This window comes from Leucoraja erinacea, chromosome 4, assembly GCF_028641065.1.
Source record: "Leucoraja erinacea ecotype New England chromosome 4, Leri_hhj_1, whole genome shotgun sequence".
NCBI lineage: Eukaryota > Metazoa > Chordata > Chondrichthyes > Rajiformes > Rajidae > Leucoraja > Leucoraja erinaceus.
The window spans coordinates 97,124,850-97,195,920 of NC_073380.1; the positions used below are offsets into that span (position 1 = coordinate 97,124,850).

General features: G+C 43.6%; 1 non-coding gene across 1 annotated transcript; it reads right to left on the bottom strand.

The window, feature by feature from the left end:
- Nucleotides 1-49,887: 49,887 nt before the first annotated feature.
- On the bottom strand, nucleotides 49,888-49,958 carry trnag-gcc (transfer RNA glycine (anticodon GCC)). Its single transcript has one exon. It is a non-coding gene; the product is annotated as a tRNA-Gly (tRNA).
- Between the last annotated feature and the right edge of the window lie 21,113 nt (nucleotides 49,959-71,071).

Consider the following 71,071-nt stretch of genomic DNA (forward strand, 5'->3'; position numbering starts at 1 on the left):
TTTTTTCCAACTTGACACCATTTAGATAATAATCTGCCTCCCTGTTTTTGCCACCAAAGTGGATAACCTCACATTTATCAACATTAAACTGCATCTGCCATGCATCTGCCCACCCACCCTACCTGCCCAAGTCACCCTGCATTCTCAAAGCATCCTCCTCACAGTTCACACTGCACTCAGTTTTGTGTCATCTGCAAATTTGCTAATGTTACTTGTTATTCCTTAATCAAAATCTACCCCCAATACCATGTGCCATAATTTTGCTGACTAATCTCCTATGTGGGACCTTATCAAATGCTTTCTAAAAGTCCAGGTACACTACATCCATTTCCCTAGTTACATTCTCAAAAAATTCCAAAAATATTAGTCAAGCATGATTTCCCCTTCATAAATCCATGCTGACTCGAACCAATCCTGTCACTGCTATCCAAATGTGCTGCTATTTCATCTTTTATGATTGACTCCAGTATCTTCCCCACCACTGATGTCAGGCTAACTGGTCTATAATTCCCTGTTTTCTCTCTCCCGCTTTTCTTAAAAAGTGGGATAACATTAGCTACCCTCCAATCCACAGGAATTGATCCTGAATCTATAGAACATTGGAAAATGATCACCAATGCGTCCACGATTTCTAGAGCCACTTCCTTAAGTACCCTGGGATGCAGACAATCAGGCCCTGGGGATTTACCAGCCTTCAGTCCCATCAGTCTACCTAACACCATTTTGAAACATAGAAACATAGAAAATAGGTACAGGAGTAGGCCATTCGGCCCTTCGAGCCTGCACCGCCATTCAATATGATCATGGCTGATCATCCAACTCAGTATCCTGTACCTGCTTTTTCTCCATACCCTCTGATCCCTTTAGCCACAAGGGCCACATCTAACTCCCTCTTAAATATAGCCAATTTCCTGCCTAATGTGGATTTCCTTCAGTTCCTCCGTTACCCCCAGATCCTCTGGCCACTACTATATCAGGAAGATTGGTTGTGTCTTCCTTAGTGAAGACGGATCCTGTTCAACTCATCTACCATTTCCTTGTTCCCCATAATAAATTCACCTTTTTCAGTCTTCATGGGTCCAACCTTAGTCTTAACTATTATTTTCCTCTTCACATACCTAAAGAAGCTTTTACTTTGGCAAGTTGGCCTTTATCAGTCAGAGTATAGGCAGTTCATGTTGCAGTTGTGTAAGACAGTGTTGAGGCTGCATTTATAGTATTGTGTTCAGTTCTGGGCACCGTGTTATAGGAAAGATGTTGTCAAGATGGAAATGGTACAGAGAAGATTTACGAAGATGTTGCTAGGACTAGAGGGTCTGAGCTATAGGGAGAGGTTAAGTAGGCTGGGACTCTATTTCTTGGAGCACAGGAGGATGAGGGGTGATCTTACAGAGGTGTGTAAAATCATGTGAGGAATAGATCGGGTAGACGCACAGAGTCTCTTGCTCAGAGTAGGTGAATCGAGGACCAGAGGACATAAGTTTAAGGTGAAGGGGAAAACATTTAATAGGAATCTGAGGGGTAACCATTTCACACCGTGGATGGTGGGTGTATGGAACAAGCTGCCAGAGGAGGTAGTTGAGGCAGGGACTATCCCAACATTTAAGAAATAGTTAGACTGGTACATGGATAGGACAGATTTGGAGGGATATGAACCAAACGCGGGCAGGTTGGACATGTTGGCCAGTGTGGGCAAGTTGGTCTGAAGGGCCTGTTGCCACACTGTATCATTCTACGAATTCACCGTGCTGCCCATTCCTCTTACATTTTGAAGTGATGAATTAAGTATTATGCCCCTGTCCCACTTAGGAAACCTGAACAGAAACCTCTGGAGACTTTGCGCCCCTCCCAAGGTTCCCGTGCGGTTCCCGGAGGTTGCAGGTGGTTGCCGGAGGTTGCAGGTAGTGGAGGCAGGTAGGGAGACTGACAAAAACCTTTGGGAACCTCCGGGAACCGCACGGGAACCTTGGGTGGGGCGCAAAGTCTCCAGATGTTTCCGTTCAGGTTTCCTAAGTGGGACAGGGGCATAAAGCTGCATGTAAAGAAAATAATGAATCTACCTTCAGCGTTCATTCAATGTCCAATGCCCAACTATCCAACCCATGTAAGACTGGATGTCTAACCTTTATCGCCTCTGGAAATATTTGGAGCTTAATGGCGAAAATGTATTCCAAGGAGCAAAGACTTCTTACTGCATGCTGCGGAAACTACAGTATTAGGTCTGGGCTGCGCAGATACAGTTATCTGTTAGCTTTCATTGCAAAAGGATTTGAGTATAGGAGCAGAGAGGTTCTACTGCAGTTGTACAGGGTCTTGCAACAGACCACACCTGGAGTATTGCGTACAGTTTTGGTCTCCAAATCTGAGGAAGGAATTATTGCCATAGAGGGAGTGCAGAGAAGGTTCACCAGACTGATTCCTGGGATGTCAGGACTGTCTTATGAAGAAAGACTGGATAGACTTGGTTTATACTCTCTAGAATTTAGAATTTATTGATTGAGGGGATCTTATAGGAAACTTACAAAATTCTTAAGGGGTTGGACAGGCTAGATGCAGGAAGATTGTTCCCGATGTTGGGGAAGTCCAGGACAAGGGGTCACAGCTTAAGGATAAGGGGGAAATCCTTTAGAACCGAGATGAGGAGAACTTTTTTCACACAGAGAGTGGTGAATCTCTGGAACTCTCTGCCACAGAGGGTAGTTGAGGCCAGTTCATTGGCTATATTTAAGAGGGAGTTAGATGTGGCCCTCGTGGCCAAGGGGATCAGAGGGTATGGAGAGAAGGCAGGTACGGGATACTGAGTTGGATGATCAGCCATGATCATATTGAATGGCGGTGCAGGCTCGAAGGGCCGAATGGCCTACTCCTGCACCTAATTTCTATGTTTCTATGTTTAGCTCCAATGCATTGGATGTGCCCAGAAATTTACTTTTGATGACTTTTGACACATTTTACACATACCTGTCTATATTTTACAATGATATTTTGGGGAGATGGGTGTGTCACATGTCTTGTTTTCGCTGCATCCCCACCCCCAATGACAATAAAGACCCCCACCCCCACCCCCCCCCCCCCACCACAATGTTTGGAATATTAGAAGTGATTATATTGGCATATTTGTAATATTGGAGTTTTCATTTTCCGTTTTGTTTCTTGTACTTATACAGGAAAATTAAAGCATTCTTGAATGAGCATTTTGATTTGTGAAGTTACCCGCTCCAAAGTTTCATTTTTGCACTTGGTAATATCAGCGAAGGTTTCTTGGTTTCTTGGTCCTCCAAAATATTCCAAATGGAATTTAAACTGGAGGTTCTTGACCAGAATACAATTGGACACTAGCTATCTGGCAGCACACTTATATGCAAGGTGTAGAAACACAGAACTGCAGATGCTGGTTTATACCAAAGATATTTATTTATTTATTCAATTGATTTATACAAAGTGCTGGCATAACTCAGCGGGATAGGCAGCATCTCTGGAGAAAAAGATGGGTGATGTTTCGGGTCAGGTCTGTTCATCAAACTGAAGGTTTACACTTATATTTAAGTTTTACTTGGAAATACCCAGTGACTGCATTAGGCTTTTCTTTCACACCCAGGTGAACAATGGGAAGTTGGGTGAACTGGGACTGCTTGCACAGTCACTAGATTTGCAAATGTATGGTTCTGCTCGTCGGAACATATTAGTAGTTGTAGAAATATCCTTACTGTTATTTGTGCTGGGGGAATATCCAGCTAAAGTTGCAAGGATGTGTCGGAAGGAACTGCAGTTTAAACCGAAGATAGACAGAAAAAGCTGGAGCAACTTAGCAGGACAGGCAGCATCTCTGGAGAGAAGGAATGGGTGACGTTTAGGATTCTCTGCTTGAAATCTCCCTACATGATTTACCACGAGTGTCATAATTTGGTTGGTAACATCAAGCAAGGTGTCAGGAGAGCAATCCAGGTCTACAGTAGAGATACGCTAAACTATTATGCATATAAAATCTACAGTCATCAGCACACACATTGCTATGGTTTGTCAGCACTGTAATGCAGCTCCAAAGGATGAAGAAATTAAAGAGAATGTGTAAAGAGCCTGTCCCACTTACGTGTCCTTGGCACGCTAATTACGCGACCTCGTGGTCGCGTTGAGACGCGATGGTCCCGCGAAGGTCACGCGCGATTTCATGCATGCGCACAGCCGTCTGGAGCGCGTGACGTCATTTGAAGGTATTCACAAAATGCAGGAGTAACTCAGCGGGACCGGCAGCATCACTGGAGAGAAGCAATGGGTGATGTTTTGTGTCGAGACTCTTCTTCAGTCTGAAAGAAGATTCAGATTCAGATTCAGATTCAGATTCAGATTCAGATTCAATCTTTATTGTCATTGTGTAGTGTACAGTACAGAGACAACGAAATGCAGTTAGCATCTCCCCCGAAGAGCGAACATAGAATAATGAGCAAAGAAGGGTCTTGACCCGAAACGTCATCCATTGCTTCTCTCCAGAGATGCTGCCGGTCCCGCTGAGTTACTCCAGCATTTTGTGTCTCTCTTCAATTTTCTTGGCCCCGCTCTGGGAGTAGAAGCGGGGGCGGATCCGGACCGCAACGGCCGTGAGCTCCAGGCTGAGTTTGGCGATCGTTTTCCTGCTTCTGCTGCTGTTGGAGGTGAGACGTTGCGTCGGGCCAGGGTCTTGGGCCTGTCCCACTTTGGCCGTCAGTTTCACCGCAGACCGTTGGCGCGCAAAGCTTTTGTTCGCTACAAAAATTTCGGAGCCCCGCACGGTGTCGCGCACAACTACATACCCTCCGCACGTCTAAGTGCAACCGGCCCCGCGCGGCCACACGATGCCCGTGTGCCTCAACGCGACCACGAGGTCGCGTAATTTGCGTGCCAAGGACACGTAAGTGGGACAGGCCCTTTAGAGTTACTACAACTAAGGGAACTTTGTATACTTTGTTGCTGTTCTATTTCCTAGCATTAATCATCAATAGGGAGTGATTTGCAAACATTACTGACACTCTTATCAATCATAAGAATTAGATCAATCTTAAGAGAGTCATTAATGTCAGCAAATCATTGGTTACTGATGTGGCACTAATAGCTTGAGTTATTTTTATCCACACGGGGATCTTAAATAATATTTCTATACCAATCTGATTGTACATATGTTTATGGCTAGACAGTCTGATTTATAGAACATATTTTAGCTCGATAGCAATAATTTAGGGAAATAAAAAACACAAAGTAATGGGGTAACACAGCAGGTCCGGCAACATTCCTGGAAGACATGGATAGGCAACGTTTCATGTCACGACCCCTCCACCTCCTCCAGAGATGCTGCCTGATCCGCTGAGTTACTCCAGTGCTTCTTTATGTAAACCAGCATCCTTGTATCACAATAATTTAGGCAATGACTCCTTTTTTAAAAAATCCAAAATATGTAATCAAATATTAAAATAGTATTTACAACACAATAAAAAAAACTGAGCCCACCACCATAATACAAGACAAAACAATATACTACTAAACAACTATATTGCAATCCTCATCCAGGATACATTCAGCCCCCCTCGGTGCTGAATCCCCCAGGGTGACCGTGGACAGGGCGTAGTCCCTTTCTAACCCCACCCGGGGGTTTGTTTTAGGAAACAAAAACATTGGGCTTGCCTGTACCTCTGTTTGCTTTCATTATATTTGATCATTTGTAACCTTAATATTAGATGTATTAACCATTGTTCATGTAATTTTCTGTTTCCTGAGAAGATGTTTCAAACTCAGTTTTACACCCGGCCGTTTCTAGCTCAATGTACTGAAAAGGAACTGATTCGGGAGAATAAAATGTGGCAAAACTCAGATGAGGTCATTTCATTGATTGCTTTGCTGGAACAAGAGGAAACAATAAGCTAAATAAATCTGCGATTTCATCAGCTTGGGCCTCATTGCCTTAGGCTGACATGGCTAAAAATATGTATACACTTTTTTGAACATGTATAAAAAGTTTGCAAAGTTCTCATCAGGTTTCCTGGGGAATTAATGTTAAAAAATAAATAAATAATTTGTCATCTTTAAAGATAGATACAAAATGCTGGAATAACTTAACGGGTCAGACAGCATCTGTGGAGAAAGGAATAGGGTAGTGTTTCAGGTTGAACGAAACATCACCTATTCCTTTTCTCCAGAGATGCTGCTTGATCCGCTGAGTTACTCCAGCATTTTGTGTCTATCTTTGGTATAAACCAGCTTCTGCATTTCCTTCTTACACAGTCAACAGTAAAGGTTCTACTTATGCAATATACACTGACTTGTATAGGTAAAAACTTCAACAAGCTCACAGTTGGTCCCAACACCACCAACTAATAGTATAACCATATAACCATATAACAATTACAGCACAGAAACAGGCCATCTCGACCCTTCTAGTCCGTGCCGGACACGTATACTCCCCTAGTCCCATATACCTGCGTTCAGACCATAACCGTCCATACCTTTCCCGTCCAATTTATTTTTAAATGATAAAAACGAACCTGCCTCCACCACCTTCACTGGAAGCTCATTCCACACAGCCACCACTATAGAAACATAGAAACATAGAAATTAGGTGCAGGAGTAGGCCATTCGGCCCTTCGAGCCTGCACCGCCATTCAATATGATCATGGCTGATCATCCAACTCAGCTTCCCGTACCTGCCTTCTCTCCATACCCTCTGATCCCCTTAGCCACAAGGGCCAAGTATCTTGAGCATTTTCCAAGAATGTGCTATGGAGGTATAATAATCCACCCAATGTAATATATTATTATGCAAGGGTGGCACAGTGACACAATGGTAGAGTTACTGCCTTACAACGCCAGAGACCCGGATTTGATCCTGACTACGTGTGCTGTCTGTGTGGAGATCGCACACTCTCCCTGTGACCACGTGGATTTTCACCGGGTGCTCCAGTTTCCTCCCACACTCTAAAGATGTACAGGTTTGTAAGCTAATCGGCTTTGGTAAAAAATGTGTAAATTGTCCCTAGTGTGTAGGATAATGCTAGTATATGGGGTGATCAACTGTCGGCTCGGACTTGGGAGACCAAAGGGCCTATTTCCTCACTGTTTCTCCAAAGTCCGATGTCTAAATTCTAAAGTCAAGAAGAGTCAAGAGAGTTTAATTGTCACGTGTCCCAGATAGGATAATGAAATTCCTGCTTGCTGTAGCACAACAGAGTACAGAACAGATAAAAGTTCAGTATGTCTATATACCATAGACCATATATAGACACAATAAATAAACAGATAAGTACAATAGGTTGTTATAGTTCAGAGTTTGTTTGAAGTTGAGTTTAATAGCCTGATGACTGTGGGGAAGAAGCTGTTCCTGAATCTGGATGTTGCAGATTTCAGGCTCCTATACCTTCTTCCCGATGGCAACGGAGAGATGAGTGTGTGGCCATGATGGTGTGGGTCTTTGATGATGTTGGCAGCCTTTTTGAGGCAGCGACTGCGAAAGATCCCTTCGATGGTGGGGAGGTCAAAGCCTATGATGGACTGGGCAGTGGTCACAACTTTCTGCAATCTTTTCTGCGCTCCTGGACGTTCAAGATACCCAACCAAGCCACGATGCAACCAGTCAGTATGCTCTCTACTGTGCACCTGTTGAAGATCGAGAGTCAAGTCAAGTCAAGTCAAGTCAAGTTTATTTGTCACATACACATATGAGATGTGCAGTGAAATGAAAGTGGCAATGCTCGTGGACTTTTGTGCAAAAGACAAACAACAAAACAACCAAACAAATTATAAACACAATCATAACACACATATTCTTTTACATAATAAATAATGGAAGGAAAAACGTTCAGTAGAGTTAGTCCCTGGTGAGATAGGCGTTTACAGTCTGAATTGCCTCTGGGAAGAAACTCCTTCTCAACCTCTCCGTTCTCACCGCATGGCAACGGAGGCGTTTGCCTGACCGTAGCAGCTGGAACAGTCCGTTGCAGGGGTGGAAGGGGTCTCCCATGATTTTATTTGCTCTGGAGTTGCACCTCCTGTTGTATAGTTCCTGCAGGGGGGGCGAGTGAAGTTCCCATAGTGCATTCGGCCGAGTCCTCCTTAATACCGAATCTTCACAGGAAGTAGAGGCCTGATGTGCCTTCTTTATGATTGCATCAGTGTGCTGGGACCAGGAGAGATCTCCAGAAATATGCACGCCCAGGAATTTGAAGATCTTGACCCTTTCCACCATCGTCCGGTTGATATTGTGGGTCCCCCATCCTACCCCTTCCAAAGTCCACAATCAGTTCTTTGGTTTTGCTGGTATTGAGAGCCAGGTTGTTGCGCTGGCACCATTTGGTCAATCGGTCGATCTCACTTCTATACTCTGAGTCATCACCATCAGTGATTCGTACCACAAAAGTGGTGTAATCAGCGAACGTGATGATGGAGTTCGCACTATATCCGGCTACGCAGTCATGAGTATAGAGTGAGTACAGCAGGGGGCTGAGCACGCAGCCTTGAGGTGCTCCCGTACTGATTGTTAACGAGGATGACACATTTCCACCAATACGAACAGACTGTGGTCTGTGCATGAGGATTTAGAGGTCTTCAATATCACTTTTCAAACCTCTACCATATGCTAGTAATAGGGCCAAACCAAGCATGACAATTATTATTAAACATCAAAATTACTTTAATATACAGCTTGTGAGTGTTTCAAGTGTTGTATGAGTGCATGTGAGTGAGAGTAAGAGTCAGAGAGAGAGGGAGAGAGAGTTAGAAAGAGATATTAACTCCTGATGTGCTTTGCTTATGCATATACTTAGTAAAGTTGGAGGTTTTGGGCATAAATGTCACCACATTTGAATGTACCATAGATGACACTTGGAGTATTGTATGCAAATATGGTTGCCAAACTAAGGATGTGGTTGCTCTGTAAAGAGTGCAGAGGAAATTCACCAGGATGTTGTCTGGATTGGAGGAGTTTAGGAATGTGGAGAGCCTGGATAGGCTAGGTTTGTTTTCCTTGGAGCAGAGGCTGAGGGGTGACCTGCCGAGGTATATACAATTATAGATAGGATAGAAAGTCAGGAAGTGAGTCATTCACACAGTGTTCCCAGCCTCTGTTCTGCTCTTGTTATCATAGTTTTTAAGTAGCAGTTCCAATTTCCGCTCACTGTTAACCCTCACAATGGTAATAGTGGGAGTCCTGGTGATAGTGATACCAATCAAATACAGTGGGTTAGAATGTCAACGGTAGTGGAGCATGTGTGTTATTAAGTGTTTAAGAAGGAACTGCAGATGCTGGAAAATCGAAGGTACACAAAAATGCTGGAGAAACTCAGCAGTTTCTCCAGCATTTTTGTGTACCTGTGTGTTATCACTATTGACTTGATGTTGAACGTTTAGAATATCCTCACATGGGTTAATGCCTGACATTGTCCAAAAACCCACAATAACAGTTCACCACCAGTAATCTGCAGTCACTGCCCTTCTATGATAAAATGCACATTGTGTAATTAGATAAATAATCTTTTACTTACTCACGTCTCACTCATTTCAAATCCATTCCAAGTGTGAAGGCAGCTAATTCCGGGAAAGGCTGGCATTAAAATTTAATTTCTCAATCAAACTCCTATTAGATAGATCCACTAAAGAATATTTGCATTTTTATCTGTAATTTGCTTTCCATGGGAACATTCAATAATCAAAGTGGTTGATGGCTTTACTTTGCACTAAATGTTATTCCCTTATTATGTATCAATACACAATTTGTGATAAATGTCTGCACCTAGAGGCCAATTTAACACATACTTTTACAAATTGTACAAAAATTAAACATTTCTGGACTGATATCTTTGGAATAATTTCTGAAGTTGTTAATACTAAATTGGATCCAGACTGAAAATTAATACAATACAATACAATACAATACAATCAGTTTTATTCGTCACATTGCACATAAAATGCAAGTGAAATGAATTTGTCAGCAGCGGTACAATAAGAAAGAAAACACACAAAAACAAAATAAAAATTTAACACAAACATCCACCACAGCATTCATCACTGCGGTGGAAGGCACATAATTTGGCCAGTCCTCCTCCATTTTCCCCCGTGGTCGGGACCTCAACCCTCCGCAGTCGCCGCTGCGGGCGTCCAGATGATAAAGTCAAGGTAAGTCCTGAATCGGTGCCTCCTCCACCGGAGACCGCGGCTTCAGATTGGTGTAGGCCGCAGGCCAGCGGTCAGTGATTTAGAGTTCACGCCGCAGCCAGAAGCACCGCAGATTGCAGGGCAGCAGTCGAAGTCGAAGCTCCCCTCCAGGGATCCCCAGCGAGGAACCCCGCTCCCGATGGTAAGTCCATGCCGCGCCCGCGGTAAAAGTTGGCCGCGGGCCAGCAGTCGGAGTGGAAGCTTCTTCCTCTCCCGGGGTCCCCAACGTGAGATCCCGGGCTGTAGACGCCGCGCCAGCTGGAGCTGTGCAGACCGCGGCTTCAGGCTGCTGGCTGCCGCGGGCCAGCAAAACGGAGCTCTCCCCTCCAGCGAGCCCCAGCGAGGGCTTGCCTGCTCCACGCCAAGAGTCCACGCTGCGCCCGCCGTTGAATCCCCGGGCGCGTCTCTGGGAAAGGCCGAACCAATCCTCATAGTTAGGCCACGGGGGAGGCGACCTGGAAAAAGAATATTAAAATTTTGGAAAGGCCCTATAACCATATAACAATTAAAATGTGGATTGTGGAAATGTCGGAGACCCTACATCTAGAAAGAATTAGACTTGTCTTAATGGACAAACAAGAACTTTTTGTTAAAATATGGGCTCCATTCATTAACTATTTGAAGGGATAGACTGGCCCGGCACAAAAACTTGAAACTTGAACTCAGGATTAGATGAAAAATTATTTTATAATCTACAAACTTATCTCCAATGACGTATTATAAGTAATTCATTCCACCTTTTCTGTTTTTTGATATTTGTAATTCTTTTTTTTCTCTTTCTCTCTCTTTCTATCCACATAAAAAAACATTAGAAGCAGAATTAATCGACAATTGAAAATTTTAATAATGTATGATTGATGTATATGAAAAGTTTTTTTTACTATAATATGTAACTATACTTTACTTCTGTAATATGTTTGCTTCTAATAAAAATATTTAAAAAAAATAAAAAAACTATGTATCAATACACTGTAAATGGCCTGACTGTAATCATGCATTGTCTTTTTGATGACTGGGTAGCACGCAACAATGCTTTTCACTGTACCTCGGTACACGTGACAATAAACTAAACTGAGCTGATGTACTATGGTCATATTGTAGTTACGAACCGTGCTGGAGGACAGCAATTTCCACCTTACGCACCTGGTTCTCCGGTTTCATATGTAAAGTTTGGCAGTTATGGAACATTTGCCCAGTCACACCCATGCAGACTCATACCCAATCCCCATTAGCATCTGAGGTTAGCAAAGCGAATCACTGGATCATACCTCACTACTATTGTAACTGATTTGGCATCTGCAAATATGCTTTACCTTTTAGTTAACCACTCTCAATTTAAATTTCCCCATAAGGTTTCTTGGGTATTCCCAGAAGAGCAACCAACATGTAGCACTCATTTAATCTTGAATCGCGTATGAAGTTGCTTTTTCTACGCTTGGTAAACCACAATTTTATGCATAATATCAGAACGCCTTTCATTTTTATTCTGGGAATTAGAGCAGGCCCAGTGCATATGTGCAGTAAAATATGCTTCAGGAAATGCCTGTGGATCCTGATTACATCTGTGTTCAACTGTCTAAAACATGAACTGTCAACTTTTGTGAATAGTTAACATAACCCCTGAGTCCAATGTACAACCTGTGTTTCCAAATGCATTCAATAACATGTAATGGTAAGCTACCAATCGTTCTATGTTGGTACTGTTTAATAGATCAAAAGCTGCACCAGGGGAGTTCTCTGTGAATCAGCTTAATCGCCTGCCTGCCCCTTTTCCGGGGTTACGTCCGAGTTCGCGTGTCCCTAGAAAAGGAACATGCGGTGTCCATGGGGACTGTGGAGGCCTTCTATGAACGCTGGTCACCACAGGAGGTTGAATATATTATAGATAAAAATGTTAATATTTTAATTTGATAATTTTGTTTAAATTGCTTGAGCTTTTTCCGGGTCTACGTCCGTGCCCGCCTGTCCCTGGAGAGGGAACACGCGGTGTCCATGGGGACTTCGGAGGCCTCCGTGAATGCTGGTCGCTGTTGGAGGTCGAGGGTTTTGTTGATAAAGTTGACGTTATATTAATTTGATGATCGTTTGTTTGTAGACTGTCAACATAGGCAGTCTTTGATTGTGTTAACACTCTATGTTTATTTTTATTTTTTGAATAAAAGTAGTTTCATAATAAAAAAATAAAAAAAATAAAAAAGTGTTTTAAGGTGGTGACATGATTGAGGGGGGGGGGGGGAATAAGTACATGAATGGGAAAGTTGTGAGTACTCTATGAGAATCGGCATAGAGTAGATGGACTGAACGGCCTTCTTTATCTCATAAGAAATTGTGATAACGCAACTGCTTCTCAATGTAATCATATAACCATATAACCATATAACAATTACAGCACGGAAACAGGCCATCTCGACCCTTCTAGTCCGTGCCAAACACATAATCTCCCCTAGTCCCATATACCTGCGCTCAGACCATAACCCTCCATTCCCTTCCCATCCATATAACTGTCCAATTTATTTTTAAATGATAAAAACGAACCTGCCTCCACCACCTTCACTGGAAGCTCATTCCACACAGCTACCACTCTCTGAGTAAAGAAGTTCCCCCTCATGTTACCCCTAAACTTCAGTCCCTTAATTCTCATGTCATGTCCCCTTGTTTGAATCTTCCCTACTCTCTACATATTTTGCTGTAGTTAAAGTTATTTTATTTGATTTTGTTTGAGAGTTAATTGGCTTCTGTAAAGGTCCCCGAGTGCAGAGAGAAGATTCAGATTCAGAAAACTTTATTGTCTGTTGTAACAGAAAATCTTCTTTGAATGGATGTGAAAGTGGGGAAACAGGGAAACGGTGAGAATTAATGAATGATGGTTGGCATGGACTCGGTGGGCTGAAAGGCCTGTTTCCATGCTGTACCTTGAAAAAATAAAACTCAAGAAAGGTTTCACTTTTTAAATTCCTTTTTGTTGAAGAAGGAACTGCAGATGCTGGAAAATCGAAGGTACTCAAAAAAGCTGGAGAAACTCAGCGGGTGCAGCAGCATCTACTGAGCGAAGGAAAAAGGCAACGTTTCAGGCCGAAACCCTAGGGTTTCAGCCCAAAACGTTGCCTTTTTCCTCCATTCCTTTTCATTTGATGTCCGTTCCTGTTCGGCATCCTGTACCACCGCACTAACCATGCCCACGACACGTTTGTTATCAGTATTATTGAACAGGTTCTCCCACAGTTGTGACAGACTTTTGTTTTATTTTGAATGGTTTTGATCCATTTATTCTATTACATTTTCATGGTTAATATCTTCAGTAAATACATCATAGAGTAATGCGCGTGAATTATGCATTCATCAGCTAATATCACCAGTCATTAATTTGAACATTAACATAAAATTCAAAATTGGATTCTATTGAATGTGCTTATCACCAACCAACTGACACATTTTCTTGTAATGGCAATTTACATTGTAATCCTGCTGATTAAAGCAATCTTATTCTGTGGATTCATGTCGCACAGTGAGTTGAGGCTACCAAGATCCATGTAGCTGAGTAAATGAGGAAACCTCCATCCCATTAAGTTAATCTTGGATTGAAACCCACTTCCAGAAGTGGAAAAATGTACGCACTATATCCTGTATACTTAAAACTCTGAGTGGTGTGTGTGTGTGTGTGTGTGTGTGTGTGTGTGTGTGTGTGTGTGTGTGTGTGTGTGTGTGTGTGTGTGTGTGTGTGTGTGTGTGTGTGTGTGTGTGTGTGTGTGTGTGTGTGTGTGTGTGTGTGTGCACCTGCTGAAACACACCCTCGAACCCAACCCCCCCCCCCCCCCCCCCCCCCCCACCCCCCCCCGGCTCTGGATTGAAGCCGCTAAACACGCAGTCCTTTGGTTGATGCACGCCACGCTCCCCACTGCCCACTCCCCTCCTCCTCTCTCCCTCTCTGTGCCTCTGTGTCCCTCACTGTGTCTATGTGTCCCTCACTGTGTCTCTGTGTCCCTGTGTCCCTCTCTGTGCCTCTGTGTCCCTCTCTGTGCCTCTGTATCCCTCTATCTCTACCCCCCTCCCTCTCTAACCATGCCTGTGAGTCGTGGGCTATGTGTGAGTGGATAGAGCGGGGCATGGGGTAAAAGGAGTGAAGGAATAATATTAATATAATATCAATGGGGGTGGTTAGTGTGTGTGTGTGTGTGTGTGTGTGGGGTGTGGGGGGGGGGGGGGGGGGGGGCGGGGTTAGTTAGTGTGTATGTGATGTCGCAGGCCGCCTCTCTCCCCCACAACCACTCATTGAAGGGACAGGACCCAACTGGTCCCACTTGGTCTAGTACAGATAAAATCAGTGTGCACGCATCATTAACGATATAGCACTAATGGTACAAACCATGATTAAATCCAGAGAAACACAAGCTACAGCAGATGCTGTAATCTTGACCAAAACACAAAGTGCTGGAGAAATTCACCGAGCATTGGTGAAGGAAACAGCTAGGCAGTGTTTCAGGTTGGGCTCCTTCTTGAGAGTCTGAAATCTGAAACATCACCAATGTATTCTGTCCACAGATGCTGCCTGCACATTGAGTTGCTCCAGCGCATTATAATTAAATCCACCTACAGGCATTTCCCAGTTTACATAAAGTGTCTGCAAGCCAATTTTCCAAGTCAGAAACATCGCTTTTCTCTTGTAATCCTCTTGTTATAATTCTTTCAATTCAATGAATAATCACCGAAACACTATGTACAATTAAACCAATGGAATATACATTGTATACGGACATTGATACATATCATGAAGCATTTATTATTATTATTATTATTATTATTATTATTATTATTATTATTATTATTATTATTATTATTAGTAGTAGTATTATTATTATTACTACTAGCATGAAAATGCTTTAAAATTGTATGGCAGATTTACAGTGGTCATATTTCCATGAAATCGTTCATAACCTGGGGATTGCTGTATTTACATTTGATCTTGATTTTGCTAACCTGGTGGATTAGGATGTGCGGAGTAATGAAAATTGTCCATTACAAATATATAAACCGCAAATGCATCAAAGGGAAATCTGGTGAACAGAGTCTGTTAAAAAAGGTTGAAAATAATTCTGTAGTTCAGTTTGGACAATGCAAATTCCGCAATGCAAACAAAACAAACAAATTGTTTGCAATCTAAAGGGGCTGTCCCACTTCGGCAATCTAATTGGCGAGTTTAGAAGAGTTTAGGAGAGTTTGAAAAAAAGTCATGTTGAAGACCTCCTTCGACTATGTGGAAAACTAGCTTAGACTAGCTTCGGGAAAATTGGACACTGAATAGTGGAGAGTGAAGACGACCTCCTTCGACCTCCCTTCGACTATGTTGAAGACTATCTACGACTACCTTCGACTAGCTTTGATTACCGACTGCATTCGATTACCTACGAATAACATGCCGACTTACTACGACCTACTTTGACTAAACCTATCGATTTTTTCCATGGCGACCTTTTTTTATTCGCGGGCATTTTTCAACTTTTTGAAAAATACGACGTGACCAAGCTGAGGCCTCGAGTACGTGGGGACTACTCTCGAGCATGAAGGAGAGTTACAAAGACCTCCTAGGACCTCGTGTCGAGTATGAGTCAAGGACAAACTTGTCTGAACTCGTGGATTAGGTCGCCACAGTGGGACAGCCCCTTCACTTTGGTGTCAAGTACATGGATAGCCCGTTAAACTAAAACTCCTGCACACAAAACTGACAAATTTGTCTGGTAGTTTAATTGATGTAACAGTAAATTTTCATCTGATGTTACAATCCTCACCATCTGTCCTGTGAAGGTGTGAACATGTTTCCTGGCTTTAATGTCCCATACAAAACGTTTTGCTTGAACTGCAAGACTTGAGCACACAGCCAAGATCGCTGGTCACTGCAATGTAATGTCCCACATTGTGGCAGCATGTAGACAGCATGTCATCTGTATTGATGGGCGGCATGGAGGCATAGTGGTAGAGTTACTGCCTTACAGCGCCAGAGACCCGGGTTTGATCCTGACTACGGGTGCTGTCTGTACGGTGTTTGTATGTTACCCTCGTGACCTGCGTGGGTTTTCCCCGAAATCTTCGGCTTCCTCCTGCACTCCAAAGACGTACAGGTCTGTAGGTTAATTGGCTTAGTATAAAATGTAAATTGTCTTCAGTGTGTGTTGGATAGTGTTAAGGGCCTGTCACATGAGCATGCGACTGCATGCGGCAAGCGCGACCAAACCAGAAGCAGGGGCCGCACGGGGGTCGTGCGGAGGTCGAGTGATCCCCGTACAGGGCCGGTCCCACCAGCATGCGACTGCATGCGGCGAGCGCAACCAAACCAGAAGCGGGGTTCGCGCGGAGATCGAGTGAGTGACGTGAAGTTCGAGCGAAGTCCGTGGGAAGTTCGCACGTGACGTACGGCGTCAAGATCTGCGTATGCCCATTGAGGCGGTGCGTACGGCATCGAGGCAGCTGCGGGCCGCAGGCCGCAGGCCATTGCCACATGGAAATTTTGAACACTGTCAGTTTTCCGGAGCCCCGCGCGATGTCGGGACCAGCTCCGCACAACTGCATACGGCTCCAGTGATCGAAGTGGGACCGGCCCCACAAGGCCGTATGGCTCAAGTGACCACGTTAGGTCGCGCTTGCCGCATGTGGTCGCATGCTCGTGGGACAGGCCCTTAAGTGTACGGGGGTCACTGGTCAGTGCGGACTCGGTGGCCAAAGGCCCTGTTTCTGCACTGTATCTCTAAACTGAATTAAATGAAACTATTTCCAATGTGTATTCTCAGTGAAACTCTGTGCCAGAAACATCACTTTGTATAATTGCTGCATCTAGTGTAACTGTAAAGGTGGCAAACTCAACATCTAATATTAGAAATAATCAACATTGACAGACCTGCCCAAGATGGTGGCTTGTATTCAGAAATGGTCGGGAAAACTAACTATTGTCATTTGCAAGGCCATATTAATGGCTATGATAATCAAACATGTATTTCCAAGTAGTTTTCAGAATTTGTCATAATCCAATATAATGGCCTTCGACGTTATTGTGTAAACCAGCACAATCATTGGTGGGTAAACCTCACGATACATGGTGACTTTGTGGATGTACGCCTTGTGACTAAAGCTATAGGGTCATTCTATTGATCTGAACTACCCGTCTATATCTGGCTCTGTTTCAATCCCCATCCTGTATTCTGCTTAGCAGTCAATATAGAAGGAGGGGCAGTTTATTCAGCCTCTTTTAATCATCACTAATTAATTAGATCATAGTTTATTTCAGACTTAATTATATTTATCCATTTAAATTTGACATGCTACATTTTCAAAGAACCAATGTTTATTATCCTAAAGTGGGGCGGAGAAAATCAATCAGCACCAGTTAGTTAGTGTGGGGATAGGTGCATGCATCTGTTCATTTGTTTGTGTGTGTGTGTCATACATGTGGTATGTAGACAGAACACGTACATGGATATGCAAGTACACAAGCAAGTACATGTTTGTGCTCAACGCGTCTGTATGTGCATGCATGTGTGCATTTCAAGCTCTTACCTTCCCGGAGATGTGATCATTTTTTTCGGATCGCATTCTCCGGGCTCTGCGGCCTACCATCGCTGGAGCTGGGAGCCGCCTCAGACTGTCGTGAGCCCCACCGCGGGGCGCGGACTTAACATCGGAGCGGATCCCTTGCCTGGGATTGCTCCCACCGCGGTCACCGTGGACTTACCAACAAGGGCCCACAGTCGAGGGAGAGGCTAGTCGGGAGCTCCAACGCAGTAGAAGATTCGACCAGCCCCGACGCGAGGTTTGATTACCCGGCGCGGGGGAGCTGACAACCCCCCGATGCAGGAGCTGAACGCCTCGACGTGGAGGGCCCGAACACCACCGGCTACGGGAGTTAAGACCATCCCGTCAACGGAGGGCTCAAGGCCCCCAACCAAGGAAGAACAAAGGAAGAGACTTGAACTTTATTTCGCCTTCCATCACAGTGAGGAATGTGTAGGAGTCACTGTGGTGGATGTTCATATTAAATGTGTTTTTGAATCTGTTGCTTTTAATTGTATGACTGACCTGGCCAGTGAAATTCCTCGTATGGTGGAAAACATGCTTGGCGAATAAAATCTGATTCTGATTCTGATGTGTGCATTAGCACATGTGTGTATTGAAACATGGATGTATAGATAGAACCCTAGTTAGCCATAACAACATTGTTCCCTGATCAGAATTATGAATGAATGAATGCATGAATGTATGAATGAATGAATGATGAATGAATGAATGAATTGAATGAATGAATAATGAATGAATGGATGAATGTATAAATGAATGTATGATTGAATGAATGATTGAATGATTGAATGAATGAATGAATGGATGAATGTATGTATGATTGAATCAATGTCGAGTATGAGTCAAGGACAATGGCGACCTTTTTTTATTCGCGGGCATTTTTCAACTTTTTGAAAAATACGACGTGACCAAGCTGAGGCCTCGAGTACGTGGGGACTACTCTCGAGCATGAAGGAGAGTTACAAAGACCTCCTAGGACCTCGTGTCGAGTATGAGTCAAGGACAAACTTGTCTGAACTCGTGGATTAGGTCGCCACAGTGGGACAGCCCCTTCACTTTGGTGTCAAGTACATGGATAGCCCGTTAAACTAAAACTCCTGCACACAAAACTGACAAATTTGTCTGGTAGTTTAATTGATGTAACAGTAAATTTTCATCTGATGTTACAATCCTCACCATCTGTCCTGTGAAGGTGTGAACATGTTTCCTGGCTTTAATGTCCCATACAAAACGTTTTGCTTGAACTGCAAGACTTGAGCACACAGCCAAGATCGCTGGTCACTGCAATGTAATGTCCCACATTGTGGCAGCATGTAGACAGCATGTCATCTGTATTGATGGGCGGCATGGAGGCATAGTGGTAGAGTTACTGCCTTACAGCGCCAGAGACCCGGGTTTGATCCTGACTACGGGTGCTGTCTGTACGGTGTTTGTATATTATCCCCGTGACCTGCGTGGGTTTTCCCCGAAATCTTCTGCTTCCTCCTGCACTCCAAAGACGTACAGGTCTGTAGGTTAATTGGCTTAGTATAAAATGTAAATTGTCTTTAGTGTGTGTTGGATAGTGTTAAGGGCCTGTCACTCGAGCATGCGACTGCATGCGGCAAGCGCGACCAAACCAGGAGCAGGGGCCGCACGGGGGTCGCGCGGAGGTCGAGTGATCCCCGTTCAGGGCCGGTCCCACCAGCATGCGACTGCATGCGGCGAGCGCAACCAAACCAGAAGCGGGGTTCGCGCGGAGATCGAGTGAGTGACGTGAAGTTCGAGCGAAGTCCGTGGGAAGTTCGCACGTGACGTACGGCGTCAAGATCTGCGTATGCCCATTGAGGCGGTGCGTACGGCATCGAGGCAGCTGCGGGCCGCAGGCCGCAGGCCATTGCCACATGGAAATTTTGAACACTGTCAGTTTTCCGGAGCCCCGCGCGATGTCGGGACCAGCTCCGCACAACTGCATACGGCTCCAGTGATCGAAGTGGGACCGGCCCCACAAGGCCGTATGGCTCAAGTGACCACGTTAGGTCGCGCTTGCCGCATGTGGTCGCATGCTCGTGGGACAGGCCCTTAAGTGTACGGGGGTCACTGGTCAGTGCGGACTCGGTGGCCAAAGGCCCTGTTTCTGCACTGTATCTCTAAACTGAATTAAATGAAACTATTTCCAATGTGTATTCTCAGTGAAACTCTGTGCCAGAAACATCACTTTGTATAATTGCTGCATCTAGTGTAACTGTAAAGGTGGCAAACTCAACATCTAATATTAGAAATAATCAACATTGACAGACCTGCCCAAGATGGTGGCTTGTATTCAGAAATGGTCGGGAAAACTAACTATTGTCATTTGCAAGGCCATATTAATGGCTATGATAATCAAACATGTATTTCCAAGTAGTTTTCAGAATTTGTCATAATCCAATATAATGGCCTTCGACGTTATTGTGTAAACCAGCACAATCATTGGTGGGTAAACCTCACGATACATGGTGACTTTGTGGATGTACGCCTTGTGACTAAAGCTATAGGGTCATTCTATTGATCTGAACTACCCGTCTATATCTGGCTCTGTTTCAATCCCCATCCTGTATTCTGCTTAGCAGTCAATATAGAAGGAGGGGCAGTTTATTCAGCCTCTTTTAATCATCACTAATTAATTAGATCATAGTTTATTTCAGACTTAATTATATTTATCCATTTAAATTTGACATGCTACATTTTCAAAGAACCAATGTTTATTATCCTAAAGTGGGGCGGAGAAAATCAATCAGCACCAGTTAGTTAGTGTGGGGATAGGTGCATGCATCTGTTCATTTGTTTGTGTGTGTGTGTCATACATGTGGTATGTAGACAGAACACGTACATGGATATGCAAGTACACAAGCAAGTACACGTTTGTGCTCAACGCGTCTGTATGTGCATGCATGTGTGCGTTTCAAGCTCTTACCTTCCCGGAGATGTGATCATTTTTCGGATCACATTCTCCGGGCTCTGTGGCCTACCAACGCTGGAGCTGGGAGCCGCCTCAGACTGTCGTGAGCCTCACCGCAGGGCGCGGACTTAACATCGGAGTGGATCCCTTGCCTGGGATCGCTCCCACCGCGGCCACTGTGGACTTACCAACAAGGGCCCACAGTCGAGGGAGAGGCTAGTCGGGAGGTCCAATGCAGTAGAAGGTTCAACCAGCCCCGACGCGAGGTTTGATTACCCGGCGCGGGGGAGCTGACAACCCCCCGATGCAGGAGCTGAACGCCTCGACGGGGAGGGCACGAACACCACCGGCTACGGGAACTAAGACCGTCCCATCAACAGAGGGCTCAAGGCCCACGACCAAGGAAGAACAAAGGAAGAGACTTGAACTATATTTTGCCTTCCATCACAGTGAGGAATGTGTAGGAGTCACTGTGGTGGATGTTCATATTAAATGTGTTTTTGAATCTGTTGCTTTTAATTGTATGACTGACCTGGCCAGTGAAATTCCTCGTATGGTGGAAAACATGCTTGGCGAATAAAATCTGATTCTGATTCTGATGTGTGCATTAGCACATGTGTGTATTGAAACATGGATGTATAGATAGAACCCTAGTTAGCCATAACAACATTGTTCCCTGATCAGAATTATGAATGAATGAATGCATGAATGTATGAATGAATGAATGATGAATGAATGAATGAATTGAATGAATGAATAATGAATGAATGGATGAATGTATAAATGAATGTATGATTGAATGAATGATTGAATGATTGAATGAATGAATGAATGAATGAATGTATGTATGATTGAATGAATGAATGAATGAATGTATGAATGAATGAATGAATGAATGAATGATTGAATGTATGAATGAATGATATGATTGAATGAATGATTGAATGATTGAATGGATGATTGAATGAATGAATGAATGGATGAATGTATGTATGATTGAATAAATGAATGAATGTATGAAAGGAGGAGTCACTGCATGGCCATGTGCAGACAACACTCTCCAACTGGGAGAGGGATAAAAGAGGCGGCTGTAAACTTTAAAACAGATGGAAATTCCTGTGGGTCTTTCCGCTTCTTAATTTCTATCAAACATAAAATCCACTCCACGTGGCTGTGAAAAAACACTTGTTAAAGAAAGAAAATGTGCTCTTTTGACTATCTCTGTCTTGGCTGCCTGTCAAAGCTTGAATTCTCTAGCATGGCCCTCTGCTGACCCCCATTCCCCAATTCTGTTAACGTATTATCGGAAGTGGTTTTATCAGTTTAAAGGTGGTCCCTCCTATTGTCAGCAGCTTTCTCAGAAATGAACTTGCATTTCTCTTAAAGCTAGATTGCCTAAACGAGTGGGGGCCATCAATACCAGCAGCCACAATTCCCCAGACAAGGAGTTTGCGCTCTGTTTGAATACACACACACACACACACTCAAGCTGCACAAGTCAACGGTCAGTCCAGGGACCACAGTGTTGTGCAAGTTCTCAGGCTCTAACTGTGCTTTGCAATAACTATCAGTGAAAGCAGCTGCTGTTTTGTGGACTGCAAATAACATCTGCTTCTGCCATGGTTTTATTATGTAATTGGTGCAAACGAAATTACTATACTTTTAGCAATCCAAAAATGCACTGATAAACTAATTACAGTTTATTACAAAATTATAGCAGGGAAACATGCTTTTTAGCATGGAAACAGCCTTGTCGATCATGACGTCTCTAATAAGCTAGTCCCACTTGTCCGCTTTTGGCCCATGCCCCTATAAATCGTTCCACATACCTGTCCAAATTTATTTTAAATATTATTATTGTATCTGCTTCAACTACTTTCTGTGGCAGCTCTTTCCATATACCCACCATCTTCAGTGTAAAAATCTTCTCCCTCAGGTTCCTATTAAATCTGTCACCTCCCACCATAAACTTACACCCTCTAGTTCTTGATTCCCTTACCCTGAAAATAACACTGTGCATTCATCCTATTCATTTCCCTCATGATGTTACACACTTCTATAAGCCTGCATTGCAAGGATAAAAGTCCTAGCTTACCCAACCTCTCCCTCTTTCTCTGCCCTTCAAGTCCTGGCAACATCCTCATAAATCGTCCCTGCATTCTTTCTACTTGATGGCATCTTTCTTATAGCAGTGTAACCAAAACAAGTCACAATATTCAAAGTGAAGCCACAGACTCTAATATAACATCCCAAGTTCCATACCCAATTGGACACGAAGTACTGGAGTAAGTCAATTGGTCGGGCAACATCTGTGGAGAGCATGGATAGGTGACAAGAAGGGCCAGACTCTGAAGAAATGTCGACCCAAAACGCCACCTATCCATGTTCTCCACAGATGCTGCCCAACCAGCTGAGTTACTCCAGTACTTTGTGTCCTTTTGTGTATTAAAAGCATCTACAGTTCCTGCCTCCAGTCCCTCCATAACTCCCTTGTCAATTCTTCCCTTCCCTCCCGCACCACCCCCTCCCCGGGCACTTTCCCTTGCAACCGCAAGAGATGCTACACTAGTCGCTTTGTCTACTCTACAGTTCCTGGTTGCTTCTTCCATACCCAATTTCCTGACTGATGAAGCCCACCACATTAAAAGCCTTCTCTACCACCCTATCTACATGTGATGGCTCTTTCAGGAAACCCCTAGATCCCTCTACTGTACAACAATCCCCAGTCATCTACAGTTCACGGTGAAGGATCATGCCCCGAATTTACTTCCCAACCTCACATATGCAAAGTCTGAATTAAACTCCTTTTACCATTCCTTGACCCACTTGCCTGAATAATGACCCCATTGTAATTCTTGATAATCATTTTCACTGACTATGATACCACCTATTTTAAAGGTAGACAAAAATACTAGAGAAACTCAGAAGGTGAGGCAGCATCCATGGAGAAAAGGAATAGGTGACGTTTCGGGTCGAGACCCTCAGGGGGGGGCGGGAAAAAGAAAGGAACAAGCGGAGACAATAGGTTTGTGGGAGAGTTGAGAATGGGGGGAGGGGAAGTAGGGAGAGAGCAAGGATTATCTGAAATTGGAGAAGTCAATGTTCATACCGCTGGGGTGTAAACTAACCAAACAAAGTATGAGGTGCTGTTCCTTCAATTTGCGCTGGGCCTCAATCTGGCAATGGAGGAGGCCCAGGACGGAAAGGTCAGATTCGGAATGGGAGGGGGAGTTGAAGTGCTGAGCCACCGGGAGATCAGGTTGGTTATTGCGAACTGAGCGGAGGTGTTGGGCGAAACGATGGCCAAACCAGCGCTTGGTCTGGCCGAAGTGGAGAAGTTGACACCTGGAACAGTGGGTGCAGTAATTAAGGTTGGAGGAGGTGCAGGTGAACCTCTGCCACACCTGGAAAAACTGCTTGGGTCCTTGGATGGAGTCAAGGGGGAGGTAAATCGACAAGCGTAGCATTTCCTGCGGTTGCAAGGGAAAGTAGCAGGGGAGGGGTGGTTTGGGTGGGAAGGGACAAATTGACCAGGGAGTTACAGAGGGAATGGTCTCTGCAGAAAGCAGAAAGGGGAGGAGATGAGGCCAGTGGTGGGATCCCGTTGGAGGTGGCTAAAATGTCAGAGGATTATATCTTGTGTGCGATGGCTAATAGGGTGCAAGGTGAGGACAAGGGGGACTCGGTCCTTGTTACGAGTAGGGGGATGGGAAGTAAGAGCAGAGCTGCGGGATATAGAGAAGACCCTGGTGAGAGCCTCATCCATAATAAAAGAGGGGAACCGCCATTCCCTAAAGAATGAGGACATCTCCGATGCCCTGGTTTGGAACACCTCGTCCTGGGTGCAGATGTGGCATAGACGTAGGGGATAGAGTCCTTACAAGAAGCCGGGTGGGAAGAAGTGTAGTCCAGATAGCCATGGGAGTTAGTGGGTTTGTAATAGAAGTCAATCGGTAGTCTGTTACCTGTGATGGACATGGTGAGATCTAGAAACGGTAGGGAGATATCGGAAATCGTCCAGTTGAATTTGAGAGCCGGATGAAAATTAGTGGTGAAATGGATGAAGTTAGTGAGTTCTGCATGGGTGCAGGAGGCATACCTGCCAACATTTGAAATTGAAAAATCTTACTCTGTGTATGTGGGTTGACGGAGTGCGAGTGCCTGCCGTCGCCCATTATGTGTGGGATCCAGGCGCCCGCCTTAGCTCCTGGAGTTTTTTTTAGTAGTTTGCCGATATCGCGATATATTCAGAGCAGCCAAGTTGTGTCAGAGCATTTCAGTATTCTGGTACCTTAAAAGCAGTATTTTGCTGAGGAAATCAGTATTTTTACGCGGTGCCATTTTGCTGACTTTTTCTCCCCAACCAAAATTATTTCTGAAATGTTGGTCATAAATTAGGTACAAAAATGCTCCAAAATGCACCAGAGAGCATCTAAAACCCCAGACCCCGGCCGCAAGGATCTTTGAGCTTCACGCTTGTGATATGCGCTGCGTGCACTTATTTCACATAAATGTTTGTAATCCTGCCATGCCACCCACCTGTTTGAAAAGCTTCGTACGGGCCTGGTGTATAATATTTTTGACACTGTCATAGGCCTTTCTTACATATGCTGTCACAACGCACTGTAGTCTCTAAACAACACTTCAGTAATTTTCCTTGCCCTCCATTTCAGAATAATAGTGTTTTAAGCCGATAACTCGACACTAGCACTGGCAATAAATAAAAAGCGCAGGTTTCCAGCCCTTATCTCATTGCCCACGATTGGCTGCACATCGTTGTCAATCTGGTGGATTCTTCCATCTTCCACATGTCTCCAAAACTTCACCCGAGTAGGTTCTCAACTTGGCCTTACTCTCAAACATTAGTATCTGTGGGAACTTTGTTTCGTACAGGTCTTTGCTCATGACCGAACAATCTGCTGCCATGTCAATACACATATAGATTAATTGTTCATTAATCAATATTTTCATTTGAAAGTCCTTGTCTTGGCTGGTTGTAGGCTTATTGATGTTGGTTGGATGCATGGTGTACAACCCAAGTTCATTTCCATCTGGGTTCATCTCCAAGTTGTGAACTCCTCTCCGGTGTTGCCGCTTGATTCCTGCAGATTGTTGGTTTCCTGCTTTAAGTTTGGCCCGACATGCTGAGGTGATATGGCCTTTCTTCTAGCAGCTATAGCACTTGGCCATTTTGAACTGACAAAATTGGGATGAGTGATTACCGTTGCAACGTTAACAACTGGCTGAACTCGGCTCCCCGCCATGTTTTGGTTTTGGTTTAGCGTCTCTTGGTTTGGCCATAGGCACGGCCTTGTGACTGTAAATGGCCACTGCAGTCCGTGGTGGATGAAACTCGCGAGCATTCTTTGATGCCATCTCCATTGTGGTAGCAATCTTGCAAGCTTTCTCGAATGTAAGATCTGGAGTGTTCATGAGTTTGGTCAACGCTGCCATCGTGTCGTTCTCTTTTTTTTAAAAGTCCGTTCGAAAACCCCCAAATTCCTGTCTGTTCTGGTATAACAATTCACCTAAAACTTAGCTGTACAAAGGCTATTCAGCTTAAGGAATGTGACAAATAAAACTCAGTCTGAAATGATATACAATCCCAAGGACGACATCTTGCCATGTAGACACAACATAGCAATAGCCTGACAAACTCTCCCTGATTTGTACAGCTGCTGTTTTAAACTACAGTCCCCTGCATCGAAGGATCTGCGTCCAGTTCAAAAACAACTGCGACACAACTCCGTATTTACTGTTTAAAATGTTAAACAATACTGCATGTTGTAAAACAGTCCTGCATTGTATTTAAAGGATGAGTTCACAAACTCTATCCCATCCCCATTGCCAATTTTGTTATATCCCGGAAGGCAGAATGAATAACAACTTACACGCAGGTTGCCTGGATCACGAGAGAGGGTTTTATTGCCCACCATTTCCTGCTTATATAGAGCACCAACTCATTAACATTTGCATGAATATGTTTGAATACATTACAGTGGTCCAAGGATAAGTAGGAGGAGGTGTCTGAGAATTGGCACCTGCCCGCTAACCGGTTAGAGGCCAGAGCGCCAGACCACCACGGCACCTCCCTTGTCGGCAGGTTTGATTACCCAGTCGAGGTTATTGCAGAGTGAAAGGAGGGCTGTACATTCGGGGGGGAGAGGTTAGGGTGAGTAAGGGGAGTGGAAAAGTTGAGGCGGTTGATGTCCCACTGGCAGTTTTAAATGAAAAGGTCTAAAGAAGGTAGACGGCCACGAGGGGGAGTCCAAGAGGAGGGGGGTCCATTGGAGACGGGAGAAGTGGTCATCACTAGGGGGTGAGGACTCCTTCCCTTGGATGCGGAGATGACGCAAGACGTGGCGGACACGGAACTCATTGAGGTGGGGACGGAGGGGAACAAAGGTGAGGCCCCTGCAGAGGACAGACAGTTCGGTATCGGGGAGGTCACTGGGGATGGTGAACACATGGCAAGGGTGGGGGTTGGGGTCAGAGGACGATTTTAATGTAATCTGCAAACGTACTTATCATGCCATGATGAAAGAAAGAGGAATACAATTGTAGGGCTTTGGGGATTCACATATTAAATAGGCTCACTTCCCAATGCCCATGAAAATACCAGCACTGTCATGATGCCTTCTTGTGGTAATATGGTTTTAGGCAGCATCCTGGTAACGTGAGACCCAATGCCAGCAGTTCTACCGTCTGCACAACTGTGCTGTTCTAAATCAGTGAGATCATAATCTCCTCTGCACCTGGAGATTAGGCATCAAGTTCACACAGCAGTAGATGGTTGCAGGCAAAGGGCAATCTAGACTGCACAGATAAGTAGCTGAATCAAAGTGGTAAAGTCACTAATAGGTGAGCAGTGTTCCTGTTCCTGTAATGCTGACATAACAACCGTAGGCATTGAATTGCTTATGAAGAATCAAACACATTAGTCGTAGGAAAGTATGGATATTTTGTATTTGTATTGAAATGGAGAAAGCAAGAGAAAAATTTGCTGTACAAATTCTACAGAGTGTGAGATGGCTCATCTGCCGAACAGTTCCATACCCATGGCAAGCTTCAGAGCTCAATCAGTCACTTGGGGAAACAAAGGGCCGAGATATTCTTCCACATAGTCAGACAGAAATGCAAAGAGTGATTCAAGGCAACATTTTAATTTAGGTCCAATCATTTTTAGAAGAAAGCATTTTGCTCTCCCCATACCTTCGGGCAAATGCAATGCAAGGGGCAGCAGAAACCTGAAAAGAGAATATCAACCGCAACGGTATGGATGAAAAATTTATTGGATGTATCCAAGATGGTTTCAATACCTTATGGTGCCATTCAGGGAACAGGATATTGTAGATACAGTAATGTGCAATGAGAAAGATTGAGTTAAATAATCTTGCAATTAAGAAGACTTTATGGAAAAGTGATCACAGCATGAAAAAGTTAGCAAACACAGGTTGACAATAACTAATTCAATCTGGAACTGGGATATTAAAAGCAAACCATGAAGATGAAGCATGAATTGACTATGGTGGATTGGGTTATCACTGTAAAAGGTCAATGGGCAAACAATATCTAATATTTAGTTCACATTTTCTTGTTCTTTAAAGCACAAATCCCAACAGGAAAGCGGCCTGACTCTAGCTACCCAGAGAATCTAAAGTTAATATTACATGAAAATCAAAAGGCTTATCAAAATAAATAGTCAGCCAGAAAATTGGGAAGCATTCAGAATTCAGCAAGGTATTGATAAGAAAATGAAAAGTGCAACATTAGAGTAATCATGACAACAGATTGCAAACATTTCTATAGCTATGTAGCAACGAAAAGATTTGTAATCAATTATTATGGGTCACTTATAGAGTGGGACACAACAAAGTAGATGGGTCTCAACCTGAAACATCACCAGATCCTCCCCCCCCCCCCCCCCCCCCCCCCCCAGAGATGCTGCCTGTCCCGCTGAGTTACTCCCGTTATTTTGTGTCCCTCTAAAGTATAATGGGGACTGGGAAGCCGTCAAAAATTTAAACAAATATTTTATGTCCACCTTCACAGAAAATATTTTAAAAATCACAGAAATAGTGAACCACAAACCTAGAGTGAATGAGGAGATAAAATAAATTAACATTAATATACCAAATGCAGACATTAATGAGATTCAAAGTCAATAAATTCCTAGGATTTCATGACCTGCAATCCAAGATTTTGAAATAGGTAGCTCTGGAGAAAATGATTCACTGACTACCAAATTCGAAAAATTCAACAGATTCTAGAATGGTTTCCACAAATGCAACCTTGTCATTTAAAAAGTAGGTAGGTAACTACTTAACCACTTAGCTTGTGCTTAGAAGTGTTGAAAATGCTTGCATCTATTATTAAGGATATTAAGTGAATTTAAGACAATGGACATGACATTAGGCAGACAGAGATTCATGAAAGAGCTTTTTGAGGTCATTAACTAACTAGTTGATGTGGTGCATTCAGCCTTTGATTAGGTGTCACAGTAGGGATATTGAGAACAGATGGCGTTGGGGGTAATACAGTAGGTATGGACAGAGAAGTGGTTAATGGACAGAATGCAGAGAGAATGAATATAGATCATTTCAAGCCGTTATTGATGGGGTTCCACAGGAATCACGGTTGGTTTGCAGCGATACTAACAATTTAGGTAAGGGGACCAAGTGCAATGTATTCAGGTTTTCTGATTATGCAAAGTTGAGTGACAGTTTGTAATGTGCAGAAATCAGACAGGTTTCAGGGACATTTGGACAAGTTCATAAGTTCATGTTATAGGAATAAAATTAGGCGATCCGGCCCATTGTATCTACTCCGCCATTCAATCATGGCTGATCCCTGCCTCCTAATCCCATACTCCTGCCTTCTCCCCATAACCCTTGACACCCGTTGACACGTTCTAATCAAGAATCTGTCTATCTCTGCCTTAAAAATACCCATTAATGGCCTCCACAGCCCTCTGTGGCAATGAGATCCACTGATTAACTTCCCTCTGACTAAAGACTCACCTCCTTTCTAAAAGAGCATCCTTTAATTCTGAGGCTATAACGCCTGGTCCTAGACTCTCCCACCAGTGGAAACATCCTTTCCACATCCACTCTATCCAAGCCTTTCATTATTCTGTAAGTTTCACTGAGTTCCCTCCTCAACCTTCCAAACTGCAGCGAGTAGAGGCCCTGTGCTGTCAAATGCTCATATTATGCTAACCCACTAATTCCTGGGATCATTCTTGTAAACCTCCTCTGGACCCTCTCCAGAGCCAGCACATCCTTCCTCAGAAGGTGGGCCCATATTTGCTCACAGTACTCCAAATGCGGCCTGACCAGCACCTTCGAGCCTGCACCGCCATTCAATATGATCATGGCTGATCATCCAACTCAGTATCCCGTACCTGCCTTCTCTTCATACCCTCTGATCCCCTTAGCCACAAGGGCCACATCTAACTCCCTCTTAAATATAGCCAATGAACTGGCCTCAACTACCCTCTGCGGCAGAGAGTTCCAGAGACTCACCACTCTCTGTGTGAAAAAAGTTCTTCGCATCTCGGTTTTAAAGGATTTCCCCCTTATCCTTAAGCGGTGACCCCTTGTCCTGGACTCCCCCAACATCGGGAGCAATCTTCCTGCATCTAGCCTGTCCAACCCCTTAAGAATTTTGTAAGTTTCTATAAGATCCCCTCTCAATCTCCTAAATTCTAGAGCGTATAAACCAAGTCTATCCAGTCTTTCTTCATAAGACAGTCCTGACATCCCAGGAATCAGTCTGGTGAACCTTCTCTGCACTCCCTCTATGGCAATAATGTCCTTCCTCAGATTTGGAGACCAAAACTGTACGCAATACTCCAGGTGTGGTCTCACCAAGACCCTGTAAAACTGCAGTAGAACCTCCCTGCTCCTATACTCAAATCCTTTTGCTATGAAAGCTAACATACCATTCGCTTTCTTCACTGCCTGCTGCACCTGCATGCCTACTTTCAATGACTGGTGTACCATGACACCCAGGTCTCGCTGCATCTCCCCTTTTCCTAGTCGGCCACCATTTAGATAATAGTCTGCTTTCCTGTTTTTGCCACCACACACAGTACACCAAATGCGGCCTGACCAGCACCTTATAGACCCTCAGCATTACATCTCTGTTTTTTAAATTCCGATCCTCTTAATATAAATGCTATGGGGCAGGCTATGTGAATGGACTAGGATGTGTCAGATGGAATATAAAACACAAAAAATGTGAATTAATTCGCTTTGGTGGATAATTGGAAAGCATATTTTTTATGGTAAGTTACTGCCATTCAAATGCACCTGGATCTCATACATGAACACTGAAAGCTGATAAGCAGGTTCTGCAGCGTTTGGGAAGGCAAATGTTTTATTGACTTTAATAGGAAGAGGATTTGATTACTGGAGTAAAGACATATCATTGAAACTATATAGAGGCAGGTAAGGTAACAGCAACACCTAGAATGTTTGTGTAAGGCCGGTTTCCTTTCCATAAGTGATAGTGGGAAAGTGGTGGTACAGCATAATTTCACCAGAATGATTCATGGCCTATGAAGGGTGATTAAGTAAACCAGGCCAATACTCCCATGAGCGTAGAAGAAAGAGAAGTGATTTCATTGGAACATATTAAAAATCTCACCGGTTAGATGGAAGATTAGGTTTCCTGTGGCTGAGGTACCTAGAACAGGGGTCACAATCTCAAGATAAGAGAGTAGCCTTTGAGGACAAGAGTGAAAAGAAATGTCTTCATTCAGATGGTAATAAATCTTTGGAATTCCCCATCCAATTGGACTACGGATCATCAGTTAATTCGCGTATCCTAGACTTGTAAGGGAATCAAGGGAAATGCGTTAAGCTCTTATTCATCAGACTGTGAATTGAATCAAGTTCTGAAGCGAAACTCAATCTTGTAAATCTGCCGAACGTCTAAACTACCTGCAAGCCACAACATTCATGCAGCCTTCAATTCCTAGACCCTTTCTCAACCCCACCCCCAACCCCAACCCCCTCCCCAACAACTGCCTTCTGGTCCATGGGTGTTACAGCGACCCTCTATAAATCATTGTCTGGATTTTTATTTGAGCGTGGAATTTTATGCAGATACATTTATCCACACAATCTACCTGCTTCCTATTTTGTTGCATGTGTGGTGTGCGCTGTATATATATTGGCGTACTTCCTATACTTTTTGGGTGCGAAGGTTCTGCCCATCAGAGCTTGATCTCCATTTCTATGGATAAGGAGCAAAAGTCAATCAACTTTGATATATGTGTAAAGCACGACTACATTTAGTAGCAAACACGTACAACAAACAAAACCTCAGAAATTCCATAAGGACCCGCTTAATAACGATATTTGTATATTTCAATAGAGCGCTTGAATGAAATGCATCAACTGCTTTACAACTGGCTGGTTTGCATGTAAACAATGGCTAGGCACAAGAGGTTATGCAAAGAATCATGTTTTTGCACTTAAATATAGAACCGTCACAGTCAGCTGCTTACTACTAACAGTGCAACGTGTAAAGAAATGGGCGCCAAATCTGTCTTCAAACACAATATAACTTGAATGGAATTAACTCCACTTCATCAAAATTCACAAAGTTAACAGAAATTTACAGCTGCCACGTTGAGGAATCATCTACGGGAAATTAAACCTGTGCAGCACAAGTGAAATGTTCCTTTGCCATTTATACATGCATAGACAGAAACACTTCTTCCTGAGTATTGAATGGTTATCATGGGAATTCCATCTGGGCAGTCTTCCCTGTAGCTATTGATAATATTAAGTTCTTTGACACATAAAGAAGGCACCAATCCCTGGGACACAGAGAGCAAGGAACATTCTGATTTTTACACCTACTGAGTTCCCGTGGCAGGATAGTTTAAGCCTAACTGTGACCACAGTATTTCCACAAAAGGTGGAGCAAAGATTTGATCCACATTATCTTCATAAGCATTGCACCCAAATAGAGTTCCTCAGTCTGCCTGAGATCTGGTAGAAAACCAAACCCCAACATGTCTTGTGTTGTTAAAAGTAATTCAGACCAAAGATAACATACAAAAGAGTTGCATTTTAACTTTGTTGTTTTCATATTCCCTTACACATGCTCCAAACCATTTGTCAGAAATTGAACTACTTTGGAAGGTCTTACCTTCCAATACCTGCAACCTCCGGCAACCACCTGCAACCTCCGGCAACCACCTGCAACCTCCGGCAACCACCTTCAACCAGCATCGCAATTGGCGTCGACTAAAAAAATTACCGAATTTTAAAACGGCAACCTATTTTTAGTCGCGGCCGGTTTTGAATGTTTTGAAATAATCGCCAGAACATAGAAGAAGCGGAAACCACTTTCGACCATTAGGGAGACTGACAAAAACCTCCGGGAACCGCACGGAAACCTTGCGTGGGGCTCAAAGTCTCCAGAGGTTTCCGTTCAGGTTTCCTAAGTGGGACAGGGGCATTAATGTTTACATGGTCAGTTTATTACCTGTTCCACCCATAAATCAATAATCATCTGCAACTACAAAAAAATAATCAGGGTCTCCATGGAGCACCATGGTGTGGCGCATTTACATGTGGCAGATCATTTTATGCTCATGGAGAACGGAATGCGTGCAGCCATTGCTTCCATGGGAAACCTTAGAACTAGTTCCAGTCAGCAAAGAAGCCGCCAAATGGGCCCGTGAGCTTTTCCGCCCCAGATGATCTTATCACTATGTTGTCTGAGTGAGTTCGCTGGGGCGAAAATGGTTGCCGCATTTACTATATTGAGTACACTTGAAAAGATACATCTTTGGTTGAAGAGTATTCTGAATGTGCTGATGGCATTGTGCATGATATTCATCCATGTACCGGAAGGCATTACCTACATTGCATCTACATGGATATGTGACCCCTTGTTTTAGGTACCCGTTGCTTCAGAACTTGACACAATGCACCATCTGATCAACAAGAGCTGAACCCATTTCCCTTGATTCCCTTACAAATCTAGGATACATGAATTGACTGAGCATTCATAGTCTCTTCGGATGGAGATTTCCAAAGATTTATTACCTTCTGAATGAAGAAAACTATTTTCACTCTTGTCCTGAAAGAGTGAAGACATAAGTCTTCATTTACTTCTTCGCTCATGGTAATAATTCAAGAAAAATTGTCCTTTGTTTTATTTGAAAGACTTATCAAGCAATGGCGAAGAGTAGGAATATGCCAGAGACCTAGTGACCGAGTTAGAGAATGAAATCTGAGACTTCTCTGGAGAGAATAGTGAAAACTGATCATCTGAACCCTTGCAATCCAATGTAATTCCCATATGTGTCTGAAGAAGAATTGAAAGATCTGCCATCTCATTGGATCTATCATCTCTCTGAAGAAGGGTCTCAATCTGAAACTTCGCCTACTCCTTTTCTCCATAGATGCTGCCTCACCCGCTGAGCATCTCCAGCATGTTTTGTCAGTTGTACAGGGTCTTGGTGAGACCACACCTGGAGTATTGCGTACAGTTTTGGTCTCCAAATCTGAGGAAGGACATTATTGCCATAGAGGGAGTGCAGAGAGAGGTTCACACCAGACTGATTCCTGGGATGTCAGGACTGTCTTATGAAGAAAGACTGGATAGACTTGGTTTATACTCTCTAGAATTTAGGAGATTGAGAGGGGATCTTATAGAAACTTACAAAATTCTTAAGGGGTTCGACAGGCTAGATGCAGGAATGTTGGGGAAGTCCAGGACAAGGGGTCACAGCTTAAGGATAAGAGGGAAATCCTTTAAAACTGAGATGAGAAGAACTTTTTTCACACAGAGAGTGGTGAATCTCTGGAACTCTCTGCCACAGAGGGTACTCGAGGCCAGTTCATTGGCTATATTTAAGAGGGAGTTAGATGTGGCCCTTGTGGCTAAGGGGATCAGGGGGTATGAGAGAAGGCAGGTACAGGATACTGAGTTGGATGATCAGCCATGATCATATTGAATGGCGGTGCAGGCTCCTGCAACAATTTTCTATGTTTCTATGTTTCTATGTCTACTTCCCATCTCATTGGAGGTCATCTTGTCATCATTGAATCATAAAGAGAGAAACTGACTCCCGGTTACTGAAATTGCTCACACATTACCATCTCTTTCCTTGTGTCCTTTGCCGCATGCCGTCACTATAGATATTTACTGTATCTGTCTTGTAACATGAAACTGTAACAAAAGTAAGTCAATATCCATTAGCACAAGCTGGTGACTAGTTTGCAGCCATTTTTACATAAAATTATAATAGGCATTCAAACTTTTACTCGGTTTAAATTTGGAAAGATGAGTTAGTTACTGTATTCCTCGAGAATATTGCCCATGGATAGCCATTACTCAGTAATTGCACACTCTATTGATCTTATCCATGCATGTGGTGGTGCTACTTGGAATTTGTTTTAAATTTTGACCACAAGTGGAAGTGAATGGAAGGAAATTGAAACAGTTTAAAGCAGCACAAACGGGAATAGCTATTTAGAGGAAGTTGAAAATAAGAATCCATCTACTTTAAAGCTTTTCATGATTTCATATGATGCAATTGCCTCAGCCCGTGCTTGCTGGCGTTTGGTTCCATTGTGATCACGTTACTGTGTCCAGTAAAGTAGAACTCTGCACTAATGATGCAAGGGATGTGGCTTCAAACACCACCAAGAAAGCTGGAAACTTTAAGTACAGTTAATTAAACTATCAGATTTTGTATGAACCTCTCTAGTTCACCAATGGCTTTCAGAGAAGGAAATACGTCTTTACCTAATCTGAACTGTACGTGATTCTTGACACACAGTGAGGTGTTTTACCTCTCTTCAGTGGCGCAGTTCAAAGTTTAACATGGGCAATGGATGATGGTCTCTCTATTTATTAAATCCTCAACAGTAATGTAGTTGCCATGGTTTAGGTTTAGAAACATAGAAACATAGAAACTAGGTGCAGGAGGAGGCCATTCGGCCCTTCGAGCCTGCACCGCCATTCATTGTAATCATGGCTGATCGTCCCCTGTCAATAACCCGTGCCTGCCTTCTCCCCATATCCCTTGAGTCCACTAGCCCTTAGAGCTCTATCTAACTCTCTCTTAAATCCATCCAGTGGTTTGGCCTCCACTGCCCTCTGTGGCAGGGAATTCCATAAATTCACAACTCTCTGGATGAAAAAGTTTTTCTCACCTCAATCTTAAATGGCCTCCCCTTTATTCTAAGACTGTGGCCCCTGGTTATCTGGACTCGCCCAACATTGGGAACATTTTTCCTGCATCTAGCTTGTCCAGTCCTTTTATAATTGTATATGGTTCTATAAGATAACCCCTCATCCTTCTAAACTCCAGTGAATACAAGCCTAGTCTTTCCAATCTTTCCTCATATGACATCCCAGGGATCAATCTCGTGAACATACGCTGCACTGCCTCAATCACAAGGATGACCTTCCTCAAATTAGGAGACCAAAACTGTACACAATACTCCAGATGTGGTCTCACCAGAGCCCTATACAACTGCATAGTTTATTATTGTCACGTGTGCCGAGGTACAGTGAAAGGTTTTGTTTTGCGTGCTATCTCGTCAAATCAGCTAGCTCAATGCATGAATACCATCAAGTTAATAGGTAGAGCAAAGGGAAAGATACAGAGTGCAGAATATAGTTCTAGGATTGCAGGTAGAAAGAAGATTGAAAAGACTAGCGCAAATATATTGAATAATAGTAGATTGTCTACTGGGACCAGGGAGCAACGAGTCACCACCCTCTAACGCCATCTTAATGCCCTACATTCTTTCGATGTTTTATTGGGAGATGGATGCAAAGTACCTGGTTAATACATAAACCACCTCCTTGTCCCTTATTATAATTTATCTTGTTTTTTCCACTAACAAATCAATTTTTTCTTTTGCAATGGATTTTACTTCCATATATTTATAACCATATAACCATATAACAATTACAGCACGGAAACAGGCCATCTCGACCCTTCTAGTCCGTGCCGAACACATAATCTCCCCTAGTCCCATATACCTGCGCTCAGACCATAACCCTCCATTCCCTTCCCATCCATATAACTATCCAATTTATTTTTAAATGATAAAAACGAACCTGCCTCCACCACCTTCACTGGAAGCTCATTCCACACAGCTACCACTCTCTGAGTAAAGAAGTTCCCCCTCATGTTACCCCTAAACTTCAGTCCCTTAATTCTCATGTCATGTCCCCTTGTTTGAATCTTCCCTACTCTCAGTGGGAAAAGCTTTTCCACGTCAACTCTGTCTATCCCTCTCATCATTTTAAAAACCTCTATCAAGTCCCCCCTTAACCTTCTGCGCTCCAAAGAATAAAGCCCTAACTTGTTCAACCTTTCTCTGTAACTTAGTTGCTGAAACCCAGGCAACATTCTAGTAAATCTCCTCTGTACTCTCTCTATTTTGTTGACATCCATCCTATAATTAGGCTACCAAAATTGTACACCATACTCCAGAATTGGCCTCACCAATGCCTTGTACAATTTTAACAGTACATCACAACTTCTATACACAGTACAGTTTATCGGTTTTAAGAAGAAGGAAAGGGAGGGAATTCAAGAGGTCATGCAAAGGCAAGGATGGCAGTGATAGTGAGGCGGATGAACATACATGACATACAAGGGGCCAGGACAGTAGTTAAATAGGTCTTCGGACAGTAGGAGCTGACAGAAGAGGGGATACAAGTAAGGCCCCTGTCCCACTTAGGAAACCTGAACGGAAACCTCTGGGGACTTTGCGCCCCACCCAAGGTTTCCGTTCGGTTCCCGGAGGTTTCTGGAGGTTTTTGTCAGTCTCCCTACCTGCTTCCACCACCTGCAACCTCCGGCAACCACCTGCAACCTCCGGGAACCGCACGGAGACCTTGGGTGGGGCGCAAAGTCTCCAGCGGTTTCCGTTCAGGTTTCCTAAGTGGGACAGGGGCATAAGGCAATAAAGTAACAGTAAACAATCAGGTAAACATGGATATCAACATGTGCAGCTAAACTGTTCCTATTTTTTGGAGATAGAGATGGTCGAAAGCTTCAAATTCCTAGGAGTCAATGTCACTAACAACTTCTCCGGGACCACCCATAGTGAAGCAACAACCAAGAAGGCACACCAACGCCTCTACTTCCTTAGAAGGCTTAGGAGGTTTGGCATGACCCCTACAACTTTCACCAGCTTCTACTGATGCGCCGTAGAAAGCATTTTATCAAGATGCATCACAGCTTGGTTTAGTAACAGCTCCTTCCAAGACTGCAAGAAATTGCAGCGAATTGTGGATGCAGCCCAGACCATCACGCAAACCAACGTCCCTTCTATTGACTCCATTTATACCTCACGCTGCATCGGCAAGGCTAGCGGCATAATCGCGGTCGAATCGCACCCTGGACACTCCCTCCTCTCCCCTCTCCCATCAGGCAAAAGCTATAGAAGTGTGAAAACACACACCACCAGATTAAGGGACAGTTTCTTCCTAGCTGTTATCAGGCAACTGAATCATCTTACCACAACCAGAAAGCAGTGCTGAACTAATATCTACGTTCTTTGGTGACCCTCGGACGCCCCTTGATCAGACTTTGCTGGAGTTACCTTGCACTAAACATTATTCCCATATCATGTATCTATACACCGTAAATAGATTGATTGTAATGATGCATTGTCTTTCTGCTGACTGGATAGCACGTGAAAATAAACTACACTAACCAAAACTAATCCCGTACAGCAGAAGATAAAAAACTGTTTACATGGGGTGAGAAAATGCCTTGAGTCAGTCGAGGTGGCTCCAAAGACAGCCCTTAAGATATGGTGCAAAGAGAAAGGACATTTTTTGTAATATCATGCATGCTACCCTGAAACTTTGGGGAAATGCTTTCCATGCTCAGCATCATCTGCAATGCATAAAGATCATATTTCAAGAGGAGATCTCCTTCATTGTCTGCCAATGTCATCATTATATATCTGTCTCATTCATAATTACAAAGTACATACCAGGGAGAATGTGGATTATTAGCATCTTTGAGGAGCAGTGAGATGACCATGAGATTTTGAGAATATACCAACATAAATGAATTGTAACAAGGTTTCCTCTCCTAAAATGCCATGTACTGTCAGGAAAGATATCTTTTGGGCATTGTAAGAACAGGTTGGGTTTTTTTTTGCTCTTCTTGGTAATTGAAAGCTAGTAATCCCATAAGAATGCAGAGCAAATCAAAAACTCAAGGGGAGATTAGCCTTTATGAAAGCAAATTCTACCCCAGGCCCCTCAACCAACTTGTATTGAATGGTGTATCATTACAGCTCCACACGGTGCTGGTGAAGACAAGCCTTCCTGAAGGGAAGAGAAAAATATAGGGAAACTGGATATGAAATCAGAGTGAGTGAACAATTTACCCCTTAATCTCAACTTTCAAGGAGTCAGATGAGTGCTCTCATGATCATTAATCATTCCGTACATCAGAACTGTCCATTCTTTCCAGAGCTAAGAATGAGCGAACTCACACTGACCTTGATCATTATGAACCTGAACGCTGGTTCAAATGGTTAAAAACGCTGAGGCACGAGGAAGACTAAGAACTTGGCTCCACTCCCACGTTTGAGACAACTTGGGTTTCACTGTTCACCCTGAGCGACATGTAATTTAAGTAGAAAAACAATAGCCTGGCTCCTATCAAAGTTCACTAGATAAGAGGAATCAAAATTCCTATTTCCGACTCATGGTTTAGGCGGAGAACCATCGAGGAGGAACATTAAGTGTATTCCCAATAATTTAGTGTAAATGGTCTAAATGAAAAGTCTAAATAACTATTTGCACAAATCCAATATATTGGGCTGAATCACAATAGCCAATATCTGTGCACTGTGGTCCAGCATGGTGGCGCAGTGCTAGGGTTGTTGCCTTACAGTGTCAGAGACCCGCCTTCGATCCTGACCTCGGGTGGTGTCTATATGGTCTTTGTACGTACTCCCTGTGAACATGTGGGTTTTCGCCGGGTGCTTCAGTTTCCTCCCACATTCCAAAGACGTTCAGGTTTGTAGGTTAATTGGCTTCTGTGAATCATCCCTAGTGTACTCGTGATCTTTGGTCGGTGTGCCCCTGTCCCACTTAGGAAACCTGAACGGAAACCTCTGGAGACTTTGCGCCCCACCCAAGGTTTCCGTGCGGTTCCCGGAGGTTGCAGGTGGTTGCCGGAGGTTGCATGTAGTGGAAGCAGGTAGGGAGAGTGACAAAAACCTCCGGGCACCGCACGGAAACCACGGGTGGGGCGCAAAGTCTCCAGAGGTTTCTGTTCAGGTTTCCTAAGTGGGACAAGGGCATAAGTGAACCGAAGCACCTGTTTCCACACTGTATCTCTAAACAAAACGGAGCTATAGTAAAATTAAAGTAATAATAAAGGAAAGTAAAACAAAACTAATGTATTACTTTACGCTAGAGGAAAAAGCTACTTTTATGACCTGGCAGAGAAACCCTCCAGCTAAATGGAGGAAACACTGATAGGCTCGTGAACTCACCATTGATCATGGACTTGCAGAATGACCCAAACAAAAACCAAAACAACTAAAGATAGAGAGAAAGAAAAGCAATGGTATAGCAGTGAAACTGCGAAGTAGATGAGATGTGATGGTAAATCAAATTACAGTTGTTTGCAACACTCCCAGGTAGAGATTTCAAATTAAATGGACTTTCAGAAGGCTTTCGACAAGGTCCCACATAAGAGATTAGAATGCAAACTTAAAGCACACGGCACTGGGGGTTCAGTATTGATGTCGATAGAGAACTGGCTGGCAGACAGGAAGCAAAAAGTAGGAGTAAATGGGTCCTTTTCAGAATGGCAGGCAGTGATTAGTGGGGTGCCGCAAGGCTCAGTGCTGGGACCCCAGCTATTTACAATATATAGTAATGATTTGGACGAGGGAATTGAATGCAACATCTCCAAGTTTGCAGATGACACGAAGCTGGGGGGCAGTGTTATCTGTGAGGAGGATGCTAGGAGGCTGCAAGGTGACTTGGATAGGTTGGTGAGTGGGCAAATACATGGCAGATGCAGTATAATGTGTATAAATGTGAGGTTATCCACTTTGGTGGCAAGAACAGGAAAGTAGACTATTATCTGAATGGTGGCCAATTAGGAAAAGGGGAGATGCAACGAGACCTGGGTGCCATGGTGAATGCAGGCTCGAAGGGCCGAATGGCCTACTCCTGCACCTATTTCCTATGTTTCTATGAAAGTTTCTCTTATCTCTTTCCATGTTTCTCTTATCCAAATCCATAAAATTTCACTCCATTTTGTTCACGTCTTTGACTTTTAATAAAACTTTAACAGTTGTAAGTTGTAAACAATAATCTGTATGCTTTACAGATAGAAACCATTAGACTAGTTCCTTTTGCTGAAACAGTGCCAGAACCTGGCGAATATTGTATATGGACTCAGTGGGCTGTTTGTACGTATTATGTGCTTATTGTACTTAATTGTTGCAATAATCTTCTGATCTATGTGTAAAAACGGAATGTCACTGTACCTTGGTACAGTGTTGACGTGGAAAAGCTTTTCCCACTGAGAGTAGGGAAGATTCAAACAAGGGGACATGACATGAGAATTAAGGGACATTGGGGTAACTCTTGAGAGTGGTAGCTGTGTGGAAGAGCTCCAGTGAAGGTGGTGGAGGGGTTCGTTTTTACATTTAAAAATAAATTGGATGATATGAGGGCAGAAATGGTATGGTTGAGCGCAGGCAAGAATTTCGGCACGGACTAGAAGGGTCGAGATGGCCTGTTTTCCGTGCTGTATTCAAAGTTGAGGTGGTACATGTGATAAAAAAGGAACCATTGAACTCTTGAACCAATCCAATTCGGGGGACATTTAGGATGAAGAGGGCAGAAATGTATTTCCAAAGGCAAGAATTGCATAGTTGTTGTGTATTCAAAGTTGAGGTTCTTACCTTCTGGACCTTCTGAATTTGTAGTCGGCAGGGCAGCACTCTGCATACCGCATATGTCCCTGTTTGGAGGGAAATTGAGGAATGTACATTCCCAGCTAAAAAAGAATGAGGGTTAGGCAGTAAAGAGGACTTCAAATGGTGATCAACCTTGATTCTATTGATTATAACTGACTGTGCAAGAAAAATACTGCTGGAGGAACAGCGGATCAGGCAGCATCTGTGGAGGGAAATGGATTGATGATGTTTTAGTGCTTCAGAAAGTTCTTCTATTTTTGCATCTATTTCTTATCTTATTTGGTTCTTTACTCTTGTCGAGAATTAAATGGTCTAGTCACACTGGATGAACAGAGGGATTAAACAGTTCATTCATTTTCTACTCTAGCTCCCTTACAATCATTTTTTAACTTGGCAAATTGTGTTCAGAGAAAAGTAGGCTACCACCCAATAAATGGATGGCATACTGAAGTTAATGTGGTATGTTCACTGTTTCTATGATTCTTTATTGTCATGTATGCACAGCACAGTGTGCAGTTTTGGTCCCCTAATTTGAGGAAGGACATTCTTGCTATTGATGGAGTGCAGCGTTGGTTTACAAGGTTAATTCCCGGGATGGCGGGACTGTCATGTGCTGAGAGAATGGAGCAGCTGGGCTTGTACACTCTGGAGTTTAGAAGGATGAGAGGGTATCTCATTGAAACATATAAGATTGTTAAGGGCTTGGACACACTGGAGGCAGGAAACATGTTCCCGATGTTGGGGGAGTCCAGAACCAGGGGCCACAGTTTAAGAATAAGGAGTAAGCCATTTAGAACGGAGACGAGGAAACACTTTTTCCCACAGAGTGTGGCGCGTCTGTGGAATTCTCTGCTTTAGATGGTGGTGGAGGCAGGTTCTCTGGATGCTTTCAAGAGAGAGCTAGATAGGGCTCTTAAAAATAGCAGAGTCAGGGGATATAGGGAGAAGGCAGGAACGGGGTACTGATTGGGGATGATCAGCCATGATCACATTGAATGGCGGTGCTGGCTCAAAGGGCCAAATGGCCAACTCCTGCACCTATTGTCTATTGTCTATTGTCTATTGTCACAGTGAAATCATTTTGCACAACCCACAAATGCACAATTGCCATATTTTGGCCACCGTTTACAAAGAAACAAAATGGCCAAAGTCCAAAGTCGGATACAAATGCTGGACGTACTGCAACTCCTCCAATCCAGGTAATCGCAGGTAAGCCCCCGGCTGCTGCAGGCCGCAACACGAGGTCTCTCTCCTCACCCGGCAGCCTCTGTGCCCTGAGGGACGACTCCTGCAACCGACCTTACTGGCGCTGGACGCAATACCTCGGTCCCTCTCCTACCGGCCCACTCCTTGTGCCCGCAGTCACCAATTACTTGCGAGCTTCCCTGTGTAGGCAGCGGCCCACTGGGTCCTTCTGAGCAGCAGAGAACCATGCCGATTACTGCAGTGTGGCCGCCGGCTGCCTGTCGGGTCGTTGTTCTTGTCATTGCACCAGTTCTGTCATTGATCTCGGCCGGTGAGCTGCCAGGTCCGCTCTTGCACGTCTCTGCGGCGCCCACCGGGAGCTTGCCATCTCACTTACCAAGAGCTTATGTGCGTTGTCTTTTGTTGGAATATTGACTTTTGTTCCAATATGTCATGTTATGTTATGTTATGTTATGTTATGTTACGCTAGAATTTAGAAGATTGAGGGGGGATCTTATAGAAACGTACAAAATTCTTAAGGGGTTGGACAGGCTAGATGCAGGAAGATTGTTCCCGATGTTGGGGAAGTCCAGAACAAGGGGTCACAGCTTAAGGATAAAGGGGAAATCTTTTAGGACTGAGATGAGGAAGGACATTGAGGAAGGACATTATTGCCATAGAGGGAATGCAGAGACGGTTCACAGAGAGTGGGATGTCAGACTCTCTGGAAGAAAGACTCTGCCAGAATTTAGAAGGAGAGGGGATCTTAGTTTCTTAAGAGGCAGGCTAGAGCAGGAAGATTTCATGTTGGCTATATTTAAGAGTGAGTTTTTTTCACGATGTGGCCTGGAACTTGTGAGGCCAGTTCATTGGCTAAAGGGGATCCCTGTGGGGGGATAAGGGAGAGAGTTGGATGGCAGGTACAGGATACTGAGTTTTTTTACACAGAGAGTGGTGAATCTCTGGAAGGTAGTTGAGGCCAGTTCATTGGCTATATTTAAGAGGGAGTTAGATGTGGCCCTTGTGGCTAAGGGGATCAAGGGGTATGGAGAGAAGGCAGGTACGGGATACTGAGTTGGATGATCAGCCATGATCATATTGAATGGCGGTGCAGGCTCGAAGGGCCGAATGGCCTACTCCTGCACCTAATTTCTATGTTTCTATGTTTCTATGTTATGTTATGTTATGTTATGTATCTTAAGATATCTTATGTTCCAATAGATATGTTCCAATAAGACAATGACATTTTAAATAAGCATGATAACGCTGCACCCTCCGCCCTTCACTGTGACATTAAACCGCTCCTCCATCATCAAGCTTCCATGTGGTGACTAAAAGACAACAGTGAGTGTTTAGTTGATGCAGGGTGTGGACAAGTTAAATGTCCTGTTCCTGTGTATGTGACATAATGATATTGTTTTATCAACAGTTTATCCAAACCATTAAAAATGTGAGCAGACAAGAATGATTAAGAGACATATATTTTAACAAAAATATATTAACCCTTTTATTTAACGACTTTTTTCAACTATTACTCACAGAGATTCCAGGCATCAATTAAACCGATAATTTAAAAGCAACAGTCAGCTATTTCAGAATTGTTGTAAATAACACTTTTATTTACCATTCATAAGATCACAAGGTCATAGAAACATAGAAATTAGGTGCAGGAGTAGGCCATTCGGCCCTTCGCGCCTGCACCGCCATTCAATATGATCATGGCTGATCATCCAACTCAGTATCCCGTACCTGCCTTCTCTCCATACCCCCTGATCCCCTTAGCCACAAGGGCCACATCTAACTCCCTCTTAAATATAGCCAATGAACTGGCCTCAACTACCCTCTGTGGCAGAGAGTTCCAGAGATTCACCACTCTCTGTGTGAAAAAAGTTTCTTCTCATCTCGGTTTTAAAGGATTCCCCCCTTATCCTTAAGCTGTGACCCCTTGTCCTGGACTTCCCCAACATCGGGAACAATCTTCCTGCATCTAGCCTGTCCAACCCCTTAAGAATTTTGTAAGTTTCTATAAGATCCCCTCTCAATCTCCTAATTTCTAGAGAGTCATAAGGAATAGGGATAGAATTATGGGCCTGTCCCACTTAGGCGACTTTTTAGGCGACTGCAGGACACTATGCAGTCGCCACATGTTCGCGGGTGGTTGCCGGGGAGTCGCCTTCATGGTCGTGACGAGTTCCTGCATTCTGGGAACCAGTCGCGGCCTCATTATGGTCACCGTGAATTTTTCAACGTGTAGAAAATTTAGCGGCGACTAGATTGAAGCCGCCATGGAGAGTAGCGAGAATTCTCGAGCCGTAGGTGGGTCGCCAGGAGGTCCTAGTGGGTTGCCAGGAGGCCGAAGGTTCTCTGAGGTTCTCGTAGGTTGTAGCCGGTGCTGACCAATGAATTTCATTGGCTCATTGGGGAAAAAAAAAAACGTAAGCAGTAGTTTTCAGAACCAAGGATAACCGACCGGTAATGTTAAATGTTCGCAGCCGTGTATCTCTGGCTTCTTAAAAGTTGTCTCCACTCCTTCTCCCCCCTTCTCCCCCTCTCCACCACTCTCCCTCCCTCTTTTAAAGGACTTACCGTACACTGTGCTCTAGCCAACTTTTTACAGCGCCAACCTTCCTGTTCATCGCGGTGTGTGTCTGTTTCACCTTGGCTTTGCACCTTGTAAATTTTTTAGACAGCGCTCCCCCCGCTTGCCCTGTCCCCCACCTGCATAACGGGCTGGTGAAGGAAGCGATGTGTTTGTATGTGTGTGTGTGTTCCACTCTGAGAGTCGCCGTTCCAGCTGCCGGTTTTTCAGGCGACTGCCGGGACTGTCAAGTTGACCATCCGCTGAAAAATTGCCTAAGTGGAACAGGACCTTAAGGCCCATCAAGTCCACTCTGCCATTCAATCATGGCTGATCTATCTCTCCCTCCAAACCCCATTCTCCTGCCTTCTCATAAATAGGGTACTGATTTTAGATGATCAGATGATCTGGCTCAAAGGGCCGAATGGCCCACTCCTGTACCTATTTTTCTATGTTTCTATGTTTCTCCCCATAACCTCTGACACCTGTACTAATCAAGAATCTATCTATCACTGCCTTAAACATATCCACTGACTTGGCCACAACAGCCTACTGTGGCAAAGAATTCCACAGATTCACCATCCTCTGACTAAATTAAATTTCTCCTCATCTCCTTCCTAAATGAACATCCTTTAATTTGAGGCTATGACCTCTAGTCCTAGACTCTCCCACGAGTGGAAACATCCTCTCCACATCCACTCTATCCAAGCATTCATGGTCATGAGGACAATTCATTTTTTATCATGAAGCATAAAAACCTGACAATGTGGAGGAGCTGCAAGTTTCCTCTCTCTTCCTTGTGACCCACCAAAGTCAGTCTTTCGTTGAGTTTCCCTTTCTTCAGTCTTCACCGTGCCTCAGCTATTCCACAGAACTCCCACCTTAAACCTCTTCACCTCTTCACCTCTCCCACTGCCTGCAGCCTTTCTTTACAGTTATTGTAAGTGTGCGGGGATCGCTGGTCAGTGTGGACTCGATGGGCCGAAGGGCCTGTTTCCACGCTGTATCTGTAAATTTAAACTAAATTTCTGTTAAACTTTTGATCACATGGCTGCGCATTTATCCCCTTTGACTATTTTTCTTTTAACTATCATCCCTATAGGATATTTGTGGCATACAAAATGTGCTGCCCATGAAACTGTGGTAATTGTGAGATCTGCTGGAGGAAACCAATGGAGGTGGAGGTGTAGGTGTAGAGGTGTAGAACGGCATGATGGCGCAGCAGTAGAGTTGCTGCCTCACAGCACTAGACACCCGGGTTCAATCCTGTCTGTGTAGAGTTTGTACTTTCTCCCTGTGACCGCGGGGGTTTTCTCAGGGTGCTGTGGTTTCTTCCCACTTTCCAAAGACATGCACTCGGTAGGCCGAAAGGCCTGTTTCCAAGCTGTATCTCTAACTTGCATCTCTAAAATGTAGGGATGTTCTAATGTAGTAAACCATTGGCAGATTACCATAAAGTTGTGCCACTCCTGACAAATAACTTAAAATTAAAACCCGGAACTGGAACGGCGACTGTTAGAGTGGAACACACACACACACACACACACACACACACACACACACACACACACACACACACACACACACACACACACACACACACACACACACACACACACACACACACACACACACACACACACACACACACACACACACACACACACACACACACACACACACACACACACACACAGGAATGCATAGGTTGCCAAGAGCTTTAACTATTATCTTACTTTGACTAGCATTTTCAACACATAAAAGATATAGCAGTTGAGAAATTCATCATTGGCTGCCCATAATAAATCAGATCTATCAAAGCCAATGCAACTAAAAGTGAAGAAGGGACTGCAATTGTTAACCAGTACACTTGCTCCCTGTTGGTCTAAGAGGATGTTACCAAAGTACTGTATTTATTTACCAATATGATGATATTTGCCTCTATTGATATAGTGAGCAGCCTAAACAATTTATACTGGACCGGCTTGATTACATGATTACATGCACAACCCTGTTCCTAACTGGAAACCAGTCTGTTAAATCAAGGTTATCACAAGTGTTAAAACTCTTTCATGGTTATCAGACATAACATTACTAAAAGTGTTAGTATTTTGCTCAAATGATGACTACTGCATGTATAGTTCTGTGGGGGATAACTTTGGAATTGCACACCATTGGATCAAAGCTTTGTTCACATTTTTCTATGTTTCTATGTTTCTCCCCATAACCTCTGACACCTGTACTAATCAAGAATCTATCTATCACTGCCTTAAACATATCCACTGACTTGGCCTCAACAGACTACTGTGGCAAAGAATTCCACAGATTCACCATCCTTTAACTAAATGAAAATGATCCTCATAGAAACATAGAAACATAGAAATTAGGTGCAGGAGTAGGCCATTCGGCCCTTCGAGCCTGCACCGCCATTCAATATGATCATGGCTGATCATCCAACTCAGTATCCCGTACCTGCCTTCTCTCCATACCCCCCCTGATCCCCTTGGCCACAAGGGCCACATCTAACTCCCTCTTAAATATAGCCAATGAACTGGCCTCAACTACCCTCTGTGGCAGAGAGTTCCAGAGATTCACCACTCTCTGTGTGAAAAAAAAGTTCTTCTCATCTCGGTTTTAAAGGATTTCCCCCTTATCCTTAAGCTGTGACCCCTTGTCCTCATCTCCTTCCTAAATGAACGTCCTTTAATTCTGAGGCAATGACCTCTAGTCCTAGACTCTCCCACGAGTGGAAACATCCTCTCCACATCCACTCTATGCAAGCATTCATGGTCATGAGGGCAATTCATTTTTTATCTGCGGCTTCTATCACGAAGCGTACAAACCTGACAATGCACGTTTCCTCTCTCTTCCTTGTGACCCACCAAAGTCAGTCTTTCGTTGAGTTTCCCTTTCTTCAGTCTACACCGTGCCTCAGATATTCCACAGAACTCCCACCTTAAAACTCTTCACCTCTTCACCTCTCCCACTGCCTGCAGCCTTTCTTACAGCTAATCGTTATTGTAAGTGTGCGGGGATCGCTGGTCAGTGTGGACTCGATGGGCCGAAGGGCCTGTTTCCGTGCTGTATCTCTAAATTTAAACTAAATTTCTGTTAAACTTTTGATCACATGGCTGCGCATTTATCCCCTTTGACCATTTTTCTTTTGACTGTCATCTCTATAGGATATTTGTGGCATACAAAATGTGCTGCCCATGAAACTGTGGTAATTGTGAGAACTGCTGGAGGAAACCAATGGAGGTGCTGGTGTAGGTGTAGAGGTGTAGAACGGCATGGTGGCGCAGCAGTAGAGTTGCTGCCTCACAGCACTAGACACCCGGGTTCAATCCTGTCTGTGTAGAGTTTGTACTTTCTCCCTGTGACCGCAGGGGTTTTCTCAGGGTGCTGTGGTTTCTTGCCACTTTCCAAAGACATGCACTCGGTAGGCCGAAAGGCCTGTTTCCAAGCTGTATCTCTAACTTGCATCTCTAAAATGTAGGGATGTTCTAATGTAGTAAACCATTGGCAGATTACCATAAAGTTGTGCCACTCCTGACAAATAACTTAAAATTCCACTGTAGAGTATTAGGAATGCTCACGTTAATAGGTTGCCAAGAGCTTTAACTATTATCTTACTTTGACTAGTATTTTCAATACATAAAAGATATAGCCGTTGAGAACTAATCAAAAGATATAAATCCTAAATAATAGCACTTTACAGACACGCTTCACTCCACTTAATAAGCATGCAGTTTATGAAATATTCATCATTGGCTGCCCATAATAAATCAGATCTATCAAAGCCAATGCAACTAAAAGTGAAGAAGGGACTGCAATTGTTAGCCAGTACATTTGCTCCTTGTTGGCCTAAGAGGATAGAAACATAGAAACATAGAAACATAGAAAATAGGTGCAGGAGTAGGCCATTCGGTCCTTCGAGCCTGCACCGCCATTCAATATGATCATGGCTGATCATCCAACTCAGTATCCTGTACCTGCCTTCTCTCCATACCCCCTGGTCCCTTTAGCCACAAGGGCCACATCTAACTCTCTCTTAAATATAGCCAATGAACTGGCCTCAACTACCTTCTGTGGCAGAGAATTCCAGAGATTCACCACTCTCTGCGTGAAAAATGTTTTTCTCATCTCGGTCCTAAAAGATTTCCCCTTTATCCTTAAACTGTGACCCCTTGTTCTGGACTTCCCTAACATCGGGAACAATCTTCCTGCATCTAGCCTGTCCAAGAATTTTGTAAGTTTCTATAAGATCCCCCCTCAATCTTCTAAATTCCAGCGAGTACAAGCCGAGTCTATCCAGTCTTTCTTCATATGAAAGTCCTGACATCCCAGGAATCAGTCTGCTGAACCTTCTCTGTACTCCCTCTATGGCAAGAATGTCTTTCCTCAGGTTTGGAGACCAAAACTGTACGCAATACTCCAGGTGTGGTCTCACCAAGACCCTGTACAACTGGAGTAGAACCTCCCTGCTCCTTTACACAAATCAAAATTTGTATTGCATTGGCCGGGAATCGAACCCGGGCCTCCCGCGTGGCAGGCGAGAATTCTACCACTGAACCACCAATGCAAAGCGTTACCAAAGTACTGTATTTATTTACCAATATGATGATATTTGCCTCTATTGATATTGTGAAGCGGCCTAAACAATTTATACTGGACAAGCATGATTACATGATTACATGCACAGCCCTGTTCCTAACAGGAAACCAGTCTGTTAAATCAAATGTTAAAACTTTCATGGTTATCAGACATAACATTACTAAAAGTGTTAGTACTTTGCTCAAATGATGACTACTGCATGCATAGTTCTGTCGGGGATAACTTTGGAATTACACACCATCGGATCAAAGCTTTGTTCACAACCCACCCGTTGCACCAACTTTTTCCAGCTGTTACGATGAATGGGAATTAGCGTACAGATCACCAATTGAGTGTCCTGACATATTTCCCTCAACAGATCAAAGCTTTGTTCACAACCCCTGGACCCGGCTGCACGACAACTTTTTTCGGGGGTCGCCGCTGTGCTGGACGATGAATGGGAATTGCGACTCTGCCCGTACAGATCACCAATTGAGTGTCCTGACATATTTCCCTCAACAGAGAGGTGAATAACGATGGATCAAATGTAAAGCATGAATGGAAAAGAGGAGAATGATACTGAGGAGAAAACATTTGCCCCAAAGAGAAGGGCTGGGAACTCACTATCTGAAAGCACGGCCCAGGCAGACTCATCGTATTTAAACTAGATGTGTCCAAGCTCACAGGGCTGTGGGCTGTGAGCAAGCAGGGGGAATTAGTATAAATAACATTTTTTTTAGCTAGAGTGCTGAACAGAATCGTCCTGTACTATAAATCTGTGTGGTTTCTATGATCTCCATGTCCAATACGCAGTCTCATGAAACAACACTGCCTAAATGCTACTAGATTATGTGACCTGTTGTACACTTTAATCTTGATGGCAGCGAGGAAGATACATCGGGCAGAATTAAACAAATACAGGGGTTGGGCAAGTCATCATCAGATCTCCAGACCGTCCTGTGTGAATCCTCTGCTGACTTCTTTATACTAATCAATCAATATTCACATATCTTCTCTTGTACAGGGAGTTGTTAATCAATAACTGCTTCGCCTGTGTCCATCGGTTTTTTTTTCCCACTGTTTCCTTCCCCTGTAAGTCCCCATCTGCTGTATCCATAATTATTCGCTGTGCCTGCAACAAATTTATCACCGTGAGACTCGATCAGACAGAGGAATGTCATGAACTGCATTGAGCAGTCACCCAGTAATATTGCCATCAGTAACTTAGAACTTAAAAATATTGGCCAAAATTGTCTTTGAAGTCCCAGGGCTCTGATTAACATGGTGCCGTGTGTGAAACATCAGCCTTGCATCTCAGTGACCCCAGTTCAAACTCAGCCCAAAACAGTGACAAGAAACTCTCTTCATTCTGACAGATGGAGTGATCTGACACAAAGTGAGTCTGCTTAGTCTCTGTTCCATGGCTCCTTGCCGCAGTCCACCTTTAAACGGGAAACCATTTGCTTGTTTGGATGACAGGAGTGGGGATGAGAAAAATAGTGGCTCTGCTGAGTGGTGGGACAGTACACTGTTGACCAAGATGTGGAGAGCTTTATATTATACTTCACCATGTTGCATTGAAAGAAAGGATTTAATAATGAGATATTGCAACCCCCCACCCCACCCCACCCGCCCTACTAAGCAAATATTAGTGGGTGGGGAGCCTAAGATATAATCATCTCTTAGCACAGCCAGCTCATTATTACAGTACAGGCAGGTAACAACTAGTTACCATTGCAGTGCAGATAGGGAATAGACAGAACACCAAGATCATTACAGTACAGGCAGGGTACATCCAGTGCCCCAGCACATTACAGTACAGGCAAGGAACATGCAGAGCACCTAGCCCATTACAGGACAGGCAAGGAACACGCAGAGGACCTAGCCCATTACAGGACAGCAAAGCTGTTTCATAGCAAAAGGATTTGAGTATAGGAGCAGGGAGGTTCTACTGCGGTTGTACAGGGTCTTGGTGAGACCACACCTGGAGTATTGCGTACAGTTTTGGTCTCCAAATTTGAGGAAAGACATTCTTGCCATAGAGGGAGTACAGAGAAGATTCACCAGACTGATTCCTGGGATGTCAGGACTTTCATATGAAGAAAGACTGGATAGACTCGGCTTGTACTCGCTAGAATTTAGAAGATTGAGGGGGGATCTTATAGAAACTTACAAAATTCTTAAGAGGTTGGACAGGCTAGATGCAGATTGACAGGAAGATTGTTCCCGATGTTGGGGAAGTCCAGGACAAGGGGTCACAGTTTAAGGATAAGGGGGAAATCCTTTAGGACCGAGATGAGAAAAAACATTTTTCACACAGAGAGTGGTGAATCTCTGGAACTCTCTGCCACAGAAGGTAGTTGAGGCCAGTTCATTGGCTATATTTAAAAGGGAGTTAGATGTGGCCCTTGTGGCTAAAGAGATCAGGGGGTATGGAGAGAAGGCAGGTACAGGATGCTGAGTTGGATGATCAGCCATGATCACATTGAATGGCGGTGCAGGCTCGAAGGGCCGAATGGCCTACTCCTGCACCTAATTTCTATGTTTCTATGTTTCTATGTTGCAGGCAAGGAACACACAGAGCACTCAGCCCACAGAGCACCTAGTCCAAATCACAACATTAACTCCACATCAAAATACATCATTAGTTGCAGGGTATTTTGGAGTGGCCTGAATAGGACTCAATTCATGTCCATCTCAATTTATTTGGTGGTACAAACACTATCTAATCAGTGCTGGAATCACCACAAAAACATTTAAACATTGGGTGAAATCTTCTTGGCTAGGACTTCATTGCTGGTGCTGGGCAGTTGGAACCAAAGATTTAGTGCACACATTGGACTTCAAAGCTCAGTGCCACCTTAGTATGGAGAGACGTGGCACAAGGTTTTACAATAAAATCCACTCAATCTAATGTTTTCGATAATATATCCCTCAGCAATGCACTGCTACATGCTTGTTGAGATTTTACTTTTAATTAAGTTGCAACAGGCACGTTGCCTGGTTTGCAGATCATAGGGAAGTGTGTAGATAGATGGTTTTACATTTACAGTAAAGAATTGCACAGTAACTGGCAACAACTGAGAAATAACAGACAGAAATGTAAGACCTGTAAGCTAATTGACACATGGGTATATCATCCTGAATCTAAACTACGTGGTTAAATACATGATCAAGGCTTGAATTTAAAGATTTGCTACATTTTCCTTAAGGTCCTGTCCCACTTTCACGACCTAATTCACGACCTTTTTTACTCGTGGACATTTTTAATACTGCTAGAAAAACGCCACAACCTACTTGATGCCACGAGTGCCTACGACCAACATCGCGACCTCCTACGACTTCTTACAACATCGTGACGACCATGCTGCGAGTGCGAGTCAAGGGCAAACTCGACGGCGGTCGTGAATTAGGTCATGAAAGTGGGACAGGCCCTTTAATAATCCTTGATTACAAAGAGTAGGTGAATTCTTGAAATAAATTTCTACTCCAATTATATAATTAGTTTTTCCAAAGCCCAGTCCAGAATCCTCCTATTCCTGCTCATATCATTTGTGTTCCTTTTATGTTCAGCCTACTCTACTAGATTGCAGTCAGACATTTAACTAGACAATACCTCAATATTATTAAGTATAAACAAATCATTGTGAGAATTTTCAACAGGTTAGATCGTATCTGTGGAGGGAGAAGCAGAGTTAATGTTTCATGTTGCTGACCTCCAATCAGAACTAGAAAAAGTTGGAAATGAAAGATGTTTCAAGTTGTAGAGAAGAGGAAAGGGTGATGAGAACAAAGGAAATCACCATGTTAGAGGGAGACCAAGAGAAAGAGAGTTGCATGGATGCTGAGGATGGCATTTTTAATGAGATGGTTTTATTGGAATAGCAGGAGGTACGAGGAAGCATCAGAGATGAAACATAGAAACATAGCAACATAGAAACATGGAAACATAGAAAATAGGTGCAGGAGTAGGCCATTCAGCCCTTTGAGCCTGCACCGCCATTCAATATGATCATGGCTGATCATCCAACTCAGTATCCTGTACCTGCCTTCTCTCCATACCCCCTGATCCCTTTAGCCACAAGGGCCACATCTAACTCCCTCTTAAATATAGCCAATGAACTGGCCTCAACTACCTTCAGTGGCAGAGAATTCCACAGATTCACCACTCTCTGTGTGAAAAATGTTTTTCTCATCTCGGTCCTAAAAGATTTCCCCCTTATCCTTAAACTGTGACCCCTTGTTCTGGACTTCCCCAACATCGGGAATAATCTTCCTGCATCTAGCCTGTCCAACCCCTTAAGAATTTTGTACGTTTCTACAAGATATTCAACCTCTTCAAGATTATTGCACTAACTAGTGTGCAAGGTTGAGGTGTTGCACTTTGGGAGGTCAAATACTGTTCTATGTTCTATGATCCTCGCTATGATCCAGATTGACAGTGAGTCCAAGCAGAAGCACGCAGCATCATGCATGTAGTAGTCTACAGAATCTCCACTGCCTGGGGTCATCACCTCTCTTTTGCCTGCATTTGGCCTCACTGCACCGTACTATACACAAACAATCAGAGCACAGCCTTGACTGACTTCAGATTTGATTGAGAGATTGTTCTTTCCCACACATTAACTTATACTACATTACAAATGTCTGAGTACAGAAGTTGTATCCATTATGATTTCCCTCCTCAACCCTCATTTTGAAGAATACATCCATCGTGCTTGTGGCAATATTTTATCAAAAGACTTGCTGGTACAAGCAACATTATAGCCAAGCCCAATGGAGTGCACTGGACACTGCATAAATTCCACTGCTCATTCATGTACTCCCTTCTATTAATAAGGATGTACTCCCTTTTATTTAAAAGGACATGCATTTATGCAGCACTTTTCCTAAGTTGCTTTATGCCCCTGTCCCACTTAGGAAACCTGAACGGAAACCTCTGGAGACTTTGCGCCCCACCCAAGGTTTCTGTGCCGTTCCCGGAGGTTGCCGGAGATTCCCGGAGGTTTTTGTCAGTCTCCCTACCTGCTTCCACTACCTGCAACCTCTGGCAACCACCTGCAACCTCCGGGAACCTTGGGTTGGGCGCAAAGTCTCCAGAGGTTTCCGTTCAGGTTTCCTAAGTGGGACAGGGGCATAAGATCTATTTCTGTACAGAGTAAGGATTTACAGGTTCCTGCAACAACTGAACGAGCTTGTATCGACAATAAGGAGTTTAGTTTATTGTGTGTGCCTATGTGTGTGTGTGTATGTGTGCGTGCGCGTGCCTGTGTATATGTGTGGAGGGGATGCGTTACACTTCATTCATTCACCACACCATTTATTAAACATAAAACTTGAATGAATAATCTTAATTTGTGAGAAAAATAGCAAAAAATGTATGTATTATATTTATATTTATATTTTCAGTTATGCCCTTTCACTGATTCGGGGAATTGCTAATGTATATATTTTTTCTCTCAGATTCACAATTACATTGCTTCATTTAAATGTATGAACACTTGCCAAGTTAATGCAGCTTTATTATCAATGAACAATTTGCCTCCACAACTATTGTTGCCTGTGGGAACAGGGCTTTGCTGAATGAAGTCCACCCAATGAAAAGCAGAGCGGTGGATGGCTTTCATCCAACTCAGAGAAAGTTTTAAACTCTTCGTTCATTACAGCAGATTACTCTGACCTGCCATTGAGCTCACAAACCTTAAGGCTGCGGGTCACCTCTCCTGCCAGGAACCTTTGTGCCATTTCAGCCATCCATTAGGCTGCGGACTGCTGTTCTTTTCAACCTGACCTCAAAGTCAAAATGTTCTGGTTTATTTCTTGCCCCAATAATAAAATAAAAGGAGGATGAATGGAAATGGACTGTAAAACACTTAACATGAAAAAGCTGCCGGTGAATGATGGGATTTTTATCAGGCTTAAAGTTAACCGAGGAGCTTTTGATGAGATCAGCAGAGGCACAAGAGGTCAAAGGTTTCATTTAGTGATCTGTGAAGTGGAAGCATCCATCTTGGTGACAGAATTGATGTGAAGGAGAGTCGGCATGACACAACCAAGAACCTGAAAACAGTTGAAGATTACATTTTAGATGCTGGGGTTCATCCAACACCTGAACGACGACTATCTCAGATTTTGCTCTAAGACATAGAAACATAGAAACATAGAAAATAGATGCAGGAGTAGGCCATTCGGCCCTTCGAGCCTGCACCGCCATTCAATATGATCGTGGCTGATCATCCAACTCAGTATCCTATACCTGCCTTTTAGCCACAAGGGCCACATCTAACTCCCTCTTAAATATAGCCAATGAACTGGCCTTAACTACCTTCTGTGGCAGAGAATTCCAGAGATAAAAAATGTTTTTCTCATCTCGGTCATAAAGGATTTCCCCTTTATCCTTAAACTGTGACCCCTTGTCCTGGACTTCCCCAACATCGGGAACAAAACAAAAGACCTGGCACTCTGAACAGCTACAAGTGATAACCCCTAAAAAATAATAATCTCAGGAGCAATGAAATGTTAGATTTTGTATGCATCATAGAGTAAATGGGCTTCAATCTGATTCCAGCAGTAAGTTGCTTTAACCATGAGGCTTTCCCGGATACCTTGGCAAGTACGGGCAGCGACAGAGTTACTGAGATAGGTTGAGGAGGAATTAGAAGAGGCAGTGGAACAGTTTATTTATCAACTTGTACCCTTTCTGCCTCTCAATAAAATAATTGCTGGATCTGAAACCAAACTTGATATACCTGCTTTGCCTCAATACATAATCTATCAATCCCTTGCAGTGTATCTGGAATATTGCGTACAGTTTTTGTCTCCTAATCTGAGGAAAGACATTCTTGCCATAGAGGGAGTACAGAGAAGGTTCACCAGACTGATTCCTGGGATGTCAGGACTTCCATATGAAGAAAGACTGGATAGACACGGCTTGTACTCGCTAGAATTTAGAAGATTGAGGGGGGATCTTATAGAAACTTACAACATTCTTAAGGGGTTGCACAGGCTAGATGCAGGAAGATTGTTCCCAATGTTGGGGAAGTCCAGAACAAGGGGTCACAGTTTAAGGATAAAGGGGAAATCTTTTAGGACTGAGATGAGAAAAACATTTTTCACACAGAGAGTGAGAATCTCTGGATGATCAGCCACAGAGGGTAGTTGAGGCCAGTTCATTGGCTATATTTAAGAGGGAGTTAATGGGCCCTTGTGGCTGCAAAGGGATATGGGGTATGTTTCTAATCCAGGTAGGTATTGGTTATCTGAGTTGGATGATCAAACTCATGATCATATTGCATGGCGATGCAGGCTCGAAGGGCCGAATGGCCTACTCCTGCAAATTTTCTTAATGTGTTTCATGTTTCTAACCAGAACATTTTGGTTTCAAAAGGGATGTCATCACAGCAAAAGCTCTGAGGAAGTATATATTGTATCGAAGACAGTGCATTGGACTTAAATAACATTTATTATTATTATTATTATTATTATTGCCTTGGACTTAATAACAGGGCATGGAACTTAAATAATATTTATGCCACAAGGGCTAATCGTGGAAGCAGAATAACCTCAAACCAAAAGTATGGTTAAATTGTGAATACCTAAACAGGAGCAACAAAATGGCAAAAGATAGCTCAACTTAAGAAAGGATATCTAAATTAGTACAGCCATGCGCCAAGTACAATGAACTCCTGGTGACAGAATTGGCAGTCACTTGGACAAGTTTGGATAGATTAGACAAAGACAGCATGGGATCATTAAGGACAAATTGTGTTTAACGAACTTGGTAGCGTTTTGGATGAAGTAACAGAGGGGGTTGTGAGATCAATTGAGTTGACACAATTTATATGCACTTCCATAAGGTGTTTAAAAAAGACCATGCTGTTTGTGGCAGCATGGATGGGCAATTGGATACATAACAGGAAACAGAGAGTTGATCACAATGATTTATTTTGGACTGAAGTATGCTGTGAAATTCTCCTGGGCTTCGTTTTGGGACACTGCTTTTCTTAATGTATATTCATGGCTTAGACTTGCATACAAGAGGGTACAATTTGCAAATATGCAGGTGTCACAAAACTGAACCGTTCAGAAATTAGTAATCAGTCTGTGAGTCTATGCTGCATTAAAGACTCTAAATACGACTGAGCTAAATTCAACCAAAGCCCATGAGGAGATTCGAAGTAAAGTAGTTATAGAAACATAGAAACATAAAAATAGGTGCAGGAGGAGGCCATTCGGCCCTTCGAGCCAGCACCGCCATTCGTTGTGATCATGGCTGATCGTCCCCTATCAATAACCCTTTTCAATCTTTTCAATCTTTCCTCATGTGACAGTCCCGCCATCCCAGGGATCAATCTCGTGAACCTACGCTGCACTGCCTCAAGTTGAAAGAGAAATGAAACATGAAATGAAGCCATGCTGAAAAATAATTCAAACAAAGTGATAGAGTTTGTATGTTGTGTGTTGTAGAGTTTGTGTCACCACCTGGCATACATAACAGTTGAAAATGGGAGTGTTAGAGCGATATACGTGAATTATGTGTAATCAAGAAAAACTTCTGAAAGTATAAGATAGAATTTAAAGGAATTCCTTCGAGAGATGTGCAAGGGAATAACAGAGAGTTATGTGAGCATGTATGTATTTCAGAAATGTATCGAACGGAGCTGATGGAATAAGTGACACAGGATACTGTCGAATTAAGAAGTGCCATCTTCTCAACCCTATTATAACCCGTATATAACACCAGGGGCACATTACTTTAACAGGGAACTATATTCTGCATTCTGTATCATTCCCTTTGCTCTAACTGTTATACGAGTTTGACTTGATTGTATTATGTTTAATATTATCCAGCCTGACTGGATAGCACGCAAAGCAAAGCTTTTCAATGTACTTTGTTACATATGATAATAATAAACATGAATCTAAACTTTGAGAAGATTAAAGGGATTTAGGAAATCCATGAATAGATGAAATCGCACAAAGGAAGATGGTGGTCAATCATCCCAGTTCCATGACCTCATTGGGCATGAGCTCCTCTGGGCAGTGAACTGGGCCCAACCTAATTCAGCTGCTTTATCACCTGCCTGCCATCCATCTTGACAACAGAAGTGGCACCAATCTCAAACCTCAATTTTATTCTCAGCAGTAAAGCAGAATCTACATGCACGGACACATACACGGCTTGTGGGTCACGTGTGGACAGACATCTATATCTATGAATTATTATTTTTGATCAAGGGGAAAGGAATCAAATGTCTGTAAATGTACACCAATCTGAAGTATACTCAGAAGCAGATAGTTGGTTAAATAAGCAAGGTATACATGTTGTCACATGGGTTTAGATGTTGGGAGTGTACATCCCTGATTACTGCAGCCTGGCAAACCCAGCTGTTTGTGGAAGGTAGTTCCAAACCTACACCACCTTCTGCATGTGGAATTTGGAGAGTACTGTAACTACGAGGGTCGCACAGTAATTCGAGGATATGCTTCAATCAACAATGGACCAATTGAAGATAGCGCCAGCGAAAGAATAAAATAGATTGAATCATATCATCATGTTTGGTAACTTTAACTCTGGAGATACAACGGACTACAGATGCGGGAATCTTGAGCAAAGTACAAACTGCTGGCCAGACTCACTGGCTCAGGCAGCATCTGTGGAGGGAAACTTTTTTCATCAGGATCCTTCTTCAGGGTATCAGGACCTGGTAACGGGAGGTAAAACAACAAAAACAGACTTGGTTGGTAGTCCCCTTTCTGCGGAGTTTAATGTTATAATAGAGCGATTGTTCCTATTTTCTTTTTCTTTCTTTTCTAGGGTCTATTTTCTCACTTTACTTCCTTCTCTAACTTCTTTTCTAAGGGCTTTCTTTTCCCAACACTCTTGCATTTCACGACTCTTGCACACTTTCTTTACTTGCCTTACTTCTATCTTTTTCTTAAAGCTCAAAAAAAAATGAAGCGGTACAAAAAATGTATTAAGATATATGTGTTGTGTAGTATTGTAATTTACCGTACTTCGAATAAAAATAAAATAAAATTAAAAAAAAAGGATCCTTCTTCAGGCTGATGGATCATTGAAACCCTGAAAAGCTCTCGCCAAAGATGCCCCTCCCATTCCGTATCCGACCTCTCTGTCCTGGTTCTACTCCATGGCCAGAGCGAGCACCACCAGAAGTTGGAGGAACAGCACCTCATATTCCGCTTGGGGAGTCTGCATCCTGGTGGCATGAACATTGAATTCTCCCAATTTTGTTAGCCCTTGCTGTCTCCTCCCCTTCCTATCTCTCCCTCAGCCCTCGGGCTCCTCCTCCTCCTTTTTCCTTTCTTCTGTGGAAAGCCAGTGGATGTAGTATACCTGGACTTTCAGAAAGCCTTTGATAAGGTCCCACATAGGAGATTAGCGGGCAAAATTAGAGTATTGGGAGTAGGGTACTAACATGGATAGAACATTTGTTGGCAGACGGGAAACAAAAAGTACGGATTAACGGGTCCCTTTCAGAATGGCAGGCAGTGACTAGTGGGGTACTGCAAGGCTTGGTGCTGGGACCGTAGCTATTTACAATATACATTAATGATTTAGATGAAGGGATTAAGAGTAACATTAGCAAATTTGCAGATGACACAAAGCTGGGTGGCAGTGTGAACTGTGAGGAGGATGCTATGAGGATGCACGGTGACTTGGACAGGTTGAGTGAGTGAGCAGATGCATGGCAGATGCAGTGTAATGTGGATAAGTGTGAGGTTATCCACTTTGGTGGCAAGAACAGGAAGACAGATTATTATCTGAATGGTGACAAGTTAGGAAAAGGGGAAGTACACACAAGATCTGGGTGTCCTTGTTCATCAGTCACTGAAAGTAACAAGAGCCTTCATAACAAGAGGAATTGAGTATAGGAGCAAAGAGGTCCTTCCACAGTTGTACAGGGCCCTATTGAGTCCACACCTGGAGTATTGTGTGCAGTTTTGGTATCCAAATTTGAGGAAGGACATTCTTGCTATTGAGGGAGTGCAGCGTAGGTTCACAGGGTTAATTCCCGGGATGGCGGGGCAGTCGTATGTTGAAAGAATGGAGTGACTGGACTTGTATACTGGAATTTAGAAGGATGAGAAGGGATCTTATTGAAACATATAAGATTATTAAGCGATTGGACATGCTAGAGGCAGGAAATATGTTCCCGATGTCGGGGGAGTCCAGAACCAGGGATCACAGTTTAAGAATAAGGGGTAGGCCATTTAGAACTGAGATGAGGAAAAACTTTGTCACCCAGAGAGATATGAAACTGTGGAATTATCTGCCACAGAAGGCAGTGGAGGCCAATTCACACGGATGTTTTGAAGAGGGAGTTAGATTTAGCGGAATCGAGGGATATGGGGAAAAAGCAGTAATTGGGTACTGATTTTGGATGATCAGCCATGATCATATTGAATGGCGGTGCTGGCTCGAAGGGCCGATGGTCTACTCCTGCACCTATTTTCTATGTTTCTATGAAAGTAAAGTGGCTTAGATGAGAAATTCACAGTTTACAGCCTGAACAGATGAAGCCACAACCATTAACCACAAAGCCACAGATTAGTAGCAGCGCAGATATCTGGAAAGGTAGTCAGGTTAGATGATATTAGAGACAGGGAGGGCTCAGATTAGGCTGGTGAAATAAGAATGATAAAATTGTGTGTTGTGTGTCTGAGACATCCTCCTGATCAACGGACACATGGGAGAGGTACACACAGGTCGGTGCAATTTCTAACACGGCCAACTGGGACATGAGCAACCCATTGTGATCAGACAGTTGCATCAGGGTCGGTACATTGAATATAAGAGCCAGAGAGTCATGTTGCAGGTTTATTATGCTAGCATTTATTTCGAGAGAACTATAATATAAAAACAGGGATGTAATGAAGAGGCTTTTTATAGGTCAGACTGCATTTGGAGCGGTTTTGAGCCCCATATCTGAGGAAGGATGTGCTGGCATTGGAGAGGGTCCAGAGGAGGTTTACGAGAATGATCCCAGGAATGATTGGGTTAACATATGATGGGTGTTTGATGGTACTGTGCCTGTACTCGTTGGAGTTTAGATGGATGACGGGGGACCTCATAGAACCTTACCGAATAGTAAAAGGCCTGGAGCGAGTGAATGTGGAGAGGATGTTTCCACTAGTGGAAAAGACTATGCCCAGTGGCTATAGCCTCAGAATAAAAGGATGTACCTTTAGAAAGGAGATGAAGTGGAATGACAGACGGTGGTGAATCTATGGAATTCATTGCCACAGAGTCGTGGAGGCCAAGTCAATGGATATTTTTAAGGTGGAGATTGTCAGGTTCTTGATTAGCAAGGGTATCAGGGCTTATTGGAAGAAGGCAGAGTTGAGGGGGAAAGATTGATCAGCCATGATTGAATGGCAGAGTAAACTTGATGTGCCAAATGACAATTCTGCTCCTATAACTTAAGCACTTATGAACTTATAGGACTTTGGTTAAGTCACATTTAGAGTATTGCATGTCACACCTTTTCAGGAAAGTTCTTCTACTTCTTCATGCATATGGCGTGCACAGCCTAAAGTTGTAGACCAAGATCTAAAGTTGTAGATAAAGTTGCACATCCAGGCCAGGCAGAAGCAGTCACTGGGTGGATGGTTCTGATGCCACGAGGGAAAAGCCTCAGTGGGCAGTCATTCACGATGTGTGGGATGGTCTAGTCTGGATGTCTGCAGTTGCAAGCAGGGCTGTCTGTCATCCCCCACTTATGCAGGTGATGGGTGTTCTTGCATGGAGGCTGCGGATTCTGTTCAGGGTTAGCCATTCCTTGCGATGGGGGTCGAAACCCAGTGGTTTCACTGTGGGGTCTGTGATGACTTCTCCATTGTTGGTGTTGGCATCTCTCCAGGCTCTGCGCCACTCAGTCTTGGTCAAAATCTTCCAGGGATCTAACGGAAGACCAGAAGGGTTTGCGGGACTTCAGGGAGATTGCAACCTTCACGTGGTCCACCCTGTTTTTCGATTAATACGATCAACCTGACGTTCAAGAAAGATGTGGAGACTTTAAAAAGGGTTTAGCATAGTTTATCATAATTATGCCTGGAATAAAGGGTATTAGCTATATGCCCAGGATATTTCATTAACCTGCATTAAACATCATCTGCCATCTTACATATTTTGCCTTGGCACGCTGCAATTTCTTGGCTATCGGTTCTGTATCTATTGCCCGTCTTAACTTAGTAAAAACATTATTATTTGCTTCATTTGATATTTTAAGCCGAGTATTTTTGATGAAATTAACATCCAATGTCAGAAACGCATAAACTTGACAAGCTTCAACAAATTGCTATCATGCTGATAAAATGGGCCAACAGAAACATAGAAACATAGAAATTAGGTGCAGGAGTAGGCCATTCGGCCCTTCGAGCTTGCACCGCCATTCAATATGATCATGGCTGATCATCCAACTCAGTATCCCGTACCTGCCTTCTCTCCATACCCTCTGATTCCCCTAGCCACAAGGGCCACATCTAACTCCCTCTTAAATATAGCCAATGAACTGGCCTCAACTACCCTCTGTGGCAGAGAGTTCCAGAGATTCACCACTCTCTGTGTGAAAAAAAGTTCTTCTCATCTCGGTTTTAAAGGATTTCCCCCTTATCCTTAAGCTGTGACCCCTTGTCCTGGACTTCCCTAACATCGGGAACAATCTTCCTGGATCTAGCCTGTCCAACCCCTTAAGAATTTTGTAAGTTTCTATAAGATCCCCTCTCAATCTTCTAAATTCTAGAGAGTATAAACCAAGTCTATCCAGTCTTTCTTCATAAGACAGTCCTGACATCCCAGGAATCAGTCTGGTGAACCGTCTCTGCACTCCCTCTATGGCAATAATGTCCTTCCTCAGATTTGGAGACCAAAACTGTACGCAATACTCCATGTGTGGTCTCACCAAGACCCTGTACAACTGCAGTAGAACCTCTCTGCTCCTATACTCAAATCCTTTTGCAATGAAAGCTAACATACCATTCGCTTTCTTTACTGCCTGCTGCACCTGCATGCCTACTTTCAATGACTGGTGTACCATGACACCCAGGTCTCGCTGCATCTCCCCCTTTCCCAATTGGCCACCATTTAGATAATAGTCTGCTTTCCTGTTGTTGCCACTAAAATGGATAACCTCACATTTATCCACATTATACTGCATCTGCCAAACCTCGCACTTTGTTCCAGAAACAGTACGCTGGTGAATATCAGGGTGTATTCTACCGAAAACATGAAAGTGGAATGTAGACATAGAAACATAGAAAATAGGTGCAGGAGTAGGCCATTCGGCCCTTCGAGCCTGCACCGCCATTCAATATGATCATGGCTGATCATCCAACTCAGTATCCTGTACCTGCTTTCTCTCCATATCCACTGATCCCTTTAGCCCAAGGGCCACATCTAACTCCCTCTTAAATATAGCCAATGAACTGGCCTCAACTACCTTCTGTGCTGGAGAATTCCAGAGATTCACCACTCTCTGTGTGAAAAATGTTTTTCTCATCTCAGTCCTAAAAGAGTTCCCCTTTATCCTTAAACTGTGACCCCTTGTTCTGGACTTCCCCAACATCGGGAACAATCTTCCTGCATCTAGCCTGTCAAACCCCCTTAAGAATTTTGTAAGTTTCTATAAGATCCCCCCCTCAATCTTCTAAATTCTAGCGAGCACAAGCCAAGTCTATCCAGTCTTTCTTCATATGAAAGTCCTGACATCCCAGCTATGTGTGAGCTTGCTACACATTTCACCTTGCAATACCAGCCTGGTGATAAGAGTGGTTGCACACTGGCATTATCACACTGTTCCCTTGGTCACATCCATTACACAAAACATAACGTTAATATAACATAAATTACATAAAGTACCACAATTAGTGAAATCCATTACGCATTCTGTTGGCAAATCAGGCATTAAATCACCCCGGAGCTTTCATGATGTAAACAGTTCACAAATATTTCTATATCGTTTGGCAATGTACCTGATGTATAAAACCTCAGAGATTTACACATCAGCAACTAAAGAAACGGCACAGTTTATCTTCCTATCTTATTCTTGTTTGTAAGAAGATGGCAGTTTTTAAATGGCATACAGGCAGTTACATAACCTTTGGAACGACCCTTTGCCAACAAGCTGTCATTAAACCATGTTATAAATTGTCTTTTAAAAGCCACCTCTTCCCTTTTCCAGTGACTATCTTGGCAGATGCCAATTGCAGGTCAGTTTCGGATATTTCAAAATCAACCAGACAGGGATCTCAAGTGTGATAATAATGATTTAGACATTTTTCTTTTCACTTTTTTTTTTTAACTTCCCATTTTCTAAAAAAAAATGTGAATGGGACTTGAGTAATTTTGCTTGAGAGATTTTATACTTATAAAGTTAATAAAGGCCTCTTCTGAAATGCTGATAAAATAACTTGGGGAAGGTGTTGAGGAGAGGGGGTACATTTTTTCCAGGCAGTCATGCAAAATAGGTTTCTTTTGAATTGTTACTTGGGACAAGTTGTGTGTCACTTTGTGGATTGGGATGCTTGAAGAAGAACAATTCATATTCTGGTTGAGTAGTGCACAACCTTATGTTATGAACATTGAAGTCTACAATTTCAGACGATCCACGCCTCCCATATTCCCATCTCCCCATCCTTCTAATCCATCTAATCCATGTAAATTGGATAGTTATATGGACGGGAAGGGAATGGAGGGTTATGGTCTGAGCGCAGGTAGATGGGACTAGGGGAGATTACTTGTTCGGCACGGACTAGAAGGGTCGAGATGGCCTGTTTCCGTGCTGTAATTGTTATATGGTTATATGGTTATATCTCTTGTCCTCCCATTTTGTTCTCTTTCCCATGGCTCCATCCCCAAGCTCCACACCACCTACTGTATGTTCATCCTTCTCCTCCTCCTGCTTCAGCCACCTACTACTCACAGACGTCACCTACCTCCAAGATCCGGTTCCATCTGCCCTTCATATCCACACGCAATGAGTCCTATTATCACCTTCCTTCATTATCAGATTCCAACACTGGCGGCCATTGTGTCCCTGCTCATCCCCTTCAGCCTCAGTCTTCATCTTTACCCTCGTCTCCCCCCATCTGACCACACCTGCATATTTTTTCTTCTTGTCTACTCCCCCATCTCCCTGTGTCCACCCAACTCCAGCCCCTACCCTCCCACAGCAGACTGCAACTATCCTCACCCCTCCTCACTCAACGTATCACCTATATCAGACCTTGTCTCACCCCTCCTCCTCTCTTTTCCATACCTCTCTCTCCTCTCCACTGAGTGCAGGTCGTGACCTGAATCATTGACTGTTCCTTCCCTCACCCCAGCTCCCCACTCCCACAGATGCTATTCGACCTGTTGAACTCATCCAGCAGATTGTTTTATGCTCAAGACTTTTACTTCATTCTGCATTACTGAAGCAAACTATTTGCACTCACGGTAACTTTAAAAAAGCTCTGCTGAAGGGTTTATTTCAAATTCATTCAGCTATGTATTACTGGATTTTCAGTCACGTTTTGAGTGCTAATTTGGTTTCATTAAACTTATATCAATGTTTTGTTAGATCCACTGAAATCTTCTGCTGACCTGATCACTGATGTGCAATGACTCCAGTTTTAATCAAATTCTTGTAGCATCAGTAGTTCATTGAAAAATCAGCACAATTCTCCATGAATGTTTAACTTTAGAATATTATTGAAGGTGATGCCAAGTGTTTAACTGTATGTTGCGTGAATTACTGTTATTTTTCGTGGCTTTAACTTTGCAATCGTCTTTATTGTTCATTTGATTATGTTATAACCATATAACCATATAACAATTACAGCACGGAAACAGGCCATCTCGGCCCTACAAGTCCGTGCCGAACAACGTTTTTCCCTTAGTCCCTTAGTCCCACCTGCCTGCACTCATACCATAACCCTCCATTCCCTTCTCATCCATATGCCTATCCAATTTATTTTTAAATGATACCAACGAACCTGCCTCCACCACTTCCACTGGAAGCTCATTTTACACCGCTACCACTCTCTGAGTAAAGAAGTTCCCCCTCATGTTACCCCTAAACTTCTGTCCCTTAATTCTGAAGTCATGTCATTTTTTTTGATTAATTTTGATTAATATAATTTCATGCATCTTCTGGAACAAAGTGGTTTAAGATGAATTAAATGTAATGATTTCATTGGGCATAATTTCACTCTATAAAAGTTTAAAAAGTGATTCATCGCCCATACCTCTTTGAACTGTTTTGATTAAAAAAACATGTTTCAGGAAACAGTTTTTTCAACCCTAGACTGTTGAATCTACATTGTTTATTCTTTAGGGTAAATGAATCCAATGTGATGAAAGACTTGTTGAAATAAACAAGACAATGACTCATAAGTGGAACAATTACAAAGACATTTGAGTGATAAACCATAAAGATGAATCAAAATGGTTCATTCTTAACATTTTTCAAGGTTTTCCTGCGGAAGAGCCTGCAGGAATACTCTACCAAGACCTATTAGACAGCCCTGAGGGTGAACTTGGTCTTTGGTAAGTAAAGGGCCTGTCCCACTTGGCGATTTTTTTGGCGACTGCCGGCGTCATATCAGTGTCGCCATAAGATTTTGAACATTTCAAAATCCAGCGGCATCAAAGAAAATGTTGCGACATTTGAAAAACTCTGCACGTCATACATCATCACGCCACGTCATACATCATCACGCCACGTCACCGGCGCATCACGCCGCGTCACGCCGAGTCACGCCACGTCACCGCCGCATCATGCCACGTCATACATCATCACGCCACGTCATACATCATCACGCCGCGTCACCGCCGCATCATGCCACGTCATACATCATCACGCCACGTCATACATCATCACGCCGCGTCACACCGAGCATCACGCCGTCACCACGCATCACGTCATACATCATCACGCCACGTCATACATCATCACGCCACGTCACCGCCGCATCACGCCACGTCATACATCATCACGCCGCGTCATACATCATCACGCCGCGTCACCGCCGCATCACGCCACGTCATACATCATCACACCACGTCATACATCATCACGCCACGTCACTGCCGCATCACGCCGAGTCACCGCCGCATCTTGCCGCGTCACGCCGAGTCACGCCGAGTCACCGCCGCATCTTGCCGCGTCACGCCGAGTCACGCCGAGTCACCGCCGCATCTTGCCGCGTCACGCCGAGTCACGCCACGTCACCGCCGCATCATGCTGTGTCACGCCGAGTCACGCCACGTCACCGCCGCATTATGCCGCGTCACCGCCACATCACGCCACGTCACCGCTGCATCATCCCACATCACGCCGAGTCACGCAGCAAATTTTTCGGTGACCTGATATGTCAGTCAATGATGCCGGCAGTTGCTGAAAAAATTGCCAAATGGGACAGGCCCTTTATGCAATAATGAAATGGATCCCCATGTTCAAATGAAGACCCCGGAAAGGGAAATGGTTGGGGTGCAAAATGGACTGAGGTTTCTTTGATCCATTTTCTGTTTTCTTTGCACTTCAATTTCAATTCCTTGAGTTCTCCTACACTGCGTTTTTCTCCCTTTTCTCCCCAGATACAGATGCCTTCCCTCCCACATCATTCCTAAAATGTTGGCAGAGAGCCAAGATTCACTGTCGCAGATTCCCAATGAGTGCCTTCTCTTTCAATAATCTTGCCTAAAGTTGAGGCTGGGACCATCCCATTGTTTAAGAAACAGTTGGACAGATACATGGATAGGACAGGTTTGGAGGGTTATGGACCAAACGCAGGCAAGTGGGACTAGGGTAGCTGGGACATTGTTGGCCGGTGTGGGCGAGTTGGGTCGAAGGGTCTGTTTCCATTCTATATCACTCTATGACTATGACTATGACTCCTGATTTATGTTAATAGACAATGATTTAACATGCTGTGTGGAAACAAATCAGCAGGCGTGTAGTAATAGCTGGTTTAGGGGCTGGTAGTAAACTGGGGGAGTCTCAGAAGGGTCTCAACCCAAAACATCACCCATTTCTTCTCTCCTGAGATGCTGCCTGTCCCATTGAGTTACTCCAGCTTTTTGTGTCTATCGGGGGGAGTCTCAGTGTGTGTTCTGAGGTTTCAGACAAGCAAACAGGCTAATGGAATGGGTGCAGACACAGCATGGGGTTGACAAGGATGAAAAATGTGAAATTACAAACTTTGGTAGAATAAATAGAAGTCTGAGGATATTTAAAATGAAGTTGATGTTACAGAGGATTCCTTGTGCACGAACCAATGCATGAACCATTGAAAGTTAATGTCCGGGTACAGCAAGCAATTTGGGAGGCAAATTATATGTTGGCCTTTTAGCAACAGGATATGAGAACAAGAGTAAGGATATGTGGGTAGATCCAGAATCTCATTCCAGTCTTGAAGAAAGGTCCACACCCAAAGTGTCGTCTGTCCACTTTCATCCACAGATCCTGCCTGACCCACTGAGTTCATCCAGCGATTTGCTGTTTTGCTCAGGATTCTTCTATCTGCAGTGTCTTGTGTCCAGAGTACAGACATAATGAGGCAAATTTAGAGGGCTCTAGTGAGACATATGGAACATTGTGCACAAATCTGGTGTCCTTACCCAAGGAAGGTCATGCCTTCCCGGAGGTTTTTGTCAGTCTCCCTACCTGCTTCCACCACCTGCAACCTCCGGCAACCACCTGCAACCTCCGGGAACCGCACGGAAACCTTGGGTGGGGCACAAAGTCTCCAGAGGTTTCCGTTCAGGTTTCCTAAGTGGGACAGGGGCATAACCGTTAAGAGGAATTAAACACACTATTATTTGATAGGTCAGAAATACAAGCACGGATCAAGATTTGAACGGCCTGGTCCAATTCTGTAATTATTATGGCTTCACCCAGAAATCACCACTAATGTGATCTATTCAGGTTACAAATGAATCTTGCATTTGAGTGAATTTGAAGAATGCCAGGATTTGAAGAACAAAACCTAAGCAATACAATGTGTGAGCAGAAATTTAGATCTTCGACTCTTCAGATTACCTGCCTGAGTTCCTTCTAGTTTTATTATGAATAAGATAAAGCTGTAACTCCACTGCACTAATGAGTAAAATCATACAGATGTTGTGGATAATTGTTGCTCCACCATAACAATCACTCTAAGAGAGTAAGATAAAATTTCTTAATCATCTACATATAGTGAATTATACTCTCAGTGAGTTGATCTACCCACGTATAGAGCAGTTAGCTCTGCAACAGATGACCCATTCCAAGGAATGTTGAGTTATTACACAGTACAAATGTTGTGAATCCAGCATGTTCTGGTCAAGTTTGGTAAGGATTATTTTATATGGCATGCGGAACCGGAAGCATCTCTGGAGAGATGCAATGGGTGATGTTTCGTGTCGAGACTCTTCTTCAGTCTAAACGTTACCCATTGCTTCACTCCAGAGATGCTGCCGGTCCCGCTGAGTTACTCCAGCATTTTGTGTCTCTCTTCAATTTTCTTGGCCCCGCTCTGGGAGTAGAAGTGGGGGCGGATCCGGACCGCAACGGCCGTGAGCCCCAGGCCGAGTTCGGCGATCGTTTTCCTGCTTCTGCTGCTGTTGGAGGTGAGACGTTGCATCGCGCCAGGGTCTTGGGCCTGTCCCACTTTGGCCGTCAGTTCCGCAACAGGCCGAGATTAGTTTAACGACATCATGTTCGGCATAGACATTGTAGGACGAGAGGCCTGTACTTGTGCTATACTGCTTTATGTTCTAGCCACCCCAGGTCTCTCACCCACAACGGCAAGTTATCGATTGTATGAGGCAAATTCAGTAGCAGTGAACAACTTGGAAATTAGCAGCAGGCCCATAAACACAGAGTGTGTTATCTATCCTACCCTAAATCAACCGCATATTGCAATTGAGGTGCCAACAATCTCCACGTAAGTGACTGCTGCTGTTCAAGGAAACTCCACAGCTATAGTAAGATGAGCAATACTGTAATAATAACCAAATAAAATTTATAGCATAAAAACAGGTTTGCAACCGTTTAAAGTGTGACAGTGTTTATGCTCCATGTAATCTTTCTCGACCCATATGTTTAGCTGGAGTGC